The 72,089-nt window shown below is 39.5% G+C and overlaps 3 protein-coding genes across 3 annotated transcripts; 1 reads left to right on the top strand and 2 right to left on the bottom strand.

Moving 5' to 3' along the window:
• Window positions 1–12,740: 12,740 nt before the first annotated feature.
• On the bottom strand, window positions 12,741–17,525 carry mrm1 (mitochondrial rRNA methyltransferase 1 homolog (S. cerevisiae)). Its single transcript, XM_065284522.2, has 5 exons — window positions 16,308–17,525; window positions 15,702–15,795; window positions 15,053–15,173; window positions 14,845–14,964; window positions 12,741–14,164 (listed from the first exon to the last, which is right to left on the bottom strand). Exons 1-5 carry the CDS (start codon window positions 17,102–17,104, stop codon window positions 14,121–14,123), a joined length of 1,176 nt encoding a protein of 391 aa, XP_065140594.1. The 5' UTR covers window positions 17,105–17,525; the 3' UTR covers window positions 12,741–14,120.
• A 158-nt stretch (window positions 17,526–17,683) lies between these two features.
• Window positions 17,684–28,985, top strand: mks1 (MKS transition zone complex subunit 1). The gene is made up of 19 exons (XM_065284519.2): window positions 17,684–17,755; window positions 17,836–17,925; window positions 18,638–18,762; window positions 18,850–18,902; window positions 18,987–19,142; window positions 19,685–19,782; window positions 20,275–20,403; window positions 20,831–20,935; window positions 21,021–21,129; window positions 21,245–21,301; window positions 21,388–21,430; window positions 22,700–22,762; window positions 23,048–23,118; window positions 23,191–23,260; window positions 23,375–23,482; window positions 26,644–26,774; window positions 26,868–26,950; window positions 27,045–27,142; window positions 28,635–28,985. The coding sequence occupies exons 2-19, from the start codon at window positions 17,849–17,851 to the stop codon at window positions 28,736–28,738; spliced, it is 1,680 nt and encodes a 559-aa protein (XP_065140591.1). The 5' UTR covers window positions 17,684–17,755; window positions 17,836–17,848; the 3' UTR covers window positions 28,739–28,985.
• A 39,100-nt stretch (window positions 28,986–68,085) lies between these two features.
• fzd9a (frizzled class receptor 9a) lies at window positions 68,086–70,696 on the bottom strand. The gene is made up of 2 exons (XM_065284523.2): window positions 70,261–70,696; window positions 68,086–70,101 (listed from the first exon to the last, which is right to left on the bottom strand). The coding sequence occupies exons 1-2, from the start codon at window positions 70,319–70,321 to the stop codon at window positions 68,420–68,422; spliced, it is 1,743 nt and encodes a 580-aa protein (XP_065140595.1). The 5' UTR covers window positions 70,322–70,696; the 3' UTR covers window positions 68,086–68,419.
• Window positions 70,697–72,089: the final 1,393 nt, after the last annotated feature.

The following is a 72,089-nucleotide window of genomic DNA, read 5'->3' on the forward strand; positions in this document are numbered from 1 at the left end:
CATGACTAGCACATTGACTGAAAGGATGTGATTTTAAATACATTAAGCATGGGTATTTGTAATCTAAAGCAGATTTTTTTATTCAAACTACACAGTCCTATTCTAATTACCCTGTGACATAGCATGTTCTTATTTATTTGGAAATATATTTTAGCAATTAATAAAAAAACATTGTCCATTTCTCAACCATCAATGTAGCAGAAAATATTAAATATTTCAGAATCCTTGCTTTTGATCAATACAAATATAATGAATGTATATTTTTATCTTTTTTGAACAATTCTTAATCATTCTATTTGCAAAGTGTGTTTCTTTGTTAAGATTTCTTAGCTGATTGGCTGTATTAAATAAAGGATACCAATTTACTGACTGTTTTGTGCAATGTGCTTATAATTTTTTTAAATATCTTCGTTTTGATCAACAAAATACAGGAAATCATACAGGTTTAGAAAAAACTTAAGAATAAATGAATATATACACACATACATACAGTCATGCAGTGGCGTGTTTACCATTTTGGGGGCCCTAAGCAAAGTCCAAGGACCTGGGGCCCCCCATGCCCCAACATTAAGAAAAAAATTCTTGGTTTAAAAATACAAATAGTGCCCATTGTCTTATTCAAAAGAATAAAAAATCATTATCTGTCAAAAACATAAAGGTCTTGGTTTTACCGCAGTGGTTTCCAAACTTTTTCCAAAAGGTCTCCCTTTTGTACAGAAATATATTTTTAAGCCTATCTCAGATATATCCTTTGCTGGCAAATTCCTTATAGGATGTATTTAAAATGATGTAATTAATACAGTACTGCAACTTCAGTGTGTGATCTTAAAAAAATATAAGAAAAAAGCGGAATGCTTACCACGCAGACTTTTTATAACTCTGCAATCATTAAATAAAAAATCATTAAATAAGTTAACCGCTTGTGGACAGTAGGGGGCCCCCCAAGCCCGTGGGGCCCCAAGCAATTGCGTGGTTTGCGTGGTGGGTAAACACGCCACTGCAGTCATGTGCAAAAGTGTTGGCACCCTTGGTAAATATTAACAAAGAAAGCTATAAAAAAAAGAATCTATAATGTTTCAATAAAAAATACAAAAATATGATGTTTCATTGAAGTAAAACAATTAAAAGTGTGTGGAGGGGATTACATTATGAAATAATGGACACTAGACAGAATTATTGCCCCCCCCCCCTTTATTTAATCCTCTTTTCCACCTCAATTTGCAAAGATAACAGCTCAGAGTCTTCTCTTATAATGTCTAATGGGGTTAAATAATTGATCTTAGATTATTCCTACATACAACATTTCTTCAGACCCCTTAAATGTTGCTGCTGTCTACTCTTCAGTTCACTCCAGTCATTTTCTGTTTGGTTAAGGTCAGGGAACTGAGATGGATGTGGCAGAATCTTGATTTTGTGCTCAGTGAGTTTTGACTTTTGGTATTTGATCTAATCCGTTATGCAATGCATCCTAATAAGATGTCCAGGACATCTGTTACAAAATTAGGTTCAAAACAATTAAGGTCTGGTGACATATTTAAATGTAGACATAGAGCCCTTTTTAATTCCTGTGTGCACCAAAGCCATCTTGTGTTCCTGCTGCCAAAAAACAGATTAAGGAGCAGTACTTTTATAATAAGATCCCCTTCTGACATCACAAGGGGAGCCAAATTTCAATTACCTACTTTTTCACGTACTTGCAGTTACTAGGTTGTTCTTTTTCACATATTCTAAGTTGATAGAAGCACTGGGGACCCAGTAGCACTTAAACATGGAAAAAGTCAAATTTTCATGCTATGTCCCCTTTAAAGCCACTTTCTATTTTGTGTAGCTCAACAATCTTTTGCTGCACATCAGAATTTTAGTCTTTTTTCATCCACTGTGATGACTGGTGAAAGGGACTTGGGGTTTGTGTTACTTAATATTTATTCTCTCGTGTAACATGAAGCCATGACTGGACAACATCATGTTTCTATTTACCATGGTTTGCCTCATAAAAATTTCTGGGGGGGGGCAATAATTGTGTCCAGTGTGTATTAGAGAAAAACATTTATTTCATAACTAATGATAATAAACTAATTGTGTTACTTAGTAACTTTTCATGAAACGTAATACTAACATTAATTTTAAGTTACTTTTGCATAACTTTTTTACTTGGCTGAGGCTTGATCTCTTTCATGCCTGCAGGTGTTTTTTATGAGTGAGAAGTTCTGGATTTAGAAATTGCATATTTTCATCTCAAAAGTGTCAGGCTCTGGCCATCTCCGTTTCTGACTCAAACTGGTATAGAGTGCGTAATACTTTGTGACTACGTTTAGTTTAATTCAGTGCATAATTTTTTGTTGAATTAATTAATTAAACTGAAGAGTAATGTGCATCACTTAAAAAAATAACTCAAATATTAATGTGTACATTTAAGAAGTAATTTGTTACTTTCCTTGTTACTTCAGAAAAACAACATTATTATGTAATGCACGTTACTTTTAATGCGCTACCCCAACACTGAATATTTTTACCAATAAGCCATAACATTATGACCACCTGCCTAATGTGTAGGTCCCCCTTTTGCCACAAAAACATGTTTTTAGAAATTTGTCCTCAAAGTTGATGTATTAGAAGCAGGAAAAATGTTTTGACAAGGGCCAATGTCACGGGTCTGTGGTAATGAAGATGAGGAGTCGAGGATACACAAAACATTAAAGCTTATACTGACTGAATGAAGGAGAGTGAGGACAATGGGCGGATGCTTAGGTGAAGGGCGTGGAGTAGTCGGTGACATGGTCCATGGTGGAGCTGAAGGTGGGAGAGCCAGGGTGGATGGAGCAGATTATGTGATCGGGGAATCCAAGGATCTGAACACCTGACGCGGAGACATGGGGAAATGGGCAACCGGTAACGAGAGGATAAAGGGCCGGGACAATAACATGGTGCAGGAAACATGGAGGCCAGCCGCTGACTCCCAGGGCTGAGGTGCTGGTGGGGACTCAGCTGAACAGGGCGACGATGTGATGAGAGAGGGCGACGGGGAAGCCAGAGGAAGGGAGGAGTCTGACATAGACGTAGGGGTGCAGGTGAGAGGTATAGCCGAAAAACCGGAAGTCCATGTTGGAGGAAGGATGTTGACCACCGACGGCTGATCTGGAGTCCCGAACGAACCCAGCGCAGTCTCCAGGCAGACAGGCCCCGGCGGTGATGAGGGAATGGTGAGGCAAGGTGCAGGTGACAGTTGTCCAAGCTGTGGTGGCGGAGTGGGACCGGAGATCCGAGGTGTGTACGGGAGCTCTCTTTCTGGCCACGCTGGTGTAGGAGAGGTCCGAGGCGAAGGAGATGGGCCGCATGGAGCTAGCGGCGGAGGCAGAGCCAAGGAGCATGACGACACCAGAGGTCTATAAGGTCGAGGTGATGAGGGAGTTAAACAGGGACAGGTGAGAGCAAACTAATTCAGACAAATTAAGACAGGTGCAGTCAATATGGGACAAAGTGTGACAGCCAAATTGTGATGGCTAGACAAGTGGGTCACAGCATCTCCAAAACTGCAGTTCTTGTGGGGTCTTTCCAGTCGGCAGTGGTCAGTACCTATCAAAAGTGGTCCAAGGAAGGAAAATCACTGCACCGGTGCCAAGGCTCATTGATGCACGTGGGGAGCAAATGCTGGCCCGTGTGGTCTGATCCAACAGACAAGCTACTTTAGTTTTATATATATATACCTGCATATATAGAACATGCTAATTCCACACAGGAACAACTCCTGACCCAGAGGCTCGATTTGCATCAAAGAAAAGCATATTGGCAAAATTGATGTAGAGACAAAACATAATTTAATATTTAGATGTAAAGCTCCACAGCTTACATCAAAGCATCTTACACTTTTGGGAGGAATGCTTCAAAACATTAACGGACAATTATGGATATACATTACCAAGTGTATATGCCATTTTATGCATTCAAAGGGCAAACATTTTTGACAAGAATCAAAATAGGCAACCATTAGCCTGGCCATCATAACCCTAAAAGACAGATTTGATGGCTAATGTAAAAGCAACAGTCGGCTATAAATCAAACTGAGGGAGAAATTGGATGATGAGGGTTAATCAATACAGGGGTCAGGCTTTACCACAGCGTTGGATGACACTCCATTTGTTACAGTGAGCCGTGAGAGGAAACATCATTCATGGTAAAGCACATCTGCCATTCTACAAGAGCAGCAGTGCCCACAGTATAAGTCTATGTAATTACATAACAGAACCCCAAATGTGCCTTTTTTAGGTTCCCATGAATTCCAAAGTGTTATCGCTACATCACCACCTTTTCTAAAATAGTTCCTATTTATATAGATATGTGTGTATATTGATGCATAGACATATAAGTTATTCAGTGCTGATGTTATAAGGTTATTCACACACACATGCACATGGTAGCAGCACGTTTAAGCATCACTTCTTTATTTCATTATTGCCTCCATATGACAAATAACTTTATTGTTTACTGATTTAAAAGTCAAAAACGTCTGCTAAATTAAATGTAAAGGCCTAAATACATCACAAAAAGACAGTTGAAGCAGCAGTGTTGCAATTGTATCATCGTTGAGTCTTTGTGACGTAGGAAACTGAGGCAATTTCAAACAAATTTAGGGGCTCATCAAATTCTTTTCATTCATCTAGGTTCTTTGACCGTTACACCTTGCAGGACAGACAGAAACCTGGGAGTGGAAATTGATCATTAGCTTAGCTTCACTGAGCATGTTGCCAGCATCACCCGCTCTTGTATATTCATCCTCTACAACATTAGCATGCATTCAACCTTTCCTATGCATTACTTGCCGGAGTCCCAGCCTGTACAACCAAACCCCTGCAGATGATCCAGAATGCAGCGGCAAGAGTGGTCTTCAATGAGCCAAAGAGGACACACGTCACTCCTCTCTTTGTCAGGTTACACTGTCTTTCTAGCAGCTCTCATCAAATTCAAAGCGCTGCTCCTAGCCTTCAAAATCACCACTTGGGAAGCATCCCCTTATATTCACTTACTTTTACAGACCTTATGTACCCTCTCTCTGCTCTTTGCCACTGAGCGATGGCTTGTGGTGCCATCCCAAAAAGGGAAAAAAATCACTATCACCTACCAACCTTCTCTGGATCGGTTCCACATCTGTGGAATGATCGGCCGGTTGTGAGAAGATCTGCTGATTCTGTAGCTGTCTTTAAGGATCGTCTTTAAACCCATCTCTTCGGCAACACCTCACTTACTAATACAGAGCTTAATATATTTTCTATCTGTGTCTTTTCTGTCTTAAAAAAAAATTAACCCTTGGCTATGTATACTTTTTGTTAGACTTTATGAGACTATTTCTGGTGCACTTATGTATTGCTGTTCTTGTGTTGCTCTACTTGCTTCTATTGTTTACCTCATTTGTAAGTCACTTTGGACAAAAGCGTCAAAATGACAAAATGTAATATAAATGATTGATGAATTTGCAAATAGTTTGTCTTGAAGCATATTAAAAACACCACATGGACATATAACAAAAAAACTTGATTTTCACCACAGGGGACCAACTTTTTCGCTCACCAGCCACATTGGTGGTTTCACTTGCCATTTAGCATATCCATTGGCCACAATTGTGTTGTTGGCAATTATAACATAATTATACGTTTGTAATTATATATTTGTAATATGTTGTTTCATTGTGACATGAGCAAGTGGTTATAAGATATCACATTTCCCCTATTCAGGCAGATCCTGTCTTGTAAAATAGTTGCCTGGATATATTGCAAAAATTGTCGCAGACTGTAGAGACTTTCCTTAAAGGAACCATAATTAGTTACTTTGTTTAAAAATATAGCTTTGTTTAAAGCAAAAAAATTGTACTTAGTAACAGCTTTCTTATAAATTAACGGTTAATATCTTTCAAGCATTGCAGATCATTAATGTGCCAGACATTAACAAACACTGAGTATTTACAGTAATATAACAAGTGTCCAAATGAGCTGAGACACCAAAGAAGATTACTGCCTATTGGAAACTCTCCAGCCCACAGCTTGACCTCTCACACTGCTACTCATCTCACACAGTCTTGTTTTGCGCTGTGACTGTGGTGACACTGGGACCAATGTAGCTTGTAATTGGGTGAAAGGAGAGACCAGCAGCCTCTCTATTAGTCCTCGGCACCTCTGCACTGTACCACAGGATGTTGATGGCAGGGGGCAGAGTAATTGGACCTTCGATAGCCTTCTGTCTTTCCAAAGTTTAGGTTTAAAGAGATAGAAGTATCAGTACACTAAGAGATGAATGGTTAGTTACAAATTTTAACAATAACTATATTTTATAAAGAAAACGTTGTGTCTGACCTTGAAAACTCACCAACATAAAGTGCTCTCAGTGGTCCTCTCTGGCATGATCCTATGCAGTTCTAAGCAGTTGCTGAGATGTGTTAAGGTTTTTACTTTGTATATACTTGCTGGGCCAAGTTGAATGAGCCCAGTCCTTAATTAGTTTCTGTAGTAGCTGATCCCTGTGGCCATCCTCCATTCTTCAGTGTAAGCTTTCTACTGCTTAGATTACTTTGAGCATGCACACATCCTTAAAAAGCTGGATGATTTGAGATATATTGCACATTTTTGGCAAAGTTTAATACTTGGGTTAAACATTTTAAAGGTCCCCAACCCTAAATATATACAGTAGTAATACTTATGCTTGTCTTACCATCAATATGCTATAAAAACAGCATACAAACTTTGCCTTTAGTTGGGAACCCCAAACAAACAAATACATTGGCAATACATTTTCTAGGCACTCATTTATTGAATTCATTTCCAATAAAATTTAATTGTTAAAGACCCAATTGAGTTGAAATGTGCATTTTTGTCCCATTCATTGAAATTATGCACTGAAGTTTTCATGGGTATTTGTAAAATTTTATTTTATTTTGACAACTCAAAGTCAAATGTGTTTATATGTTTTCCATTGTTTGTATTCTCATGTACCAACATTTATGATGCCTTATAAACATACTTTATTACACATGTTATAAATCTGAGATCATTTTTTCTGTATTGATTTGCCGTTCATGCTGGTGGAGGACTTGAGTGAAATCAATAATCGGCGACACCTGTCTCCAGCACAGCCAAGAAAGGATCTATCATAGTGGAAGCATGATTTATGCTGTTAGAAGACAGATCAGTAGGAACCGCAAGAAAGAAAGATGAGGCTGGAAAGAAGATAGATAGAATGGACAGAGATAACGATAGATGCTTCCTTGTGGAAAGTGTCAGAGAACATTGTGGCCTCCTTGTTTTTCTTGCTTCTTTCCTGAGATTAAAACAGGCAATGAAAGGTCTAACAGTGCTTTTTTATTACAAGCAATGCATAATGTTTATGTGATATAACTGAACCCTAACAGTAGAACAACATAGCAAGTGATATTTTAGTGAAAGTTTAGAGGGAAATCCGTTAAGGCTCTTCCAATTCTCAGAGAAACATACTCTTTGTTACTGCAAGAACCATGTCAAGGGTTACTTCAAAATCCTCATCATAAAGGAAAAGCGTTGGTTAGTTCCTTTATTCATTAATTCTTCATCCAATGATGTCTAAACACTTTTATGGGTGGTTGTATGACATTAAGCATTAGTTACTGTTTAGTATCTTAACAGGATTTTCTCCACGGCGAGTGAAGGAGAAATACTGTATGTGAGTTTCTGAGTCTCTGTTATGACTATTGATGATGTTTGCCATTGATTTTCCAGCTATACCCAGTCCTGTTTAGACAGAAAACAGAATCATTCCTGATTTGATGTATGGTACAAGTTACTTTTTTTAACAAGTTACTTTTTTGAATGATTATCAACCTAATTTTTGAATGTGGAAGTAAGTGAAGTGACATATTTCCCTTCTTTGTGCAAGACGTCCGTTTCAAAAGGCAGCTGCCAGAAAACACTATAGTGGGAGCACGCATAAAACATGATTTAAACAGTTATGGTAAATATTTGCTACAACTGCCATGTATGAACCATCGTGAGGATAAAATTAAGAAGTGACATGATGTTTCATATAAGATATATTCAGTCATTTTATGTTGTTGGTCGGGTGATGAGTCTTCAATGAGCAAATATAAAAGCACAGAGACACACCAGTATCTTTACAATGTGAAAGTTAGTCGAGTGTTTGTACATGGAATAGACCAAGACTTTGTGTTTTTAACCTTATAAGGGGATGGTTTAAAATGTCACAACTGTCCCTTTGGTGTGAGTTTTTTTAACTGGCAATTTTTAATTGACTTGTTTGAGTTTTTATGGTGACACATCAAGCTTTACGCGATCCGACAGTCAGCACCATCTTTATCATTCAACACATTATTTGAACAAACCATAATAAACATGTGAAACTTTTATATGTATTCAGTATTGTTTTCGTTTTAATAAAAACATTATTACAGAGACTGGGTTGCATTACATCGCTTCTTACGCTCTATATGGAGACATGAGCTATGAAATTATTTGCCTTTTTTCAAATTATTTGCTTGTTCATTTAAAACATAACAAAAACATGCACAAACATATTAAGAACTATTATAAACATTAACTAACCAGATTACGTCATATTCTGTACTGTAATTGCATTTTTGTAATAATATATAGTAGCAGAATAAATAAACCATCTAAATCAGCATATTTTTATCACATTAGTGCTGATTCTGGGACAACACACTAAATGCATTGTCCCAGAATCCACCCATCTCTGTGTTATTATTGAAACTTGTGTTTTATTTTGACACTAGATCAACACAAAATGACACATAATGTGTTAAAATTCCACATTATGTGTTAAAAGCTTAATGTACAAATATGTGTAAAAACTTAACACATCCTTTTTAAGAGTGTAATATTGGTTGTTTTTAAACAATTATTGTATTTATTGTTTAGGGATTCTATGCAAGATTGGATGGATGTGTGGATACAGATAATGGGTGTATCTGCGCCACATACTTATTTACCTCTTGTGCGTGATATGGTTAAAAACAAAAGTTCAAATGCAGCACATTATAAAACAAAAAAGAGAACAAAACCACACATGTTAAGGCAACAGATCAACAAAGACTAAATACAAAAATAGGGATAATCCACATGTAACAACTAACAAAAGACAACTGAAACACAAAGGCAATATATACACATGGGTTAACAATGAAACAAGAAACACATGAAGAGAACAATCAAACAAGAACCAATGAAAAACAGAGCGGGGAAACGCAATACAGGATCATGAGAGCTGCACTAGTTAATGCACCAGATGGTTTGGGAGGTTTGTCCTGTACTTGAAACATCATACAAAAACTGGATGTGAGCAAGTGCATGATCTAAATGCTAATAATTTATGCCATAGTCTGTCCCCTTGGCTCTATGCCTTAGCAACCACACTCTCATTTCAAATGTGTCATGCTGCATTACGATCAAACATGCAGGCACACACAATCACAGGTTTACAGTCAGTGTTCCCCATTGTCTGACACTTTGACCATAAGTCAAACTGAATGACAGAGCATAACTGATGTCTTTTGTGGGTTTCATCACACTAATAAAATCCTCTAAGTTTTAGTTAAGCACATAATATCCATAATAAATGCTATTAAATAAAAATAAGCATGCAGACACACACACACACATTAACACATTTACATGTTTTATAGGGACTGTCCATAAACGTTTTGTTTTTATACTGTACAAACTGTATATTTTATCCCCTTTTGCCTACAGTGGTTCTCAAAATGCCCCCCTCATAATTAATCATAAAATATGTGCAATTAAACGTCAGAAAAATTATTTTCAGTTTTTCTAAACTTACTATTTATAGGTCTGTTTAAGTAAAATAATTGTTTTTGTTTCATTCTGTCAGCTACCGACAATATTTTTGCTAAAAATAGTTTTTATTTGCAATAATTTACTGAATATTGAAATAGGGAAAAGTGGTAAAAAAAAAGATCTTTTCAGATTCTTTCAGATCTTGAAAACTGCAAAGAAAACAAGTTAAAATTATTTTTAACAACACAATTCTAATGTTTTTACATGTATTTTAGGAATGTTTGAATATTTGATGGAATATTATCCTTTTAATAACATATTTCATCATGTCTTTGCATGCTCTCAGTATTTTAAATCGCTGTTTGGTGACTTTGTCACTCTCGAGGTTTGCCTTTTTTGAAATTCAGCAGACACTAGCCTAAAAATGGTCACAAGAGAAATGTTGATTAAGGCAAAACTGCAGTAAATATCCATACCGTGATATTTAAATGAATATTTACAGATAAAGAAAACTATTAGAAACAATTTAAAAATGTATTTTAAGTACTAACAATGTTTTGTTTTAAAAGCAAAGCTTAAATGTAATTGTACGCTCTATAGTAGGGCTCCACATTAAGCCCAATCAGATCACACCAGCTCAGTCAATTTTCCACACACTTTTAATGAAGAAATTAGCTAATAACTCTCCATCTGTAATGAGCTAAAACACTGTCTTACCAAATTTATGAGGAATTTTCATTTGTGCAATGGAGTTGCCTCATTTAATACACAGTGGAAAAAAGGAGGGTGGACAATAGGAGCAATAACACACAATATTACTATCAATTTGGTTTGGGTGGATGAATAAATATATAAAAAACCTAACAAAGGTTGGAGGCAGAAAAAGTGGAAAAGCCTCTGAGAAGAGAAACAACACCGTAAACCCTCATGTGTCTACTCTTCTCAGAAAATTAATGGACTTTGAATGGTTACGCATGTAAGTTCTTGTTCATGTATTTAGACCTTACTGGTTCTTACTGGTGACTTTCCTTGTGTATATGTTGTTTTTATAGATAAATATGGTTACAATGTTCTTACTTTAGAGAATGGACAAGTTAATTAAAAGAGACCATTCGTGTTCCTCAGAGAATCAAATGGAATTATTTTTGTTGGTAAAAAAACCCGGAAATATGCTGTCTAAATATGCTTTAAGACTTTTAATACTTACTTCTTCACATTTTTAGTTATATTTTTTCTTACTGGATTTATCACATAATGTAACGTTATGTGGGCACTCTCTGTAGATGTTTATTTTTTTCCGCATTATACTTGACAATAATGTCAAATTGCACATCGTTGAAACGCAACAATTCCAATATTATTGCAGAGAATATAAATCGCCAATGTGAAGAAGTTGTTCATGTATTAAGACCAAAACATGTTTTAAATAGGCCAGTTCTGTGAATAAAGAATTGTGTTTTTGACATACAGGTTATGTTATGTTCCAGCACAGATTTAACACTATCTTAAATGTAACACAAACTGTGTTTAAAAGTTTTATAGATGCCATTGTTTTATATTGAATATTCAGGATTGAGTGGAAGATTTGCTGAAACAACAGCATATGTTTGATTGTTTGAAAGTACAGAAACTGCTGTCAGTTTTAATAAATGTTGTTATTGAAGCAGCTTTGACTTTCGTTGCATTATTCTGTAAATTACATTTCATTTAGTTTTCATTGTCATGTATTTAAAGAAATATATTGGTAAATATATTACAGTATAATGTAGTAAAAATTCTTTACAGCATTTTAATGTAAAACTATTACAGTATCATCTTGGGATTTGCGGATTTTACAGGATTTTATTGGCAACTCTAGTTGCCAACTAAGTACTGTAATTTATTGGAATTACAAAAAAGTACTGTAATTCACAATACAAGTTTAAATCTATATTACTGTAAAAAAAACAACAAAGTATTGTATTTTACAAACAACAATTAACTGTAAATTGCTTTACAGCATAATGCAGCAGTCCATTTTACAGCAATTAATAACATTTTTACAGAACTTTACTGGCAACTTTTTTGCCAGCTAAATCCTGTAAATTCTACAGTCAATTTTTTACAGTGTATCTCACGGTCTATATGACCTCAAATATGTGCATTCCATGCAATAAGAAATCATATTATCTCACAATTTAGTTCACAAGAACGAGTCTCTCAAGCATTTAAATTTACAATATGCAAACATCATAAATTCAGACATTTATATCTTGTTCTTAGGTGTTTTTCCAAGGAAAGGATTCTTGTGGTCCTACATACCTCGAGCTATCAGAGGTAACAGGCAGCTTTATGCTTGGCTGTTCCATTACTTTGCTCTTGGCTCTCTGACTGCACTGTTTCTGTGGCATATTAAACAGATTAATAGAACTGCACTCTGGGGAGGGGGAAACGCCAGTCAATCTAACCTGCCAACACAAAGGCGAAAAAAGCAGACACGCCCGCGACATCCTTGAAAGCTGATAAAACAAAGACAAATGTCACGTGTAAAAGAAAAGTCGAACTCTAATGTTGACTTTCAGCTTTGATTTAGTAAATAGAGGGAGAATTAGAATAACGTGCCCAAGTACCGGTAAGAAGTGAAGGTTATTAGTGGTACCTATTATTATAGGACTTAAAGGACTAGTTCATCCAAATATGAAATTTCTCTCATAATTTACTCAACCTAGTAGCATTCCGTTGTACAGGACTTCCTTATTTCAGTTAAACAAGAATTAATCATTTTATATTTAAAAGCTGTCATGTTATTTTACATGGGGTTCATTATGGTGAAGCTTCAAAAGCACATATCCAAATGACTGATTAAAATTTTCTGAATGGAAATTATATTTTGAGTAATAAAATTTGAGTTATTTGATAAACAAAAAGTGCCAAAAGAGTATTTTTGTGACAAAGCCATAGAACAATTTTTTTTTGTTTGCAAAACAACCTTTTTAATAATTAAAAGAAACAATGTTATGACACATGAGCATGAATAAGAATGAATATCTTCCTGCCACAAAGACTCGCAGATCATTCATCCCATTAAAAACAGTGCTTCATTAAATTGAAATTGTCTATAATATTAGAAACCTAATCATCCTGCACTGTTCCCTGCAGGTATGCCAATCGAGGCCATTGTAATTTAATTGTAAACCAGGGAGGGGAAACAGAAGTGTAAAATACTGAACTTTACATCAATTTAACTCAATGGAACTGGTATATCACCAGCAATACTGTATTTGGCAGAGCCCTTAGCTTAATTCTTAAACAGGAAAACTCAATAATCTATACTAACTAATATATATGTAGTGCCACCTGCTGAACTAACTTAAGTACTGCTGAAAGGAAGTGACTGGCTGTTCACAACAGCATACTACCACACTCCTTCGTAGTACTATTTCCACAGCATACAATATGTATACTTTGTACAGGTTTTCTGAATAATTTCTACTGCAAAATTATTTATTTTCAGCACTGGTGATTTAAACATCAATATTTGTGGTGTTTCTGATCCATCAACTGGTCATTTTTATGAGTACTAAATAAAGTTAGGTATGTTACTGGCCTCACTAAATCAGGTAATATCATACACTAAATCAGGTAATATCATATGGTTTGATCATCTGTGACCAAAAGATAGATGTTGAGTTTTAAGTGGTCTCCAACCTGGTGCCCGGCTGAATGTTTACATATTAAACAATGTTAAAACATATCAACAAGTAAATAAAACTAACTAAAAAAAGTTTTGAGTAGACTACCTGAAAAAAGTAGCCTACCATATTGTTGGAGATCCCTGATCTAGTGATTTCTGTCTGGCTGCTAAGCCAAACATAGCAGTTTTTTTATCAGTATGTGTGCTCTTTAGTTCTAGTTTGTATCTGCAGTACTAGAGAATATACATTTATGTCAAGTATGTACATATCTTTAAATCACTATGTAAACACAGTGCCATATAAATGCAGCTTTACTTACATAGATTATCTGAGTTTTCTGTTTTACGGAGTACTTAAAAGAAATGCTTAAAAGAAAATAACAAATGAATGGGTGCTTTGTTTGTTTATTCTTCCTAAATATAAAAACCCTCATAAAGTGTTCATAAAGATCTAGAAAAGAACAGGTCTTGTCTCAAACAAGCCGGTCAGACAGTGCAGTCAAGGCTCAGGATGCACCTACAGTCTCTCTTTATCTGATCAATGGGCCTCTCCAGACTATCAGACTGTTAATTGATGAAGTAATCCAGTCATTAATCACTGTAGGGGACTAATGAGAGACGTCTGAGTAAATAATGCTGCAGCCCTGCCGCCATCATCATCAACTTCCTGTGCGTGAGGACAGAAGAGAGTGCAACAGGATGCCTGCAAGAGAATACATTAAAAAGAACTATGTTACCAGGTTTTATAGAAAATATAGTCTATAAAAGTTTAAAGCATGGTTCATCTGGGCACATAAAAATAGAAATTCAGTCACATTTTTAAAAACATTTATTTTATAAAGAGCATTTAATTTCTTTTCAACATTTGGTGCCACTTAGTGGTGCAGAAACTAAATGACACACGTGAGCTATAAAGTGAATATTTGTGACCCTGTCTGTGAATTCCTGGCTAAAGTCTGAAAATGAGATTTGTAAGCATCAAAGTTGGATTTCTGTCACTGATTTCAATATTTGCCATAGCCCAAGTCAATAATAAGGATATCAAGGTTATATGTTCACAGAATGTTCTTTACATTAGAATCATTATATATAGAAACAAATCAATCATAAAAAATGTTTTTCCTGGGTTTTCTCAGACTGGGCCACATATTGGATTTCTGACCCAGAAGACAGGCAAGTGTAAATAGTACCACAATCCCAGCAATTACACTCTTCAAAGGTTTCATAAAGGGCTCTTTGCAGTGATGCCATAGAGAAACCATCTTTGGTTCCCCAAAGAACCTTTTCTACTTTTTTATAGTATGTAGAAGGTTTTTTATGGAACAGAACCTTTTATTAACAGGTTTATTTTCAGAAGTGTATTAGAAGTGTAGTCTGCTGTACCTGTGGCTACAGATACATTAAGGGATTCTACTCCAGGCTGCAGGTCTCTGCGTGGAGGAATGGTGAGGAGGACATCACATAGTTGCCTCAAATCAGAAGACAAACCTTTTCCCTCCCCACCTATCAACACAGACAGACAGGTGTTTAAAAAACACAAAGTACACAACATTTACAGTAGTGTATAAATCCAAATGTTTAAAACACATACCCATTATCAGCAGTGTAGGTCTGGACATCTTAAAATCAGAACACGGCATAATTGGACCTTCACAATTTCCAATCTCGAATCCAACTGTGCCAGCTACTTGCCAGCCTTGTACTGCTTTTGCCTATATTGACAAAATTCCAATCTGATAATTGAATTTACCAATATGCCCTTTAACAGCCTTATGTAGCCAATTGTGCCACACTGGATATCTTTTTATCTATAAAAACAATCATGCATTTAAACCATTTAACAGAGTTTTGTTATTAAGCATGACAAAAATTAAATGCAAACTTAGCATAATTATTATTTTAGCAAGAGTTACAGCAAGTTGTCACTGAGACGAGTCACTCTGAGTTGAACACAAACATAACACAAATAAATGCTTTAACTGCCCTCTAGAGGTTGCAAATGGAAACACTTGAACTTATTTTAAAGGAAGTGTTCACCCAAATATGAAAATTCCAAAAATCACACATATTTACCATTAAGGCAATCCAAATGACTCAAGTGGGTTAATTTATGTCTTTTGAGGCAGGTTTGTATTAATATTTGAAGCTTATTTAGCAATCAATCATTTAGTAATAATCAATGAGAGAGTTTTCATAATTGGATCAACTAGTCCTTTAAGTAAAGCGATACACTTCCAGACCTTTATCATATCTTCCAGACTGCTGTAGCCAAACACTTCCATGACCTCCATCACACCAGCACTGGCTTTGCTTACTGTGGGTGTCAATGGACAGCTAAAAAACATAGCACATAATCAGTGTCCATGGAGCAAAATATGTAAATGTAAAGGTGCACTAAAGTAAATCATGACAAATATGTTCAAATTATGTACACTCACAAAGATGAAACCCCAGCCAATATTTACTTTATTTATGTTACCAATTTTATAGGGGGGTTACTAGGATAATCTACACCAGTGTTTCCCAAACAGGGGGTCGGGGCTCACAGGGGGGCCTCAAGATGACTTAAAATTATAAAAAATTGGACAACAAGCATTAAAACAAGCAAAAAAATTTCCTTTTTGGTAGCGAATATACATCTGTCCAGTCATTCCAAGTTCTATTTCATTTTATATTGAAAAAATTGAGTGAGTGGGGGGCCTCAAATATTGTTGGAGGCAACTAGGGGGCCTTGAGGTAAAAGGTTGGGAACCACTGATCTACACCAATACATTATACAGTTAATAATTAATAAAGTAAGTAATATGTAATAAAGCATTATTTACAAAAGAATATTTGGATTGCACCTGTTATGAATGCTGCTGGCAACCCGATCCACTCCCAGGAAGTATGCAGACCGTAAAATGGCACCAAGATTCATTGGATCTTGTATTCCATCCAAAACAAGCCATAATGCCCCTTGGTTCTCATTGTGGTGTAATGTTACTGTTTTTTCTTCTCTGATAAAACCTAGTGAACTTGCTAAAAGACACAACCCCTGGTGCACTTTACCACCAGACATCTCGTCAAGTGTTTTCTTATTGACTCTTTGGATCTGCACACCATGCCTGATGCCCTCCTGACAGACCCTAAGGACTGCATCTCGCTGGGGCCCTTTATCTTCTTTTACAAAGAGACGACTGGGTTTTCTCCTACCTTGCATGAGGGCAAGCAAGCATGGGGCCACCCCATACACAATCTCCAACTGCTTGTCTTCAACAATGTCTTTATGGATACCAAAGATCTTTCCAGATTCAGACTCATCGAAATCCTCAAACCTCAGTTTCTGAAGCTCAGAAGACACTTTTCTCTCTGGCATTGATCTTTTGTCTATAGCCGCTTGAGCCTGTCTGCTTGGCATTTTTGTTAATTTGTGGATAGTAGCATCTTGTAAATGTTCATACTGCCTAGATACATTTGTCTTTGTGACTTTTCTAGAACGTAAAGGATTCTTTCTCAACCATTCAATATCTCTTGGCAAAAGAAGTGGACTTGTGCAGTGATAGGCAGACGTAGGAGTAAAACGTAATTGATATAGGCCTACCAAATAATGGCTATTCCTAGCTAGGCTGGATACTTGGGATATTCTTTTGCACATCTGCATATTTGCAATAAATTTGACATAAAACGGCTCACATAGAAAATTATCTACTAAACTAGCCGGCTTACTGGTCTTAGCTACCCATCAGAAGGTTTCCATTGGTCAGGTTTGATTGAGGAGTTTAGCCGAACACACCGTGATGTTTTTTAAATGCATACCATGTTTTCCAATTAAATTAATTCAGTGCTTGCTAGTTTTTTCCCCACGTTACTCGTTATTGCTGCTAACTCGAAAGCTAACTTTGCCCTTCAACAAATCAGCAAATTATCAAAGCAAACGGTTTGTTTTAGCCTCGTAAATACAATATAACACACCAACAATCAAACCGACCTCAAAATCAAGCAATCAGTTCAACTAGATTCCTACAACAACCATGTTAATCCAGCTTGCTTTCAGTGCTTTGACAGATTTCAACGTGGATGTGACCCGTGGAGCGTGTTTACTATCACTGCTGCTCCCAGATCAGCTCTCGCCATTAGCACAGACTCTGCATACCGGGTAGGAACGTAACTCTAGCTGATCTGAAAACAGCGCGTACCGTTAAGTTATCCGCATATACTGAGCATGCGCACAACTCACTTCCTGTTGCTTCCGTTACCATGTTACTATGCAACGAGACGCTCGGAAGTGTAGCGCTATCTCATAAATTAATCAGTAAACAGCTTATTTCTCCTGTATATATAATAGTTATCTATGCAAATCATACACTAAACTAAATTCTTTCTATTTTGAAGCGGGGTGGTAAATATGGCGGACGTCTGGTGTACTGACACAGGGGAAGCGGTTTATCGCTCGAGGGACGCAGTTAAAAACTTAAGGATACGGTAAGTCATGGCACCGTACAATAGCCGTACTTGTTGTGTTACCCATCGCCTTAACTAATGTTGAATCTTGACACTTCCACGAAGAATTTGTACCACCAAGTACCACTATCTCACATTTCTGTTACTGTACATAGGGCTGGGTATCGATTCAGATGTTCCAGATCGATTCAATATCGATTCACAAGCTATCAACTCGATTTGATTCTCGATTCGATTTTCGATTCCGATTATCGGGTCGGTTTTTATACTCGATTCTTAATTCAACTCAATGAATATAGATTTAATACAAATATTATATTAATTTAAAAAAAAAATAAAACAGTGAACAGCAGTTTACAAGTGGGTAATTCTAATTAAAATAAATTAAAAGCCACAACACTATCGTTGTCTTCTTGCTTGCGAAATCTAAAATGCTTCCATACCTCTTACTTTTTATGTGAAGGTGGCATCAACGTTGCTCAGGGAAAGCACTTCATTAGCAAGAACATCTTAAAGAACATGGAATTGATCGAAAAACCAACACACTGATAAAAACGTATAGCTTGCATTAAAGTGTAGCCAAAATAATTAATGCAACGTACATGCATTTTGATGTACTTATGTTTTTACATGCTACTTCAGAAATACTGTGAAGGTAACATGCTACATATCCAAAACATCACTTTAACATGGTGAAGAAATATGTCATTACCCTATTTTATTTTTGTCTTAGTGTCCGCATACGGCGTGTGACCTCTACTGCTGCCCTGTCTCAGCACCTCCATCAGCAAGTGTCTCAACAGGAAAGAGGAGCTATAGAGCTGGACACCTTCACCTCGCAGACACGATCAGGCTCCAGTACGTGAGAAACACAGATACAAAACAGTTTGAGGAGGATGACAAAAATAGTAATGGACTGTCTCTCTGTTTCTTTTTGTAACACAGCCATTGATGAGGAGGAAATGGTAATTGGTTGGCAAGAGAAGTTCTTTAGTCAGGTAAGAGACTACTGCGAGGCTGTGTGCCCCAAAATAGACAAGAAAATGAAAAGATCTAATGAGTTCCTCATTATCTATATCTAGTATGAAGTGGACCTTTACCAGACTGAGTCAAACTGTCAAACACCACTGGAGCATCAATATCACACAGAAATATTGGCAATGGAAAGGGCTAAAAGAAGGAAAAATCAGCGCATTTTCACCTACACAGACTTTGATCGCTTTGCCAAGTGGGAAGAGGTTGGTTAACTTTAACTTTTTTTGTTTCCAAGGCTGTTGATACATTATGAATACAAGTATTAGACTATCAGGATGTGTGTATAAGTATGACAGAGGGATTTTCACAAATTATAAATATATTACAAGTTATATTTTACAATTTAAATCAAAATATTTTAGATTTCAAGACATTAAGAGTTTTTTTATTACATTATAACATTATTTTATGACAATTAGGCACCCCCTCTCCTTTTATTGTAATACATCAATAATAATAATAAGGGTTTATTTAACTCATAATAAATTAAAGGCATTAGAATAAATGCTACCATTATGTATTAATAATATGCTATCATTAAAACAATACATCATGATTCTATTATTTAATATTTTTAAGGGGAATGTTGTAAATTGTCATTAAAATAAAACGTCAAAATAAAATATCTTACATTTTTCTGTTGGTTTGGGGGCGACATGTGTCCTGATCTTGACAGGTTTTGTGAGATTCAGGCATAAAATATAAACATTTCTACAATTTTCTGAAGTTGTGGTTGTGTTGGCAGCAAGCTCAGAGTCTACTGACCCCAGCACAGCCAATACCTACCTTCTTAGCAGAACGCATGGCCAGTGTAAGACACAGGAGGCAAGAGAGACGTCCTGTGTAAGTGCAGACTGTTGGCATTATAATTCTGTTATACAGGGTTCCCACGGGTCCCATTTTTTTTCCAAAAACATTTGAGGGCCTTGAATTTTTCAAGCTGAAAAATTTCAAGGCCCTCACATGTTTTTGCAAAAAAAAAAAAAACAGATACAGGTTATTGAAAGTGTTTAAATCTATTTTGTGCAAGAAGTTTTTAGGAAAATCCATATTATTCTATGACGTCATAAAAAGTCTAGACTTCTTGTTTTGAATGCTTCTGTATATGAATATTAATCCATACCAAAATGCTTTTTTGCGTAGTTGTGTTTGACACATGAAATCTGTAACAATGTATCTTACAAGTAAGTCCTTGAATTTAAGGTTACTGGACCTAGAAAGTCCTTGAAATGTCATTGAATTTGAAGTTAACCAAGGTGTGGGAACCCTGATTATATTTTTATCTTCATGTTGGAAGTTTTAAAGGTTTATGCAATTTCGATGTATGTTTAATAGAGACTCCAATATTCCCAAGTCCTGTCCAATCATGTGGGAACCTTCAGAGGAGTTCATAAAGAACAGCCACACCATTAACACACCTGTGCAAAACATGTACATTATGGGAGATCTTGGGCCTTCAGGGAAGTACGTAAGACCATGCTGTTTAATACACATTCTGGGTGAACTATCCCTTAAATTTTTCATTTATAAACCAGAACCTTACTATGGTTATACTGGTACCTTCACAGTTCAATATAAAAGTCCTGCAACATGATATGCTAAACTCTTCCATCTCAAAAAAGTAACAACACTTACAAGTGGTCGGTAATACAGTTGCTTGCCCTCATTTACCCTTTTACCAATGACTGCAATACATTTTAAAATGTTTATGAAATCTGTTAAGGTAAGACTGAAGTGAAAATGGTTTTTAACCACTGATAAGCATTGTTTACATGCAAGTGTAGGCTGAATGTTTTTCTAGAAAATTAAGTGAATACATTGTTGTATGGCACACAGAAATCGGTGGCATCATCTGATGTTTATGTTTACATTGTTTGTTTGTTTTTTACAGGTTGGGCCTGAAAGAAAATGAATATGTGTTATGTACCATAAGAGCAGACAGTAATGGAGTTATCACAATCAAACCAGACTTTAACAACAACAGAGGAGCTTACAGGCAAGATGCACCTCTCCCATATATTTCACAGTAGATTGATGAGTGTGGTTACAGAAGTTATATGATAGTGTGTCTTTCACACTAGGATAGAGACGATGGGAGAGAAGAGGGAGGTGTGGCAGCTCTATCTGGAAAACACCTCAGCAGATATTAATGCAGAAGAAAAAGACAGAGAGCAACGCATGTACAGAGATGTAGGTCCTTGCAGATATGTTTCCCCTTATCCATGTCTATGTGGTATTTTTACTATTTGCTCGACAGAACGTAGCTCACAGTGGTCATAATCTAATACATTTTCCTCTCTTTTAGCTGTACATACGTCACAAAGATTACCTTAACAGCCTGGTAGGCCAGGACTTTGAGATGGTTTGTATTATACATTTTATTTCATAGTGTCATTGTATGAAAAATATGTATAAAATGTAATTTGATTGTCAAATTACTTCCTTCAGCCACCTCCAGGGGTACTTCGCCTGATTGTGAATGGAGAGATTGGTGGGTATAATGATTCATAGTGATCAGCTTTGAAGAATGCATGTCATTGTTTAATTAATCTCAGGTTGTTTCAAACTTGTACTGCTTGCTTTCTTCTGTGGTGGTCGTTTACAAAATGTTTTCATCAAAAACCAGGAAACGGTTTTCATACATTTGGCTGTTTGTTTACACCAGGGGTAGGCAACATCAGCCCTGGAGTGCCTATGTCCTGCAGATTTTAGCTCCAACCCTGATAAAACCTTGCCTACCTGAAGTTTTCAGATGACTCTTTAGACCTTGATTAGCTTTTTCAGGCGTGCTTGATTAGAGCTGGAGCTAAACTCTGCAGGACATCGGCAATCCAGGACCGACATTGCCTACCCCTGGTACACAATGCATTTTTGGGGTCCTAAAACCGCAAACTTTTGATGACAAGTTTCAAAGTTTTTGAGAAGGACACTTTGTTGTCCCGGTGTAACTTATGTAACTACGAATTCAAATGTGTTTTCGGAGTGTCATGTATGTTGCTCGTCATGTCAAAATACGTGTTTGTTGCATGATGTGAACCATGTGCATCATGCGTCATGTCAAAATACGTGCCTGCTGCACACGTGTTGAGAGGGTTTATAATGAAAGAGATGCTCACGTTCACAAAATACACTTAAGACTGAACACTAATCTTTGAATACACATAAGATTATGTGAGTATTTGCCAAACATGAACGTTTCTTTTATCATAAACCCATTTAAAGCATCTGCAACAGATACGTGTTTTGACATGACGCACAAAAGTTTACATGAGCTTTCATAAATTTCTACATGACAAGCCACACACATGATGGGTTAAATACATGTGACGAGCTTCGCATCGTGCACCCTCAAAAAAGAAGCCACCAGCCGCAACTGGTAATAAACCGACCTCATCGTCCATCTAAACAAAACTGCTTGATGCTTTTGCCATCTTGATTGTTTGTATTTATTGCTCTGTATGTGCGCAGGCGTGTTGCTTTAAAACGAACATTGCCATCTACTGGCCTGGCACGCGTAATTTTACTACGTCATTGTCGTGTAAACATCAATTTCAAAAGATTAAAAATCTGATATTCCACTTAAGGGTGTCATGAGTCACAATCACATACACAAACAATATACACCTAAAAGGGGGCTTTAAAACAGTTTATAAGCATTCTTAAATAGTGTAAAATGGTGTTTTTAATAGATTTTCACTGTTACTCTAAACTGTCTAAAAAAATCACTGATGTCATCATAATATCGCAATTTTCATGTCAGTTTCAGCTCAGGGCTATGAATATGACAATCTCTATGTCCACTTCTTTCTGGATCTACCAAACAGTGAGTCAACCTTACCTTCTTTACACATTGTGTCCAGAAAATGTATTTGGAATTTTAAGCCACATGTAAAAACATGATTGCCATTGTATTAAATACTGAAATATCAAGCAAAATGGTAAAGTGACAGATAAGGTTTGTGATGACCAGTTGGTTAAAAGTTATTTTAAGCTAGCCTTGTATTTGTTTAAGTCTAGCATCGAAATCTGAATACCTTGTAAAGCCAGTCCATTATTCTTTTATGTAGATTTTTTCTCAATCACTCATGTTATGGTTTGTGTTCTTCAGGTTGGTCCAATGTTCCCTTTCACTGCCTCTCTGGTGTCACTCAGACCTGTCGCACACGTGTTCTGGGGAAAGTAAGACATTATATAAGTTGCCTGCATGCCTGTATTTATGCAAGTATGGAAAATATGTTTTCTGTTTCATAGGAGGATGTAGCCTTCTTCTCCTATCCATTTAGCTTTGAGTCCTTCTTCAGAAAAGAGGATGAGTCTGATGGTGAGATCTTGGTTTGCTAATATCTGTATCTATAAGCATTCCTCTTGATGATATGCTTTAAAACAACCCTTAAGTTATGAACTTCCATTGTTAATCCAAGTATGTTTTGTGTAGAATCATTACCCCAGTGGCCAGTGTTATATTTTAAAGTTCTCTCCTTGGATTTCTGGCAACGGTACAGAACTGAAGGCTATGGTTTCCTTGTCATTCCCTCAACACCAGGTAGGACAAACCAACCTTCGCTCTGAATGAGAAGTCCTGTATACTGTGATATATTTACTGTATAGTGAACTGAACTGGTTCATTCGGTTATACCTAAAAAGTGTGATAGTTTTAAGTAGAATGATAGGAGTAATTGAGTCTAGAACACAAAAACTGCTCAAAAGCGGTAAAGTTCACTTAGGGTGTACTAACATTATATGAACCGTACCATACACAAGTCAAAAATTCAATAAAATGCTCTACCAAAAAGGTATGCTTTAAAGCTTTCCTTGCCAGCGTTTTACATAAAAAGTTGCCAGTCAGCGCCAGCTTTTTTGTGATTTTCACAAAAGTTTAATGCCTTCCAGAAATGATCTTTCCTTAAATATATAAAGATACATATATCAAATGAAAGAACAGACAATCTGCTTTCAAACAAAAAATATGTTTTATCCTATCTTCATTTCTTCTATTTTATCACCTCTCAAAAAAGGGTATGTTTAGGGTAGAAACCTGATTCAGAACGTTAATTAAAACATACATGAAGTTTTTACTGTTTTTGGATCAGTGGATGCTTCAGTGTTTTATAAGTTGTTTAAGAGCGCCACCTAGTGGATAATAGTGGAAATATGGATTGCCGTAAAAACTCATCATTGGCAGGGAAGCGTTTTCTCTATAACTCGTCAATGGCTGGGAAAGAGTTAAGGTAGGGTGGAGTATTTCTATGAATGCACTGATAAGTCAGGAGGGAGACCATATATTCAATCCTGGACAAAACAGGAAGCCAGTGAAGTGATTTAAGAATTGGAGTGATGTGATCATATTTGTGGATCCTAGCAGCGGTGTTCTGAATGTACTGCAGCTTCTGGATATTTTTGCTATGAATCCCGATAAGGAGTGCATTACAAGTAGAATAAACAAAGCCATGGACTCACTTTTCTACATCTGTGAGTGTAGAACGAAGTCTGGCAATGTTCTTAAGATGTAGAAAAGAGGTCTTGCACAGATCGTCAGAATGGGGAAGAAAGTTGTTTTAAGTGATTTTGAAAGTGGCATGGTTGTTGGTGCCAAACAGGCTGGTCAGAGTATTTCAGAAACTGCTGATCTACTGGGATTTTCATGCACAAATATCTGTAGGGTTTACAGAGAATCGTCAGAAAAAGAGAAAATATCCAGTGAGCGGCAGTTCTGTGGGCGCAAATGCCTTGTTGATGCCAGAGGTCAGAGGAGAATGGCCAGACTGGTTCAAGCTGATAGAAAGGCAACAGAAACTCAAATTACCACTCGTTACAACCGAGGTATGCAGAAGAGCATCTCTGAATGCACAACACGTCGAACCTTGAGGCAGATGGGCTACAGCAGTAGAGGACCACACAGGGTGCCACTCCTGACAGCTAAGAACTGGAAACTGAGGCTACAATTTGCACAGGCTCACCGAAATTGGACAATAGAAGTTGGAAAAACGTTGCCTGGTTGATGAGTCTTGATTTCTGCTGCGACATTCAAATGGAGGGTCAGAATTTGGTGTCAACAACATGAAAATTTGGATCCATCAACGACTCAGGCTGCTGCTGGTGGTGTAATGGTGTGGTGGTTATTTTCTTGGCACACTTAAGGCCCATTAGTACCAATTGAGCATCATGTCAACGCCACAGCCTACCTGAGTATTGTTGCTGACCATGTCTATCCCTTTATGATCACAGTGTACCCATCTTCTGATGGGTACTTCAAGCAGGATAACGTGCCATGTCATAAACCGCGAATCATCTCCGACTTTCTTGGACATGACAATGAGTTCACTGTACTCAAATGGCCTCCACAGTCACCAGATCTCAATGCAATAGAGCACCTTTGGGATGTGGTGGAACGGGAGATTTGCATCATGGATGTGCAGCCGACAAATCTGCAGCAGCTGCGTGATGCTATCATGTCGATATGGACCAAAATCTCTGATGCATGTTTCCAGTGCCACGAAGGATTAAGGCAGTTCTGAAGGCAAAAGGGGGTCCAACCCGGTACTAGTAAGGTGTACCTAATAAAGTGGCCGGTGAGTGTATATTATGTAAACAAAAACTTTTATTCTGCAAACGATTAGTCACGACTAATCATTAGGCAGCCCTACAGCATAGCAATGGAATAAAATACCATATCGGCTGATGACACGACCACAGGGCATATAGAGAATAAATAGGATAGGGCCGAGCACCGAACCTTGCATTCCAGTGATTTAGCCTGTCCTAATGGGACATACTCAGTTCTCCCAGTAAGGTAAGACAAAAATCAATTGTAGACAGAATCTGACAAATTTATGGTGTCGCGTAGACGATTAAGGAGGATAGCGAGATCCACAGTGTTGAATGCTGCAGTCAAATCTAAAAGGATGAGAAGCATTTGCCAAAATCAGCAACTCATTGTCATTTGTTTCTGTGCTTTGGCCAGAGTGAAAACCAGAATGGAATTTCTCAAACAGATTATTTTGTTGTAAATGAACCTGAAGCTGTGCAGCAACTACTTTTTCCAGCACTTTGGGTCTAGGCTGGAAGTCGACAGTAGGGACAGACAAAGCAGAGGAGCTAGATAGACGGAAATGAATGGTGAATTTGTTCCCCCTCTCCTCTGTAAATTCCAAATGAGAGTGAGTTTATGGTTTGAGAATGTGATAACTTTGATAAATGTAATGACTTAGTGACTGAAGAAAAATCTGCAGTTTAAAGATGCTGAAGATCTTTGGCCAAGATATCCAGGTTAAACTTTTTCAAGTTCCTGAAACATATTTGACATTTTCCTTTGATGGAGGATAATGGAAGTGGCAGCTCCATTAAAATGACTCATAAAATAAACTCATAATACGATGAACTCCATTGTGCATTATCTTCCAGTTTTCTTCAAAATGATCGCTTACTCATTTCTTACTCATATTTTTCCATATGTTGGAGTAAAGCTCATATAACACAAATGTAGCTAGCTATGGGAATTATTTTGTCACCAATGGAAATTCAAAAATTCCCAATTAGACTATGTTACTTGCCATTAATCATAGGCATGGTAGCTTTTGTTATACATGACTCAATTCAAGATTCTAGTTCTAATGCAAAATATAATTTACATAATAAACTGTAGCACAGAGTTGCTGTTTTTATCATGTGTGTGTAAACTTTAGCAATCTGTTTTTATGGTCTCAGGGTGTCACAAAATGACCTGCCGCACATGGAGACCCCTGCAGTCAAGCACGGCTGAACTGAGGCGCTTCTTTATTGGTGGAGGTCCTGAACTTGAGGATGTCAGTTATGTCAGAATACCTGGCACTTTTAAGGTGACTCATACATTTCTTATTGTGATTATTTGTATTATAACCAAATAGATTAATTTAGCATTGAATATTTATAAAAGTGCCCTCTCTTTCTAGGGAGAGCGATTGAGTCGATGTGGTTTTCGGACACAGACGACTGGAAGTGTGACCTTTACTCTTAATTGCATACAGCATGCTAGGTTGGCCAACAGAATTAGCAAATCACATTTTTGAGATTGAAACAAAACCGTTCTGGCCCGTTGAGTACTCATGAGCTTGTTGTACTTTATTTAGGGCTTTTATTGATGCCAGCTCCCTGAAGAGGAGGAGACAGACTGTTCTGGATCAGCTGGGCGGCCACAGTCAGCAGGGCTCTGTCTATAATGTACTGGGTAAGAGGAAGTCTGAATCACTTTTTATTGCTATTTATTTCTGCTATTATCCACTAGGTGGTGCTCTTACCCAACTTACAAAACACTGAATCATCCACTGATCCAAAAACAGTAAAAACATGTGTATTTTTTATCATCAATCTAAATCTCATCTCTATCAAAAGTCCTTTACAAAGATGCAATTATCTTAGCTTTTTGCTCAAAATGTGGTATTTTTTAAGAAACCTATCCATATTTGAGAGGTCATAAAAAGTGAAAACAGAGGGTCTGTTCTTTCATTTGATATATGTTTATATATTAAAAGAATAATTTTTATAAATTCTTTTTCATAAATCAGTTTTATAACTGATATCATAACTTAGAAAGGCAGGCTGTGTAACCGTCAGGGAACATGAAGAGCTCAGATGCAAAAGCCGCTAAACATCACCTCCGTCAACAATGAGATATGATATTTACCGAATGCTCTCGGCACATATTATACATCCATCAAATAATTTCACTTTAAATACACTTAGACCCGGTCTCAGGCCATTCAGAAATACCAGTTTATTGGCAGAATCACACAAAAAATTTTCAGCAAATTCCTCTAAGTGCACGGAAGAAGAATTGGATTAATAACAGCGTGTGTAGGAGTTTTTTTACCTGGTTAAAGGAGGTTTACAGAAGATATAAGGATATTAACTGAATTACTGAGCCCTTTACCATTTAGTGAATAGTGACTGGAAACCTTTGAAAGTGGAGATTTTTTTTTCATGAAAAAAAGTTTATTTACAAGAAAACCTGTCAGATTTTCCTTAGATATTTTCCTTAGATATTTAAATATTAGACATTTATTCATAGTTAATATTTGTGATCAGAAATCCGGTTGTGTGGGGGGAATCCTGAGTACGCACACAGTAGATCTCACACATGGAACAAAACGATACCCAGTCCGATAGTGTGATGATGAAAGACGAAACCATAACAACCGCAGTCATGATGCAGCAGGCACAGTCCAAAGTGAGATGTAAAAAGCAGTCCATAGTATTAATGGCATTTCTTAATAACTATTCTCCGACATGTTTGTTTACTTTAAAGTCAAATTTGACATAAAATAGACATGATTTCAGTCAAGATTCGCTTTGTTTGTAAAGGCAATATGTGTGTGGTGTTCTGTCCTGTCATGACCAGCGGCACTCCACAAACTATAGGAACAAAAATGTTAAATCATCCATATTTTTGTCATCATGTATGTGGTCTCTTACATTTTGAAAATCTGACAAGATTTTACAAATCTAGCTTAACCCACACGCACTGCAAGTCGTGAACACGCACACAGAGCAGTCGGCAGCTATAGCTTCTGGGGTTAAGGTGCTTTTCTCAAGGGCACCACATTTGGCTATGAGACACGAACTGATGACCTTGAGGTTACAAAAGCCTGACTTTTTAACCACTAGACTAGGACTTGTATTTGACTTATATTTGCTGATTTAGAGTGTCTATGTGATTTCAGAAGCATTTCAAAAGGCCCGTAAACGCATGCACGACGCCAGAGAGAGTTTACCCAGAGATCTCATCAGTACCACTGTACAACTTAACTCAGAGTCTTCTGCATAGTAAAACATGAAACCCTTATAAAATAAATGGAAAAATACTGTTTCTGTTCATTTGAAAACCTTGTTTGCTGTATTATATTTATGTATATATGCACAAAGTTTCTGTGATTCAAAGAAAGTAAGTTTTCTTCTGAAATCTTAATTTAGATTTGGATTTTTTAAACAGTTGTTGTATATAAGCTCGTTTTTAATGTTTGTATTAAATAAGTAAATCCCTACATACTTTATATATTTCTATGATAAGTATGATAACTCAATAAAGATATGATAGTAAACATGAAACAGCATGGTTTGATTTATTATTAGTATTTTCGTGGTTGGTATTAGATTGCTTACCAGCTTTGGTATTTTGTTATCACCAATAATAATGTGGCTTAAGTGCCCACAATCTTTTGGGTGCTAAATAAGCAGCAGAGGGCAGCATCCAAGTTATAAATATAACCCTCACAGAACATAAAATATATAGCCAATCTGGATATTACATTGCACTGACCTGACATAGTTGACATAAAATTCACGCTGTGGATGTTTTGATATTTTATTTCCAGCCTGTTCACTTTCAGCTTGAAAAATTTAATATCAAAAGTTCTCATTCTCAGATTTGAATGGATACAGTGAGAGCATAAAGTCAGCTATCAGCACCCCTGTCTTCAAAGACAGGCACTTGGATTAGAATAGAGCTTGCTGTCCCTCCACCACCTGTCCATGTGTAAAGTGAAGCAATATGTGGAGACTATGGGTAGCGTGTGTCTGTAAAAAAGTCCTCTCCATTTTTTCCTGTTGCATGCGTAAGGCAGGGTGTAAAGAGGCAGCAATGTTAGAAGCTGAACCCTGGCGCCTACAGCACCTGCTTCTGTCACAATGCATCCTGTTCATGACCTCACGTCACTGTCTGCAGACACAAGGTCAGAGGTTGTACCACTGAAAAAACATTTAATTATAGGAATATTAAACTGGATTAAGGGATAGTTCAAACAAATGAAAGTTCTGTCATCATTTATTGACCATATGACTGAACAGAAAACATGATTCTGGATTAAAGAGATGTCAAGCAGACTATTGTTGCTGTTTTCATACAGTAAAAGTGAATGGTGACTAGGAGCTATGCACAGTGGAAGTTTAAGACAAGCAGTCAACTCATCCACTTCCAAGTCATCTGATGCATTCAGCTTTGTTAATTAAATTTATTTACCAGCATGCCATAGATTCTCATCAAATATGAATATGGCCATATTTATATAGCATATGTGATCACTGTCACTATGACCTGTGAGCCCAAAAAACTTTAACTCATTAGAAATCTTGTTCAGTTAGAATTAATAAGTGTAATGACATTAAAAGTAAAACATTTAGCTTGTTAAAGCTAGATATTTTGTTTAAAACTAACTAAGTGATACTAAGAACAGACCGTTTTGATAACTAAACAGAGTTAGCATGCTATAGATTGTTCAAAGGGTGCTAATAAAAGAAGCACAACTCCAAGTAAATGGCTGGCGAGTTGATAGGTTTTTTATATGCAGTGGGTGTCACAAAGAGTCTGTCATCTAAAGTTCCTCATAACAAGCCCCCAACAACAACACACATCCCTATTTTCCCCACAATCATTTGACCATCACAGAAAAAGACACCACTTCAAAGTGAAGTTCATTTCATTTTCATGTTAAAATTCAGACCAACGTGTAAACCTCTGGCATCACAAATTCTCAACCTGAGCAACGAATCACTCAGAACCATAGCAATGTCCTAGAAACCACACTTATTACCCCATATCCCACATAACAACACTTTAGCAACACAACCCAGAATCATGGCAACAAGAGTTGAACAGACACACTCAGATTGTACCTTTCAAAAAGGTCCTAATATGTACCATTTAGGTACAAACGTGTACTTTTTAAAAAGGTACCACCTCAGTGACTATGTTTTTTTCTGTGAGTGCAGAAAGCAGCACTTACCACTCAGATAAAGAAATTGGCCCATATCTTACTCTCAAGCCATCTTAGGTTTAAGCCTATATGACTTTCTTCATTTTAGCAAAACACAGTCGTAGTCATATAAAATAATATGCTGACTCTTTTCAATTTTTAATGGTATTAAATATCTTTCAGGGCAAGGAATTGGGTTTTTGTAAGGAAACTTTTATATTTCAAACTTTACAAGCTACAGCCATAAGTTTGTTCACGAGAGAGTTAAGGTCAGGCGAAAGGCTGATCTCTAACCCGACATTACAAAATCTCATCGACTCACCTCAGAAGACATGTAATAATTGTATTCATGAATATCAGTCATGTGACCTTTTACGTCATTCCAGTGACCTGCCACCATCTTGAGTACCTACCGAGTACCAGTAGGCTACTGACAAGCATTGGCTAGCTTGCTAAGATTTAAGGATTTTTTATCTTTTACTCTCTATGATTTTTACGAAAAAGGGAAATGGCTATGAAAGACAACATTTCGCACCTCGACTGTCATGAAAAGAAACGCTACTTAAAAAAAAATCTTGGTTAGGGTGTGATGCCTACTCGATCCCTGATGCGTTCTTCCAGCCGCTGTCCGCTGCTACCAAACTACCACTATTTTTACAACACTAAGAAGGCGTTACATCATAGGTGTCATTTAAACTGGGGACGCTGGGGACATGTCCCCACCACTTTTTGAAATGGCTGATTTTGTCCCCACCACTTTTTGAAAACATTTGGTTAAAATGATCTGAAAAATCAAACAATACTTACACTGCAATACTTACACGGTGCGACTTACACTGCAAAAATGACTTTCTTACTTAGTATTTTTGTCTTGTTTTCAGTAGAAATATCTAAAAATTCTTAAATCAAGATGCTTTTTTCTTGATGAGCAAAATAACCTAAGAAAATAAGTCTAGTTTAAAGACAAATAATATACAATTTAAGTGAATTTGTGATTAAAAAAACAAAAAATATTTTGTTTTATTTTCAGTAAAAATATCTAAAACTTCTTAAATTAATATGCTTTTTCTTGATGAGCAAAAATCTAGTTTTTAGACCAAAAATATCAAATTTAAGTGAATTTGTGCATAAAACAAGCTAAAAAATCTGCCAGTGGGGTAAGCATTTTTTCTTGAATTTTTCTTGAATTTAGTGTTTAAGAAAAATGTTCAAGATTTTTTTCTTACCCCATTGGCAGATTTTTTTTAGCTTGTTTTATGCACAAAATCACTTACATTTGATATTTTTGGTCTAAAAACTAGACTTATTTTCTTAGGTAATTTTGCTCATCAAGAAGACAAAAATACAAAGAACATTTTTTCTTGAAGATCATTTTTTGCAGTGCACGACTGGTTTTGTGGTCCAGGGTCACATATGTTGCGTTGTGTGCTCATAGTGTGTTTTCTTTTACATATGTAATGAATTTCATTGTAATCATTGACTTAAGGTGCTGCTGTTTTCTACAGTATGGTGCTTTGGCACTGTTCGGTTGAGCTGGTGTTGCAGTTACATATGTAGTCAAGATTGTTGAGGGTTTTATGCTGAGTATTTTTGTGTTGTTGACCAGCCTACACTATGCCCATTTTTGATGCGCCGTTGTTCAATATTTTTCCTGTCGTGCTGTAATGTCTTTTCATCTGATCTTTTGTCCCCACCACTTTTCAACACAAACTGATGCCCCTGCGTTACATAACATGAAACTTTGCTCAAAGTATCACCTGGGTCTCTACACATGAACGTGAGCATTGAGAACATTGTTTGTGTACACAGAGTTTACTAAAAAGAAAGGTTTTCAACAACAGACTTTGGCTGTTACGGTGTCCGCTCGCTATCAGACATAAACAATCGATTTCCGAATGCGAATGAATTAATCTCATATCAGGCTCCTTTTTGAACTAGAAGGTCAATATTGTTTTTTACTTGCGACAAAACAACAAATTATGCATGCATTTATATGGAACTATGCTTTAGGAGTTATCCATTACTCTCCTCCCTCCTTACGTCGCATTTGGCGATCGATACATCTTGACTGGCAAGATGGCAGCGAGCGGACACCATAACAACCAAAGTTGTTCAAAACCTTCTTTTTAGTAAACTCTGTGTACATAAACAATGTCCTCAATGCTCGAGTTCAGGTGTAGAGACACAGGTGATACTTTGAGCAAAGTATCATGTTGTGTCAAATCTTCTAAGTGTTGTAAAAATAGCGATTTTGATGCTCACAACATATTAAAGGCATAGCTACTTGTTCTTTTGCAACCACTTCAGGTACTCAAAATAGAAGACAAGTTTGAGATGTGAGTGCCGTCAGCTGATATTCATGAATAGTTTTGATTGTGATGATGTATGCACTTTAATGAGCTTTAAAAACACGGCACATTATAGATGATATTTTTTTAAATAATTCCCACTGTGTATGGTTGAAAAAAGAAAGTCACCTAGGATGGCTTGCAAGTAAGTAACTAAATGGGCTAATTTTCATTTTGGGGTGAACTACCCTACTGAAAAATCCAGCTAAGACCAGCATAAGCTGGTAGCTGGTTCTAGCTGGTTTAAGGTGGTTTACGCTTGTCATCCCAGCCTGACAAAGCTGGTCATGCTGCTGGGCCAGCTGGTCTTCCAGCCTGACCATCTAAGTCCAGCTAGACCAGCTTAAAAAGTGACCAAAACACAGCTAGACCAGCTTGCTACACCAGCAAAACCAGCTTCCTACACCAGCTAATACCAAGCTGGAGACCAGCTAAAACCAGCTCACCAGCTTATGCTGGTCTTAGCTGGATTTTTCAGTAGGTTAGTGCTTTAACTTAAAAGAAAATACGAATTTTTGCAGTTCTGAATTGAAATTCTATAACTGAAACTTACCTGCAAAGGAATCTTTTAATGAACACACAATGTCAAAGTGTAAATCAATCACTATATGAAGGAAAATAGCAAACAATGAAGTCTGTTCACAGCTCTTACCAGGTGAAGTTCCAGTGGCTGGCCAGACAGCTCAGCGTGCCTGTCACTGACCTCATTCTTTCATTGCAGAGACATTTATTAGCAAATGACTGTCTCTCATTCACTCCTGCTTTAACTATGGCTTGTCAGTCATGTCAGGCATCTTCATTAGAGAGGCGCACTGCCCTCTGACTCGTGATTACCCGCTGACCTCAGGTCTGTTAGCCAGACCCATTCATTTCTGTCTCTTCTCTCCAATCATCAGCTTTCTCAATGCTAGATTTGGCCCTGCTCCCTCCACAGAGACCATCTGCCATCTCACACCCATAGGATTGCGGAAAGGATGTGATGCAGCCGTAAACTCTTTTACATAAAAAATGTAGAAACAAGCCTATACATTTAAAGCAAAATAGCCTACCCTCATGTTCTGATATACAGATGCATAGTTTAGAGTCTGTTCTTCACTGTATATGTTTGTGATTTGTTGTCTGTTTTACAATAAAAGTATATTCAATGCTTAATAGTATAGCACAAGAACATAAAAAGAAAAGGACTCTGAAACTAATGTAAACCCTGCTGAAAAAACCAGCAAGACCAGCATATGTTGTGTTTTGGTGCTGGTTTGCTAGTGAACACCAGCTGAACCAGCATCAAACCAGCACCAGCTAAACCAGCATCAAACCAGCATTAGCACCAGCTAAACCAGCATCAAACCAGCATTAGCAACAGCTAAATAAGCATTAGCACCAGCATCCCATGCTGGTCATACCAGCATATGTTGTGTTTTGGTGCTGGTATGCTGTGACCACCAGCTAAACCAGCATAGACCAGCATAATTCCCATGCTGGTTTGATGCTGTTTTTTTCAGCAGGGAATACAAGCAATAGGAAAAACAATCCTTGCCCTTGCAAATAGTTTACATTCTCTTACTTTAATGTCTACTGTCCTCTGAATCAAAAGCAAAAGGTTAGTAGGTTAACTCATTTAAAAGGTTTAAATAATAACATAAACATCTGTGAGAATATTTTAGCTGCACTCCAGACTCTTGTCTAGCCCATCACTGTGTACAAGAAACATGTTTGGGAGATAATACGCAGTCTTGGCAAGTCACAGGTTATTGCTGGAAACATATTCCATAATGAAAAGCGGAAAAGACATCCAAAAAGTATGATCGTTCACACTTTATACAAACATAGCAAACTTTTAAAATATCACAGTCTGCTGGTGGCCATTTTGTGCGTGTCACGCAGGGTGGTTTCAGAGAAGAGAAAGAGAGACGGACCGCAGCTGTGCTGGGAGTAAGTAGAGCTCACAGCTGTGAACAACTGTTCTGATCTTTATTTTTTACATAGACTCTGGACCCCAGCCAGACCATTACAGCTGGGACACGTCTCCAAGGACCAGTGGACAAAACAGAGGCATACCAAATCAAGCTTTCATTTGTTTTCCTTTGGTAATTTAACATTTCTGGAATATAAACAACAGTAAACCTAGATAGATCATTTGGCAAATGCAATATAAAAAATGTGTGGTATTAATGCTTGAAACAGGAAGTTTGGGCAGGATGTATATACTGTAAAGGCTTGTCCTTTTTTTCTAAAAAGCATATAGCTTTTATTCTAGGACACACTTTCACAGCCCAGCAAAATGACACTTGATCATTTGGATAAAACATGGATAAGGAAAATAGAACACTTCAGCTATTTTCTTTGCAGGGAATGATAAGCATTAATGGGTCATCATTATTTTTAGTTTATGATGTTTTAAATAAAATGTATAACATGAAACCATTAGACTATTATGATGAAGAAACCTCATGTATTGCATAGCCCAGTGTGATCTGATCTGAGAAAAAAAGTAGAAGATTCGGTGCAAACTTTCCTGAATTTTTTATACATGCATTTATATTTAGAGGTCAAGGTTTCTCTGCCGTTTTACAGATACATAGCAAGCTACATTCCCAACAGCTTTATCATCAAATCGTGTCATAAAGTTCACACACTATTAGTATTATGTAGGCACTAATCCGAAATTCCCACAGAGATAGGAGACCTTTATTTGCCCTAATGCCGTGCAACAATGTTCATTTCTTGGTTAAATTCATGCTATCTTGTTTCAGCTATTAAACAGAAGATAATCAAAAAGCAAATATTGATGTCTGGAAGGAAAGAATTCCTGTTTCCACAAATCAGCTTTACAAATAAACCTCTCTAGGTCAGGATTCGTTGAGGAAAATAAATACATGGATGAATGTGTTTCGGTGGTGGAATAGTTCAGATTGAAACAGTGTTCAATTACATCTGGTTCAGGCTGAGTTCAGAATTACAAACAAAATCAAAAAGATAAACACCTTCACCGAGTGTTTCAAAGGGCATCTAGAGTTCCATTCGGGTCTAGGATTCTAGAACTGGACGTTCTGCTTAGCAACATGGAAACCCACGGCAAAGTTTTCCAGAGAGTTTTCCAGCTGGCATTCAAGACTCATGGTCAGAGCCAAACCTTGCCAACTATTAGTCAACAACTCCAGAATGATTGAATTCATACCACAGAAAGTTAAATTCCAAGATATTTAAGATAAACATGTGTAACTATAGTGTTACATTTGTAATTATTATTACATTTCATATTAAATGCATAGAACTAAGATTGTTTGTGTGTCTTTAAGTTTTTTTTTGCATGTGTAATGTTTTGTATTTTTTATTGCACTCGTATATTTAAATTGTCCTACATCAACTCATATATTTAGAGACTTTATCATGTGTCAAGCTCCTTTTTTTATTTATCTGAACTGGTACGAAGCCCTTTTATCACTCAATAAGAACTCAGATTTTACATGTAAAAGTCATATGGCCTACTTTTTTGGTGGTTTTTTAAAGCTTGACTATACCTTTTTTAGTAGGTATAGGTTATATGACTAACATTTGCTGCATGGGAAATAATTGCCTCTAAATAACTCATTTAAAAAAAAAATAATAATAATTTCATGAACGAAGAAAAGTATGACGACAAATGACAGAATTATCATCTTTAGATGTACTGACCATTTATTGCTGATATTGTAATGAAGTCAGATCTCTTGGGGAACACTTTACATGACATTGTAGCAGACCCATTACTGCACAAGCCTCACAGTTTATCTTTAATCCCTGCCTAGTAAGCAAGCAGTTCTTCACTCTGAATACCATATGACCCAAGGGTGACTTAATCCTATTTTTGACAACACTCAAACAGAGTTAGTATCTTGTCACACAGCACCCGATTGCCATGTCTTACTCTCAGTGGCCTTGCACTGATGGAAAGTGTGTTTGTATGTCTGGTTATGTGTTGTCACAGGAAGGATTAAAACACTGTGCCGGCCAAGCAAGGATCCTGTTTCCATTATGCCTTCATATATGCCAATAGAGCACTCTGGTCAGACTCCTGTTGAAATGCTGTACCGTGTAGCTGTCTGCTGTGTTGTCACGCTATTAACATTTGTGTGAGAACACTGAACATTGTTGCTGAATAAGCCAGTTTTGTTTTAAAGCACTTAAGGGGACAATGTAAGATTTTGACCACAGAGATCGCTATTTCAAAATAACAAATGCGAAGCTAAATGATGGGGAGTGGAACGATGAGAGATGTTGTTTTCATCATCTAGAGATGTATAGCGTTTACTAATCGTGTTCTAGGATGAGGTATGTTTTACCTGTACCTATTTGATCAAATTATTTTATGCCATCAGGTTGCCATCATAATGAATAAGCTGCAAGGCACAACAGCTGCCTGTTGGATGCCATATTTTCTACATCCGGGAACTGAGGATAGCATGGATATTAAAGGAACACTCCACTTTTTAAAATAATATGATCATTTTCCAGCTCCTCTAGAGTTAAACATTTGATTTTTACTGTTTTGGAATCCATTTAGCCATTCTCCAGGTCTGGCGGTACCACTTTTAGCAGATCTTAGAACAATCCATTGAATCTGTTTAGATCATTTAGCATCCCACTCAAAAATAACCAAAGAGTTTCGAAACATGCAATGTAGTTTAGACACAGAAAGAAACAATGTATATTGTCCAAAAAAATAATTTAAACAAAATAAACTATTACTGATTCTAAAGTGACCCAAAAACATGCATGCGCCGATCAGTAACTTTAACACATTCTTTATTCATTTTCTTATTGTCCAAGTTATAAATGATCTCTCTGTGAACATGACAAACAGCCACACTGTTGAGTCGGGTTTGTGACATTGAAGAGCGCAGGCAGAACTTCAGGCGTCTCAAAGCTTCTCTCTGCTTCAGCAGATGAGGCAGGAACAACGGGCAACCAACGCAAAAGTGCCTCAACTTGACTGAAGAGACCACGGACTTCGGGAATTGTTGGCAACTGCTAAAAATATACCTGTGCGACTTACGACTGGTTTTGTGGTCCAGGGTCACATATGTTGCGTTGTATGCTTATGCCCTTCTGAAAAATCCAGCTAAGACCCGCATAAGCTGGTGAGCTGGGTTTAGCTGGTCTCCCAGCTTGGTTTCAGCTGGTATTGCTGGTGTAGCAAGCTGGTCTAGCTGTGTTTTGATCACCTTTTAGGCTGGTCTAGCTGGACATAGCTGGTCATGCTGGAAGACCAGCTGACCCACCAGCTTTGTCAGGCTTATGCCAACTTAAACCAGCTACCAGCTTATGCTGGTCTTTGCTAACTGTTTCAGTAGGGTGGTGTGTTTTCTTTTACATATATAATAAATTTCTTTGTAATCATTGACTTAATGCGGTTTTCTACAGTATGGTGCTTTGGCACTATTCGGTTGAGCTGGTGTTGCAGGGACTGTTAGATGTGCAGTCGACATTGTTGAGTATTTTCGTGTTGTTGACTGGCCTACGCTATACCCATTTTTGATGTGCCGTTATTCAATATTTTTCCCGTCCAGCTGTAATGTTTTTTCATCTGATCTTTTGTCCCCACCACTTTTCAACACAAACCTGGTGGCCCCTGTTGGCGGCGCTCATGCCCGCACCGTATGTCCAGTAATGAAATCTGTAAATAAATAAATTAGTACACCACCCTGACATTACAAACTATCTCTTGTCTGGTCTTGAACATGGTTTTAAACCTTGTGTAGAATGTCAGCCCACTCAGAATATCATCTGCAATAATCTTCAATCTGCTCTAGCAGAGCCTGAAGTAGTAGACAAACTAATATAAAAGGAAATTTAATCAGGGTTCATAATCAATCCATTTGAAATGCCTCCCTTCAAATTTTTTCGTATCAGCCCCATCGGTGTAGCTACCAGAAAGTTTTCAGGAAAAAGCGCATGATAATCGATCTCTCTGCGCCTCACAACTCTCCATTTCCAAGCATCAATAGTCTTATTCCACTCGAAGAATATTCTTTCCATTACCACGATATCCAGCAAGCAATAACAATGATTAAAATTGTGGCCCCAGCGCACAACTAGCAAAGGTAGATATCACATCAGCTTTCAAAGTAATACCAACACACCCGGATTCATGGCATCTATTCGGTATTCACTGGCGCAATAAGTTTTATTTCGCGTACGTCTAACCTTTGGTTGCAAAAGCAGCCCAAAAATCTTCGACATGCTATCTGAAGAAATATGCTGGATTCTATCCAACAATTACACAATTTCCCATCCTCTTCATTTGCTAGATGATTTCTTAATTATCTCACCTCATGACGCTATCCCCGGAGTGCATCTCCTTATGGTGCAAAAGGTTTTCGCAAAGCTAGGGATTCTGATAGCTCAGGAGAAAACAATGGGCCCATCAACATCAATCGAATTTTTGGGCATCAATTTAGACTCCAGGTTTCACTGCCTAAGTAAAACATAGATAGAACCATTTTAAATAAATTACAAACTGTTGCAAACGCGAACTTCTCTCATTACTTGGTCATCTAAACTTTGCTATGCGAATAATTCCACAAGGTTGCCCCTTTATCGCGCATATCCTCGCCCTCGCGTCCTCAGTTCTCGCACTAGAAGACAAAATTATTTTATTCTACGAATGCAAAAATGGGCTAAGCCTCTGGATAACTTTCCTTAATCAGTGGAAGGCTTAACTTTTTTCTATGACAATTGCATTTCTTCCCCCCTTGACATTAAACTGTTTACCAACTCAGCCCCCTCAATTGGTTTTGGGGGATTTTACCAAGGACGCTGGTTCGCGTCCTCCTGGCCGCCCCAGCTTCTAGTCTTACCTCAATCCTCAGCCCTTTTCGAGCTCTATCCGATCATCGTCGCAGCTTCCCTATGGGGGAAAGAGTGGTCATCAAAAAGCATTATAGTCCATTGTGACAATGAAGCCACTGTAGACTGCATTAACAAAGGCCGTTCTCACTCCCCTGTGTTTATCCCATTCATATGACACCTAATTTTGATTTCCGCATGTGATCAGTTCATTATAACTGCTAAACACATTACAGGCTCAAAAAACCAAATCGCTGACTCTGTTTCCCGTTTCAGAAATTCAGGACGCTGGCACCAAACGCGGACCCAGTTCCAACCCCAGTCCCTCATTATTCTCAGCTGATCTTCCTATAAATCCCTTCTGAGCACTTCTATCAATACCATTCTCCAAGCAGTCTCACCTAGAACCCTCCAAACATATTTCACAGCATGGAAATCTTTCAAATCTTTTCACCTGTCTTACAACCTGCCATTTCCCGATTTTTTTCTTGTATCCATTACGTCATTCATATATCACCTTAACAGCATTAAAGGCCTACAAGCCAGGTCCATTAAAGGCTATCTAAGCGGCATCCAGTCCTTCCATAAATGAACTTACGGCAAACCCACCCCAGCCATAACCAACTCACAAACTTCCCTCTTAATCAAAGGAATTTAAAGAACCCATCCCACCCGCCCAGATACCAGACAGCCTATTACTATGGACATACTCACCAAATGCATCTCCACACTCCGTCTCAGCTACCATTCCATCAACACCTCCGGCACGCTAGAAGCAATGTTCATCCTGGCTTTCTTCGGCTTTCTTCGCTGCTCCGAATTAACAGTCATGTCTAACTTCAACACCAATATCCACCCTACAATTTCAAATCTACAGGTTGTAGAAAACGAAACCGAAACCATATCTTTTTTCATTCAACAAAGCAAAACTAATTGAGCAAAAATTTGTAAATTAATTTACATTTTCAATCTGCCAACTCCCATTCAGCCGTACCACTCTCTATTAAATTACCTGTATTACAGACCTTCCATTATTAAATCCCCATCAGATCCACTCTTCGCCGACAATTTCAATAATCCAGCTACAAGATTTTGCTTTCAAAAACATCTCAAAGCAGTTCTCGCCCAGTCCGATATCGCAGCAAATCAATTTTCAAGTCATTCTTTCCACATCGGAGCAGTAACAACAACCACCCAAAATGGCCTTTCACAGGAAAAAAATTCAAACCCTAGGTCGCTGGTCATCAGACGCTTTCAAAACCAACATCAGATCCAGCCGCTTTCACATCAGAAACGCACAACAAGCCTTAACTAATTAATAACCATTAATTCGTACCACCTGTGTTAACATCGTCGGACGCTCACATTTGTGTCGCCGCGAGGGTTCCCTGCTAGCAGGGGGCAGGGTCTATCCCCAACCCCTTCGAAGCGCTGGTCGAACCCTTCTGCCCGAAAGCATTGGGCTCCCTCTGTTCGACTGCAGGCGGGGCCTACAAAGTTCGGAAGGCGCACGTTCAGGGAATCAACCAATCAATGAAAGAAAAGGCCGGTATATAAAGCCATCTCTCACCTCTATCCTGCGACAAGTTCAACAGCATCCCTCCACCACCCCCTCACCTCACTCTAGCCTGGGTTCTTCTCCCAGTGGGGGGGGGGTCTCTGGGTTCGGGCCATATTCCGAGATCGGAGTCCTCCTCAGACAGCACGCCAAATACGCATAAATTTATATATACGAATTACCCAATTACAATTTAATGTACGTGTAAACTCTTGAAACCTTATATATTGTGGCTGCTGTAGCATAGCTATTTAAATATAACTGGATTTTTACATATTAAACAAGGAAACTCCCAGGTCCAAAAAGTTTAATCATGTGATCATCCTACTGTGATTTCTATTTGATGAAATACTAGGAGGCTTGGCTCCCAGATGTTTGATGTTGATATTGCACCACACTCTACTTCTGTACAATGAACATGCATTTAACAATTCATAATTCAACATTCTAGTCAATTGAACTAAAAAGAAGTCACATTTTTCTTCTTGGTTATATGTTGTACACCTTCCTGTGAAGTGATGTAATGCTAGGAAAACTCTGTTGAGAACATTAAGCTGGTTTAGTGTCAAGCTCTGGCAATGACGTCGAGCTCCTGTGGCCTCTCCTGTGATAAATGCATTGCATCCCCCTCCTTGAATCCTTTTTATGCACAGCAGCTGCTCAGTAACATGTGGTAAAATGAGAATGAATCAAACAGGGATCTCAATTTTTAGGGACAACTGCGCATGCTGAGCACTTCAGCTAGTGGAAGACAGTGTGCCACCGTGCCAGCAAGGCAAAATAATCTTGCCGCATCACTGTTATGAGATACAAAGGAACAAAGATCTCAATCCCACTGTGAAATGTTTTGAATGTTTCAGCTGGTAAACAATCTCTAAAATTTGGATCCTTTCCAGAAACTCTCATCTTGTCCTGTGTTAGACGAGGTCTCTAGGCAGCAGGTGACACAAGTTTTGATTCCAAGAGCCACAACCCAATGCTGCTAGTCTGTGAACGCTATATCCTTCCTTATATCCTACTCATAATGCCTCATAAACTCTCCCTGTATAAAATAAATGCACAATTAAAATAAATGTTTTACATATGATTATTTTGTTGAGGCTAAAATGGAGAAAGACGGATGTTGTTATTTCATGCAAATGTTGCAAAGACACACATATAAATAAATAAAAGGCTCACAGAGAATATGCACATCTGAATTATGGGATCATTTTGAAATGGAAAATGTAATAAAGGGAAGGCTGTGGATGTGTTGGACTACAGTATTTCATTGACTAATGGTTCTGTTAAAATCTGTGGAACTTTTCATAGACCTCTGCAGTCACAACTTGTTTTAAGGATAATAGACCTGACTGGTCTAATAAACTGATTAATAATATTAATAATTAATTCTTGCATAAAGACTACATAACATATTCATGCAGTTCACAGATTAAACCTTGTTTGACCTGACAAAACTGAAAAACTAAAGATCTACTGCAGGTCCAGTAAAGGTTAGATATTATCAGTGCTAAAACTAACAATAGTTTTGCTTGTATAAATATTTAATTTCTTTAGATATCACATAATTCCCGAGGGAGTCTGTTACACGTCCAGACACAGTTATATGAAACATCTGATTTTATGTAAAAATATTGCAGACCATGTTTGAGACACATTAATCCAGTCACTTTCTCTTGAGCTCTATTAGCCAGCTGGCTGGACTGACTCCTGAGAATTCCCAATGAGTCTGCTGGAATGTGCCGCTGATGTTGAGGTCTGTCCACGGCTTACTCAGCACACTGCCATTCTCTTCATGTATCTATAATAATCTATTATATCCCTGTGAGTTCCTGCCGTCATAATAAAACAATCAATCATTTATATAGTGAGTTTCTATTTTTAAAATGTCTCTGTAAAATATTGTGCATTTACATGGTACAGTCGACTGACTACTGTATATCCCAAAACAATAGTCCACTGATTGTTATAAGCAAGTCAGTTGAAATGTGGTCAATCAAATAGCCAACTCTTTCCATTTTATTTAGTCTTACAATCAAGTTTATTTTCACTTCCATTCAGTGCATTCAGTTGTTTATTCAGTGAACATCTACTATAGTTGTTTTTTAGAAGCACTTCTTGTAATAATTTTTCATAAAAAAATTACATATTTAAATTACATATTTAATTAGGTTATTTAAAAAAAAATGCACCAATCATGCATCACTTTGATGAGGTCTGTGTACAATTCCTATGTAGGTATATACTGTAGATAAAATGTCTATAAGTTTTAAATGAAAAACATGAACATGTCTGAGATAATTTTTTACTGATGTCACTACTTCATCTTATTCAACCCTACTCCTTTTACCCTCATTAATAGCTCAATTTTAATGGAGAGCAAATGGAAACTTGAAACAAGTCTCCTGCATCTCAGATATTCTCTTAAAATAAAGACCCAAAACTCTCATTAATGTCCTGATAAAGACCGGAATAGACTGCAGGACTTTAGCACTCCTATAACTTACGACAAGCATGTAGACTGTACGATGATGACACAGAAGATTCGACCGCTCCGTCACACGTTAGTGCAATGTCACCACCATGCGCTAGTGGTAAACAAAAACCAGTTCGCAGGTCGTAGCAGCAAACGCACTGTAGGTGATCATGCTGAATCTTTGGATGCAAGACCGGGAAAACATCTGTCTTTAAACCTCTCTCATTGTACGACATAGCACCACCAATGAAGAGGCACGATCACAGAAATCGTGACGTTGTTTCATGATGGCAATCTTTCATATGGGACAGCCGAAAATCATGCAGTGTGTCAGAGTTTCAGAGGATAACTCAACAATGCCACAAACTTTAATTAAGATTATTGAATAAAAATTGGGATGGGTTAATAAATCAGCCGATGATACTTGCTATGCTTCTCAATGTATTATGCCACTACATCCAAAATCCAGAGGGTGCTCTTGTGCAGAAACTCAATATGGGCCGCAGAAGAAGAATGTCTCGTTAACGTATGAAACCCTGGTTCCCTGATGGAAAGGAACAGAGACTTCACGTTGTGACAGACTGTAACGTGGGCTGCTTACACAAAGTGAGAGAGAGACGAATTCATTTGCAAGAAGGTTTATTATAAAATCCACATAGGCAGGCAAACAAATCCAATCAGGGTAATCCAAAAGCATAAATCGACAGAAACAGGCAGGGGTCAAAACCATGAACAAGAATACTAAACAGACAATGAACAGGAACAGAAAACAAACAAGAACTATGAAACACTCGGTAAGGTAGCTGTTACACATACAATACTTCGCTGTGAGATGTTGTGTTAGAAGTGGCTTTATACGGATAAACAGGAAGTGGAAAGTGAAGCATGACATGACCAGATTTCAAAATAAAAGACTGGAAACTGAACATGATATCAAAATAAAAGGCCTAATAACAAAACAAACAGAACACAAAACAAAACCCAACAGAACCCCCCCCCCCTCTAAAGGGCGACTCCTGGAGCCCACAAAACACCAGACATAAACATTATATACAGAGTCCATTTCAGGACCTTGTGGCAGAGGCAGGGCTAGTCCAGAGGACAGAGACAGTCCTGGGTCATGTGGCCAGGACGGACCAGGGTCATGGGGCAGACATGGACCTTGGTCGTGAGGCAGAGACGTGGACCTAGGTCATGAGGCAGACGTGGACCTGGGTCGTAAGCAGGCGTGGACCTGGGTCGTGAGGCAGGCGTGGACCTGGGTCGTGAGACAGGCATGGACCTGGGTTGTGAGGCAGGCATGGACCTGGGTCGTAAGCAGGCGTGGACCTGGGTCGTGAGGCAGGCGTGGACCTGGGTCGTAAGCAGGCGTGGAAGATTTGCCATCATGATTGGCCATCTTAGGCAGGGCAAAGAGTTCAGAGTCATACACAGCCATTTTGGCAAGGGCAGTGAGTCTACAGAGCTTAGGAGTGACAATCTTAGCTGACCTACAGGACACAGGGAAATCAGGAGTAACCATCTCGGCCTCTACATGACACACAGGTAACTTGTGAACAGGAAACTCAGAAACAGGCCTTATTGTTGTGACAGAAAACTCAGGAAACTTAGGTTCAGCAGACGCTCAGGGGAAGCTCAGGGGACTCAGATTCGGAACTTCCAACCGAAACATGAAGTGCAGGTGACTCATATGAAGCAGACGACTCAGGGGAACCAGGTGAAGCAGGCGACTCAGGTGAACCAGGTGACTCAGGTGAACCAGGTGAAACAGGTGACTCAGGTGAACCAGGTGACTCAAGTGAAACAGGCGACTCAGGTGAAACAGGCGACTCAGCTGAACCAGGTGAAACAGGCGACTCAGGTGAAACAGGCGACTCATGTGAAACAGGTGACTCAGGTGAACCAGGTGAAACAGGCGACTCAGGTGAAACAGGCGACTCAGGTGAAACAGGAGACTCAGGTGAACCAGGCGACTCAGGTTTAACAGGCGACTCAGGTGAACCAGGCAATTCAGGTGGTTCAGGTAAGCCAGGCGAATCAGGCGGTTCAGGTAAGCCAGGCGATTCAGGCGGTTCAGGTAAGCCAGGCGATTCAGGCGGTTCAGTTTTCAAACCTTCTAGCCATGACCGGAGGTGTATGAGATTATTCAGATTAATGGCCTTGAGAATTCTCACAAGAAACAGAAGAGCAGAAAACAGACTACACACACCACAGGGCCATGGCAAATACAGGAAGCACAGAGTTCAAAGGACATACCTCTGTTGCCGTAGGAACCACAGAACAGGATAAAACTTGATGTGGGGTCTAAGACGTCCGTACTGACAACATTGGGACATCCAGCAGACTTGCCATCAAAAGTCGGGTCTTGGCATGAACTGGAGATTTAGGTGAGGCAGCCATTTTGTGAAGTGGCTTGGGTGTGACAGCCATCTTGTGAAGTGGCTCGGGTGCAGGTATGAAGGCCCTCTTGATAGTAGGTGCAGGGGTAACAACAGCCCTCTTCAAGACAGGTGTGGTTGTGGCGATGGCTCTTTGGGTAACAGGACCAGGTAAGGCGGTAGCCATCTTAAAAAAAGGTGCAGGTTACGTGACAGCCATCTTGGGTGCAGAGACTGGCTTGGTGGCGGCCATTTTAGAGACAATGAACTTGGCATGCAGGTATTTGCATAATGCTGGCGCTGCCCCGCCAGGTGCATATATAAGCAGCAGGTCCATAATACCAAACCAGCTATATTATTGCTGAAAAAGCCGAGCACCAGTGCCCGACCTGGTTACAGCAATGGAACAGCAAACTGTGGCGACAGGACGTTCCCTTTCAGTCGGCCACTACGACGAATTGGGAATCGCTACCAAAGCGCCACTGAAGCTTGTCCCTTCGAGTGCCTGCAAAAGCCCTCCACCCTCCACGTGGGGGGGGGGACCTAAGGCTTAGTGCAGAAGGCCGGTCACTATCTGTTCTTTAACCCATGACAGTGAACCAGCAAACTGGTGAAGTGATCTAGACTGGACGGAACTAGGCACACTGCAGAAGCCATCCCCTAAGAAGGTTAACTGGATGACATTAGAATATGAAACAACCAACAGGTTGCTCATACAGAGGTCTCTGAACAGTACATGGTTTGACAGAGAGATGCAGAGCAGGCTCTGCTAAGGGAAAACGTGGAGGATTTTTACCCCACTGACTAACACACATAGGAACCCCACGTAGGGAACAGTTTTTTTTTGACATTTTTGTACTTATGGCCTTCCATAATGGTGCAAATCTGCAGCACCAAAATAGAGGCTCCAAGTCGACATACGAGCCGACCTATGGTGTTCTCACTGTTTTTAAAAGAGAATCCGAGAGGATACCGGCTCGATATGAACACTATAGAATCTATTGAACGTATAAGGTGTCGCCCAGCCTGCAGCTCTACAAATGTCTGTTAGTGAGAAACCACGAGCCAATGCCCAAGATGATGCCACACTGCTTGTAGGGTGAGCATGTTAATTAAACGGGCAAGGCACGTCTTACTTTTGGTATGCAAGGGCTATAGCATCCACAATCCAATGGACATCATCTGCTTGGTGACAGCTTTCCCTTTCTGCTGACCACCATAATAGACAAAGAGCTGGTCTGAGGTCCTTAAGCTTTGTGTTCTGTCTATATACCAGGGTTGTGACCAGTGGCGAAGCCAGAAATGTTTAAGTGGGTGGGCCTTTATAAAACAGGGTGGGCAAAGCATAGAATGTACATAAACTGGGGGCGTGCACAACAAAGTTTTTACGCCCGTGGTGGGCGTATGTTTTTTTTCCCAATGGAAGCATGGCGTTTTTCAAACAGCCACCAGCTGTCCATTTATTGAAAAAGCTCAGCTCGTCAATGTAAGTTCTCACACGGCCGTTTAATCATAGTGGACGAAGGGCGGGACAAATATCACAACAACCAACCGGCTCACAGCTCAAGTATCACAGCAACCAAAGTGCTAGGCTGAAAAAACAGCTGGTATTTGGCGTCCTCCAGGCGTTTTCAGCCACGTTTAAAAACGTTGGTGTGCACGCTACCTAAGCCAAAATTATAAAACAACTTATAAATAACCAACAGTAGCTTGTCTACAGTATATGGGCAGGTGGGACTGTGCCTGTTTTATACAGTCTATGGGCAGTGCCACACCAAATTATTAATCCACTTGAAAACACAGAACTCAATATAAACTGGATTAGTAAAGGAATTAGTTTTTACGTTATTTACGTTACGTGAACATAGTTCCGTTCAATGATTTGTCATTCCTCGTCAGCAAAATGCATGACGTGAAAGCGTCATAGGATACGACAGATTCAACAGGTAACGTTAGTGATTTGATTTTACTAAAGAACTCGTTTGAGAGATTGTTATTTAATGAGAAAATGGCCATCAAACAACATGGCGCAATACAAAATCGCATGTGTTGTCATTTAAGTGTACATTTTATTCCAACAACAGTAAATCATACAGCCTATGACACAACACAGAGTCTGCCCCCTTGAATAGTTGACTGGAGTAATACTCCTGACTATAAACTGTAAATAGTAATGACACCACTATAAACATTACGAAAATGTCTGAACTCACCTTTAGATGTCCTATTGTATTAGTCTGAGACGGGGCTTCTGGTTAAAGATGGAGAAAGTCTCGATCATAATAACAAAGTCCAATATCTTTGATCATAATATGTCCCTTCGCGCAAAGAAAAGCATAAATACATTTCTCAGACGAGCATTTATCATCGATGAGCGTAACGTTATATGTTTTTGTACAATATGTGGTGAAGAACAGTCTTTGACACAGCATGACGTCTTATCAAAGTAGAGAGACAGCAAGCGCAAAATGCGGCAGCGGCAGCGGCATCTCGTAGCGGCTCTTCCGGCGTCAACTAAGTGCTCGTTTCATTTTGACGACGTTTGAAAAGATGTCCTCAGTAATCCAACATTTCCATGAGTGATGTATAGTCTCTGTCTCCAAAAGTAAACAGGCATAAGCAGATGTCATCATGGAAAGGCTGTTAAACGCCGATGATTTGCGACTTGCTATTTTCAAATTCAGTTCAATCGCGCGTAGGCGGAACTAACAATGACTGACGAATCATATTCAACGTTTCATGTTGACAAGCGTGTGCACCAATAGGGTAAAAGAAAACTGCGAAACTGCTTGAACATGCAAACTTGCACTTATATTTTATATTTTAATTATATTTATAATTGTATTACATATATGAAATTATAGTGTGATAAGACGTCTATTCGTAGTACTATTATTTATTTTTGTTAAATTATTTACACATTTGTCTGGAAAATGGCCTTCTGATTGGATGGGCCACAACTCAAAGTGGGCGGGCCCAGGCCCGGCCAGGCCCACCCGTAGCTTCGCAACTGGTTGTGACAATTAATCGGGCAAATGCGCGTTTTCTCAATGAATGAATTTGAATTAATTACGATGAAATGCCGCCACATTCAAAAGCCAGGGGGCGCTTTCGTGCAGAAAATCCATTTGTGCCACAGAAGAAGTATCACTACAAACACTATTCCAGGAAATGTCTACAGGAATATTTATATCGCTGTTCTTCAGATTTTTTCAGGTATTTTCATAATAATAAAGAATATTTTGAATGATTGTGTTTGACGAGTGTTGCTTTTTTAAATATTTGTTATAAACAAGTCAAACTCATAGTGATTTTAGATTGATAAGGACTTCCTTCTGATCACGGAGCGGTAGTACATGCACAAGCTGTGCATGAAACACTAAATCGGAGCCTTACAATTCAGAATCGATTTTTAGACAGGTCTTTTCAATGGGAACGCGATGCATCGATGCACATCCCTACTATATACACATGTAGTGCACGAACAGGGCACAACAAAGCCATGTCTGGATCTGCCTCCTCCAAAGTGACCACGGAGTGAAAGTGCAATGACACGCAGGTGTAATGATAACACGATGAACCACTCAAAGCCGCGTTTGTAATGACACGAACTGAGCGGAAGCAATTGCAGGTGAAAACACAATGTTTATTTATAAACACAGAGAGAGAAAAGACACAAGCAGGAAATGTCCGGTGTTGTTGGCAATGGTGACGAGGACTACGGTGGTAGATGATTATTGAGTGCGGCGTTGGTGGAGTGGTGAGCAGTGGTAAATCCAGACTGTGCACGGAACATCCACACGGAGACGACGACGACAATAAACAATCCACAATGCGACTCGTAATCCAAGACAGAGACGAAGAACCACACAACACGAGGACCAAACAGAAAGTGATCATCTGGCAGGGAACAGAGAGTCATGTGAGTATTTATGGAGGAGATGTAATGATGAGCAGCTGGAGCGAGGCAATCAACACACAGGTGAGCGGCATCAGCCTAACGAGCACATGGCAGAGCTGTGAGTAACAAACACACACACACAAACATGACACGGAGGAAACAGTGGATTTCCTACCGTGACAGTACCCCCTCCCCTAGGAACGCCCCTTGACGTTCCCAGCCTGCTTTACCTGTTGATTGTAAACATCGATAAGGCGGTGATCCAGTATGTCCCGAGCAGGAACCCACCTTCTCTCCTCCGGACCGTAACCTTCCCAATCCACCAAGTACTGAAATCCGCGTCCCCTCCGTCTGGAGTCCAGAATACGATTAACCGAATAAGTCGGTTCCCCATTAACGAGACGAGGCGGGGGGGGAACCGGGGCAGGCGGATTAAGACGGGAAAAAATCACCGGTTTAATTTTGGAGACGTGGAACACTGGGTGAACCCTCCTGTACGCCGGAGGAAGGCTCAGACGCACTGTTACCGGATTAATGATTTTGGTAACAGAAAACGGGCCAATAAATTTGGGAGCAAGTTTATTCGAGACGGAACGCATCGGAATGTTCTGGGTAGAAAGCCACACTCTTTGACCGACAACGTAACGGGGAGGCTTCGACCGGTGGCGATCGGCCTTAGCCTTGGTGCGCGACCTCACCTGGAGCAGAGCTCTACGAGCTCTGGTCCAGGTGCGGTGACACCTCTGGACTAATGCGTGTGCGGAGGGGACCGAAACCTCGGATTCCAGACTAGAAAAATTTGGTGGTTGGTAACCTAGACTACACTTAAAAGGAGACATGCCCGTGGATGACACTGGCAGAGAGTTGTGTGCGTACTCCACAACTGAGAGTTGTTGACTCCAGGACGAAGGATTCTTGGAAACCAAACATCGTAACACCCTCTCGACATCCTGATTGGCTCGCTCGGTTTGGCCATTGCTCTGGGGATGGAACCCTGAAGAAAGACTAACAGTCGCTCCTAGCAATTTGCAAAACTCACGCCAAAATTTGGATACGAATTGGGGACCTCTGTCAGAGACCACGTCTGTCGGGAGGCCATGTATACGGAAGACGTGGTCCATGACAGTTACCGCTGTTTCCTTGGCTGAAGGTAATTTGGGCAAGGGAATGAAGTGAGTCGCCTTCGAGAACCGGTCCACTACGGTTAAAATCACCGTATTACCCTGGGAGGGCGGGAGGGCGGTAATAAAGTCTAGCGAGATGTGTGACCAGGGTCTCGAAGGGACTGACAGCGGTAAAAGTAACCCATCTGGAGGACGATTGGAAGTCTTACCAGTGGCACAAACCGAGCAAGCCAAGACGAAATCGTGAGTGTCACGAGCCATACCTGGCCACCAGAATCGTTGCTTAACTAGGAATCTAGTCCTACTAACCCCTGGATGACAGGCAACACTGGAACCATGACCCCACTGAAGGACGTCTGACCGTAACTCTTCCGGCACAAATAAGCGGTTCGGTGGGCAACGGGCCGGGGGCGTTACCCCTTCTAAGGCTGTCAACACCTTCGATTCGACCTCCCATCTGAGCGCGGAGATAATGATGGTCTCCGGTAAAATCCGCTCGGGAGTGGCAGTACGATCGGAACGCTCAAAAAGGCGGGATAAAGCATCGGGTTTGATGTTCTTGGAACCCGGTCGGTAAGAAAGAGTAAAATCGAAACGGCCGAAAAACAAAGCCCACCGAGCCTGCCTGGAGTTAAGTCTTTTGGCGGTTCTAATGTATTCGAGATTCTTATGGTCCGTCCATACAATAAAGGGTACCCCTGACCCTTCAAGCCAGTGACGCCATTCTTCCAGTGCTAACTTGACTGCCAACAACTCTCGATTGCCAATGTCATAATTAACTTCCGCAGGAGATAAGCGATGAGAAAAATACGCGCAAGGATGAACCTTTCCGTCTGAGGATGCGCGCTGGGAAAGCACTGCTCCTACCCCCACCTCTGACGCATCGACCTCCACTATGAATTGACGTGTGCGATCAGGTGAGACGAGAATGGGAGCTGAAACAAAGCAGCTTTTCAGTTTGGCAAACGCAGCCTCGGCTGCGTCTGACCACCTGAACGTCAAACTAGGGGAGGTCAAGGCGGTCAGAGGTGCGGCTAGTTGGCTGAAATTGCGAATGAAACGCCGGTAAAAATTGGCGAACCCCAGAAATCTCTGCAGGGCCTTGCGAGACTCTGGGGATGGCCAATCAACCACAGCCTTAACCTTCTCAGGATCCATGCGAACACCCTCAGTCGAAATGATGTGTCCTAGAAAAGAAACAGACTGTGCATGAAAAACGCATTTTTCCGCCTTGACAAAAAGCCCATTCTCTAGCAACCGCAGAAGCACTCGTCGTACGTGTTGCAAATGTTCCTGGAGAGACGAAGAAAAAATCAGTATGTCATCCAGGTAAACATAAATAAACTGATCTACCATGTCTCGCAACACGTCATTAACGAGTGCTTGGAAGACTGCTGGCGAGTTCGTGAGACCGAAAGGCATCACGCAGTACTCAAAATGGCCACGAGGGGTGTTAAAAGCAGTCTTCCATTCATCCCCCTTCCTGATGCGAACCAAATGATATGCGTTACGTAAGTCCAATTTAGTGAAGAGAGACGCTCCCTGCAACCTCTCGAAGGCTGAAGACATCAACGGCAAAGGATAAGTATTCTTTACCGTTATGTTATTCAGCCCTCGGTAATCAATACAAGGTCGCAAGGATCCGTCCTTCTTCCCCACAAAAAAGAACCCCGCCCCCGCTGGAGAAGAGGAAGGACGAATGAACCCCGTTGCCAGAGAATCAGAAATGTATTTCTCCATGGCCTCCATCTCAGGAACGGATAGAGAGTATAACTTGCCTTTAGGCGGACACGTACCTGGCAATAAATCTATGGCACAGTCATAGGGACGATGAGGAGGGAGAGAATCAGCCCGAGACTTACTGAACACCTCCTTCAGGTCGTGGTACTCCGCGGGCACGTTAGCCAAATCCACTGCTTCCCCCTGAAACACAGACTCAGAAACAGTAAGACACGCAGAGACAAGACAAGACTTATGACACTCCTCGCTCCAGCTGGTGACTGAGCCCAGTCTCCAGTCGACCTTAGGGTTATGGGTATGGAGCCAGGGATGACCAAGGACGATGGGAGAGAGTGAGATGTCTGTAACAAAAAAGGAGATCTTCTCGGTATGGTTGCCTGAGGTGATAAGAGTGATGGGGGCAGTGGTGTGACTGATGGTGGGTAATTCATGTCCATTGAGAGCGAAGGGTGCGATCTGGTGAGTGAGTGGGATGACGGGGATTTGTAGTTTACGTGCAAGTGAAGAGTCAATGAAATTCCCCTCTGCCCCGGAGTCCAGTAGTGCGTGGTCGGTGTGTGACTTGGTGGACCACCGTAGTTTCACCGGAAGGAGAGTAGATGTCGTCGAGGTCTTGCGTGCAGAGATCCCGCCCGATAGTAGCCTCCGTCTTACTATCGGGCTTGGTCTTTTACCGGACATCTCTGGCAGTTATGACCCGTCACGCCACAGTACATGCAAAGACCAAGGGATCTCCGCCGGTTCCTCTCCTCCCGGGAAAGCCGAGCTCTACCCACCTGCATGGGCTCAGGATCGGGGAGAACGTTGCTGGGTGTCTCGCTGGGGGGGCTGGACGGCTCAGGTCGGCGCTGTATGCTGGTAGATCTCTTACCACGGTCCGCTACGGTCAGTCTAGCATCGACCCGGATAGCCAGATCCACCAGCCCGTTGAGAGATGTGGGTAGTTCAGAAGTGACGATCTCCCGCTGGATGCGATCCGCAAGCCCATGCAGGAAATGATCCCACTGCGCCTCCTCGTTCCACTTACACTCCGCCGCCAGGGTCCGGAACTCGATAGCGTAGTCGGATACCATTCGGTTCTCCTGTCTGAGCTCGGTAAGGAGGCGAGCAGCTTCTCTCCCGGCGACGGAGCGATCGAACACCCTCTTCATTTCCTCAGATAAGAGGGTGAACGAAGAACAGCAGGCGTCGTTGTTCTCCCACACCGCCGTCCCCCAGAGGGCAGCCTTGCCCTTCAGTAGGGAGAGAGTAAACGCCACCTTGGTTTCCTCAAGGAAAAACGATCGGGGCTGTTGAGCGAAGTGCAGAGAACAGTGAGACAGAAATGTACGGCAAAAATTTGGCTCACCGGAGTATTTCTCAGGGATCGGTAATCGGGGCTCCGGATGAAAACCACCCCCTGGAGGAGAAGATGGTGCGGGCGGTGTGGGTGGCGCAGTGGGAGGCGAAGGATGAGATGAACGCTGAGAGAGCTCGGACACCTTCGTCACCATTGCATGGACGGCCTTTCGCATTTCGTTGATCGACTGGTCCTGAAGATCCATACGAGCCAGAGTTCGCTGGAGAAATTCCTCCAGCGTGGCCGTGGGTTGGTCTCCTGCTGCTTCCATGTATGGCCAGATGATTCTGTAATGACACGAACTGAGCGGAAGCAATTGCAGGTGAAAACACAATGTTTATTTATAAACACAGAGAGAGAAAAGACACAAGCAGGAAATGTCCGGTGTTGTTGGCAATGGTGACGAGGACTACGGTGGTAGATGATTATTGAGTGCGGCGTTGGTGGAGTGGTGAGCAGTGGTAAATCCAGACTGTGCACGGAACATCCACACGGAGACGACGACGACAATAAACAATCCACAATGCGACTCGTAATCCAAGACAGAGACGAAGAACCACACAACACGAGGACCAAACAGAAAGTGATCATCTGGCAGGGAACAGAGAGTCATGTGAGTATTTATGGAGGAGATGTAATGATGAGCAGCTGGAGCGAGGCAATCAACACACAGGTGAGCGGCATCAGCCTAACGAGCACATGGCAGAGCTGTGAGTAACAAACACACACACACAAACATGACACGGAGGAAACAGTGGATTTCCTACCGTGACAGCGTTCTCCTCGGGACTTGGTCGTGAAGCCCGAGCTGTGTCATGGCCGCTGCTGCTGCCATATGCCCCAGGAGCTTCTGAAATTGTTTGAGCGGGACTGCGCTCTTGTTCTTGACCGTATTAAGGCAAGTTAGTATTGACTGTACACTATTGAGCTATTATGAGCCAATTGTCTAGATACCCGAGAATGCACACACCTTTGTCTATCAGGGGTTTTAAAGTCCCTTACACTACTTTGGTGAATACACGGGGCAAGAGAGAAGCCCAAAAGGGAGGACTTTGTACTGGTATGCTCGCTCCTCGAACGCATGCGAAAAACAGCCTGTGTCAGAGGAGAATCGATATATGAACTCGAGAACTCCAGTGAAGAGCTGGAGGACGAGGAAGGGTTGTGAGCCCACTCGAAATTCCCGAAATCTTTTGAAGACCTGGGGATGAAGGAGTAATTAATTTGGGTGCCGGCTGAAAAGCTGGTAGAACGGAAATAAAACTAAACCAAGGATTCCCCACCCGGCCCACCTCCGGGGGGAGTGGTACCTTCACCATCTCCTGAAGAGCAATCCCCTCCATCTCCAGGTTACATTTTCCACCCTTGGAAGCGGGGTGAGCGGGCAGGGCAGGCTGCTGACGACCGGTTTCTCTGTTCTTAGAAGTAGGCCGCCGCAGGACGCCCTCGGTGAGGGGCAGGCTGGGACGCAGTAGCTTCTGACGCGGCAGGATGTGGGCGATGACCTCAGTCTATTTTTCAGCCGCGGAGAACTGTTGTGCAAACTCCGAACAGGCCGGCCTGGAAAACAAGAGCATTCAGGAGCCAGGTTTTATCAGCGTCCTTCATGTCCGCCAGGCACAGCCAGAGATGGCGCTCCTGGACCACGAAGCGCCAGGTCGGTAGCCACACGGAGTTGGGTGAATGCCGCCGAATTGTGACCCCCCCCTGGTGCAGGTCCCTCAGAGCCTTGGCCTGATGGACCTGGAGCAATGCCATGTCGTGCAAGGCTGAGGCTGCCTCCCCACAAGCCGAGTAAGCAGCACCGGTCAGACCAGAAGACTGCTTAGAGGCCCGTGAGGAGAGAGTAGGCTGGTCCCGTAAGAAGCATCGTGACTGGCCGCTCCACTGACGGGATACCAGTAAACCCTCTGGCAGCTCCACCATCGAGAGAGGTGAGAGATGAAGGCTGATACAGCTGGTTCCAGGCGGAAAACAGGGTTTTCCATGACTGTGTCAGTTCTTCATGCACCTCGGGGAAGAAGGGCACAGGGGGTGAGGACTGAGAAGCTTGAGCACCCCCGAAGTACCAATCATTGAGGCGGGAAGGTTCAGGTGGGGGAGGTTGAGTCCACTCCAAGCTAACCGCCGCTGCGGCACGAGCGAGCATGGCTGCCATCTCAGGGTCTAATGCAGGCTCCGCAACCCTACCTGAAGGAGGGAGCGTGTCCGGATCATTGTCTGAGGTTGACAGCCCCCCCTCCAATGTTACGGTGGATATTGTCTCCAGTGGAGGCCCGGCAGAGGGCCAGGACACTGTAGAACATGGGCCACTCATCTCCATCGGAACCTCCTCTGGAAATGGACCAGGGCACTGAGGGTCGCTGGACAAACCAGCGGACCGGTTCACCACCATTATACGGAGATCATCCTTGGCAAGCTTCCCCACTGCGCCCTTAGCAGTGCTTAGCTTGGAAGGAGGGTGACATTCCCGGAGAAACATTACCCGTCCCCGCAGATACACCATAGTCATGCCCTTGCAGACAGGGCATGAGCTAACACGGAACGCCGCATCTGTGTGCTGGAGCCCCAGACACAAAAGACAGCGATTGTGGCCATCCCGGGGAGCAAGACAGAGCATCCATGAACGGAGCATGGATGGAATGCCATCTTTAAAAAGACGCACCCACCCATGACAGGAGTGAGTGGCTGTCTTTAAAAAGACACAAAGCTCAAACATGCTGCTCTTCTAGGGAAATCACTCTTTTGTGCAGCTGATGAAGCACACAGGGAGAGACGACACACTCACTCGAATTCAAGTTCAATCTGAGAAAGAGAGAAAGGGGTGGAAACAGCTGTAGCCTCTGCTGTGGTGCCGTGAGTCCAACCAACTTCAGCAAACAGTGATGAGTTTCCCAAGATAGGATCACGTAGATCAGAATGCTTCTCAAGAGCAGAAACTGCCGGCTTTCGAAGCTTATTTGAAAAAGCTGATTTGGTATTATGCACCTGCTGCTTATATACGCACCTGGCGGGGCGGGGCCAGCCTTATGCAAATATCTGCATGCTGTTTTGTTAGTTTCTTGAAGTAGATCCCAATTCGTCTGTCACGACGTGACGTCGTAGTGACTGACTGAAAGGGAACCATTTACACATGCATCTCTAGGATATATATATACAGTAGGCATTTATCGTCCCATCCCTAATTAAAATTGAACTACAATGTTTCTTATCAAATTTACCAGAATCAAGATTATTTTATGTGTACAATCTTCATGAATTCTACATTAATCTACAGCTCCATTCTCTTAATTCTTTTTACCAACTGAATTCTCAAAACCAATGGGTGTTAAACAACATTTTAAAACTGACTTCGCTATTAAGCTAAAAAAATACATGCAGTTTGCAGGGGAACTGCAAAGGGAAAGTATATTCCCCACAAAAAGTGAACTCTCACATGAAGGCTGCTATAAGTGGACCAAAACATCTCCAACTGTGAATGCACTAAAGCATTCACAAACATTGGAGTCACTCCAGTAAAGAAATATTTTGTTTCCTGACAAAAGAATCAAATCAAGAGGGACAAACACTGTTGAGAGCCTGGAATCCTTTGTCATTGCTGGGCATTAGCGGTAAGAACAGTAACAGCTGATAGAGTGGGGGTTTGACAGAAAAACAAACAAGACTCAGCCCACTGTCCTCTTAATCTTGCCTCAGTTTCCTGCTGACAGATGCGTTAACGGGAAACTGCTACCCTAGACTCTGGCGCCAACTGTTTTATGGCCCGCTGCGTGAGCTCAAAGTTTTCTTTAGGGTGGATGAAACAAGGAATACGGCCACCAGACCGAACCACTTGACCACTGAATTTTGAGAAGACTCTTGTGGGACACTGACACATGTTCCCATTCCCATAAACACTCAGGCAGATGAAGGCCTGTGATACATTGCCATGTGAATCTAATGCTCTTGGTATTGTTACAGCAATTATGTTAACTCATCCTGCATTCATGTGTATGCAAGTATTCTGTGTAGAAGCTCTTTGTGCCATTGTTTACGTTAGCATCAAAGGAGCAGATGAGATTCTAGAGCTCATATGAAGATGAGACTGTGTCCTTGCTTGTTGGTATCTGACCTTAAACTTACATGCCTGGTACTATTTCAACCACATGGTCCATTACTATTTCAGCTCTGGTTTCAACATCCTTTAATGCAGCATGACAACACTCTTCCAAACACATACATACAAAAGCAATTTAAAAATCACTAACTGTACAATAATCTCTTTGGGGACTTATTCTTTGTCATTGACCACGTTTACATGCACACCAAAAATGCGATTATTTCCAATAATGCGAGTAAGGTCTTAATCGCAGTAAGATGTTTACATGACTGGAGCTAACCTCTTCACTCCGGTTTACATGCAGTTTTTATTTTCGGATTATTCACACAAAGTTCAATGCAGAGCACAAATGATGAACTCACATATATGGTCCACTGTTTTAATTTACTTACGTTAAATGACAAACACGTTGTTATAGATGTATTTCATTATCCGGTGCCGTGATGAAGATATAAATATGACAGTGCCTGTAAAGGGCGTTCACATGATATAAAAATATAGTTTTAAAAATCGTTTTATATTAAAGATAATAGCAGAGCTCACACAACAACTATAACGATAGCGATTTTGGCACATGATGAACGATAAACCATTGACAGCCAATCAAATCTATTTGAACTTGAAGTGCACGCGCACTTAAAATGCAGCAGAAAGCTCATTCATTGCTGAGGTTTATAACATAAAATTACCTCAGGTATCCAGCGCTGATGCTGTGAAATTTTTCTACCACACTGACTACGCCAAAAGGTATGATATTATTACACAAACTACTACATTCATTCAGTTGAGGACATCTGCTGGTTTCCCGCTGTGTAAATGCAACAAGAACAGCATATGTACATATTTAGTGACATGTAAACAATTGCAAAAAAAGTTTTTATTACAAGAAATATCCAATATTAGGTAATGCCGCGCTCGTTTTATCGAATTAGCATGAAGTTATCATTATGATGTGGTCACTAATATATTTATCGTTATAATTATCGTTATAATGTCATTTAAAGGTTTTATACACTGCTGTCGTGTTATTTGAGCTGTTTCTGAATGAAGGCAGACTGCTGACAGCAAATCGTGTTGGCAGAGTTCATGTAAAACTTCCTAATGTCAAGATTAAAACGAATTTGTGCTTAAGGTGCGTGACTAAAACACACGTGCACTTAATTAGTGCGGTATAAATGTGATTAAAGCGTTTACATGGATGCATACTGCGATTATAAACGGCGTACGCCACCTCTTTTAATGCGACTTTACTTATTGCGATTATGAGCTTAATCGCATTATTTTTTATCGAATTATTGCGTTTACATGAGGTAAAGTATAATCGCAGTATTGACAAAATCCCATTATAATCGCATTATTAGGGTGCATGTAAACGCGGTCATTGTCAGTGCACAAGTCTTGCCTGTTCTCTGATGAAAAGAAATGTTTTATATACTGTAAAGGGTCACATGTTTTTTATTTTTGTTAGATAGTCAATAACGGAGAGTTTGTTGATAGCAGATAAGTTTTCAGACAACATTTGTGATTGCTATGCTTTGCATCAAGGTGTAGGTCATGGATGGGCAACTTCGTTCCTGGAGGGTCGGTGTTCTGCAGAGTTTAGCTCCAACCATAATTAAACACACCTGAAGCCGCCAATTAAGGTCTTACTAGGCATATTAAAACCTTTTAGGCAGGTGTGCTGAGGCAAGTTAGAGCTAAACTCTGCAGGACACCGGCCCTCCAGGAATGAAGTTGCCCATCCCTGGTGTAGATCGATCTGCATTGAATTAAGTTGATGTGCGTATTTCTACGAAAAGTGTGGTCACAAGTTTTTACATATTCCTATTTGTAAATGTTACAATCAAGGGCATTGGCTTTTCTTACTCATATTAATGACATGTTTTCAGTCATAATTTCTGACTTATTTATTTAAGACAGTTTACTCATTTACCTAAAGAAATGTTCATGTCTTTCAGAGAAATACACAATATTAAACATGACTAACCTTTAAAACTTTAAAATGAATAACATTTCTGTAACCATTTAACCATTTTGTAATATTTAGTTTGTTTGCCATGACACACACACAAAAAATTTCTCCTATGCTATTTTTCTCCAGGTTTTATAGATTTAGATGCATCAGACCACTCTATCAAACAGAGCAATGATTTAAATCAGAGCCACAATACACTTCAAATCAAACCATTTATGGTTTGTACGATTTGTTTATGTATGCTTTTCCCCCAAAACACCAGTAAATTACAGTTATTTAACAGGGTAATATAACTTCTTTTGACCCCATCTTTTGATGAATTTAGCTTGACCTGTTTTCCACTACAATTCATTTTAAAGTGTTGTTTAAGCAGCAGAGCTCATATATGAGAACTGGGAAAACAAACGGACCAAGACCACAATTCATTTTTTAATGATCATATCAATACAGATGTAAATTGTTCCTATGCAAATAGCTGATGCAGAAAGGTTATATTGTGGCCACATGTACTTATTTAGCTTAGCCAAACACAAATACTAGTGGCTTTGTCAATCAGGGCTTTGCCTTTCCTGGTTACTCAGCACTGAGGCAGGGTGTGGTGGTACGGAGAAAAACCCACATCCTTCTGGACTTCATTGTACTGGAGCAGGCACCTGTTAGAATATTATTGGCATCTTTACCTTCCTCCCACTCGCTGTACTCCCTTTGACCTGAAAAGTGGTTGTATTTGAACTGTTTTTAGTTTTCCAGTACTTTCATTTTCCAGGACGCTACACATAGCTGTAACATATACAGTAGTTTTATGTTACTGCCTTGGTCTTCAGCTTATCCAGGCTTGTCCGTCCTCACGTCTCATTCTAGTTATACACTGAAGAAAATTATAAATGCACTTTTGTTTTTGGCACCATTTTTTTAGCTAAACTCTTTTCATAAGCTAAACTTTTGACCTTTTTATGTATATAAAAGGCCTATATCTCTGAAATATTGTTCTCAAATCTGTGTTAGTGAGGACTTCTCCTGTGCCAAGATAACCCATCCAACTCACAGGTGTGGCATATCAAGATACTGATTATACAGCATGACTTTTTGCACAGGCGTGCCTTAGGCTGACCCCATAAAATGAAATTATTTTATGTATGCCACATTTTTATATTTTCTTCTAACAATGCAAAATTTATTTTGGCGGGCAAATACAGTTTGTGAAGACACATCATTTATATAGAAAAGAATGACAAGTATTACTTTTTTAGAAATGTACGTATCAAGTAGTAATTCAGTTTTGGTGGGCTGTGTACCAAGTCAAATTCTATTGACTAAATAAAGAGCCTCAAAAGCTTCTGGTTTCAATAGGACATGTCAACACTGAAAAAAATTGATTGTTAAATAATTTTCCTGGATATTTAAATGGCTCTAAAGGACTTTGTTTCATCTGTAAACAAGAGTACATTAAAAGACAGCTGAATCACAGTAAGACCTTGAAGCCAGTAAGATACCCGGTCATGCTTGGATGTTTGACTGATGTTATGTTCATCCTCAAGTCTCAGTGATGTATGAGTCATCAGCTGTTGTGAGAGTGAGGTCATGGTAATATTTCTTTATAATCAGCAGTGGTACGAGCTCTAACATACTCCACTGATCCGCGGGGGCAGAGAGACACACGTGGGAGATCACTATGCAAACAATGGACACATTGAAGTGTTCCAGATGGCAGCAAAGAAGGTGAAAAATTTATGTGTGCACTTTAATTTCACTTTGTAAAAAATTATGTGCTAAGACAGTAAATGTTTAGAATCATAACAACTGTAACTATCGTATGAGGAATCCAAAAACTGTCAACAGATTGCATCCCAACTCGGTCTTACCTCCTTAATAGATTATTTGACCCAAAAATGTACACACCCCAGTGATGGGTGGGATCCCTGTCAAGGGTGTTTCTTTGCTTTCGGACAGAGATGTTGGGATAGGCTTCGACACTCCTTGTGACCCAAGGTAGGATAAACAGTATAGAAAATTGATGGATTTACACACCCTCATAATGTTCCAAATCTGTATAATCTCCAAAGAAAATAAAAAAAGAAAATTTGAAGTACTGAGCTGGTTGTATTTTCTCATGTTATTATAATGCATAAAGTTTTCCAGCTTCAAAAAGGACTGAAAAGCATCACAGGAGTGTCACAAAACTTCCCAGTGAACAAAGATAGTGATACAATTTATAGCTTGAATGCAGTGTAAGTCCTGTGTTCCTGTACTGTTTTCTCAGACAAATAGGACTCAGTGGAAAACATTTAACATCTTAACATGAACAAATAACTAGAAGTGTTTTTTGTTTTGTTAAGGCTGACAATCTAATGTAAGGCTGGCAAAATACAAAACACTGGAAGATGCTTTAAATAAAAGCATCTGCCAAATCCACAAATGTAAACTTCATGCACTTTACATTAAATTAAACAAAAAGTGAATTAATAAAAGTTTGGATAATAAATATTTGTTACATCAGGTTTGGATACATCATGGTGAAGGGCACGACAATCTACCTAAAAAAGATGAATACCTCTGAACATCATGAATAGATTTATACAATAATTATTATTCCCGTAAGCTGTTTTGTTTCATGTCTAATGAACCAGTGCTAGAAACGTTAATATGGCATTAACAGCATTTAAAGCATTGGTATTTCTTAATGGCACCAGTCAGATGAAATACTTTGTCTATTCATCACTGTTTTACACATAACCATGGAAAATGTAATTATAGAAAATTGCTAATAAAGCCAAGAAAACAAAATTTCACAGTCCTAATGGGTGCAACAAATAATGACCAATGTGCTCATTTTAACATACTTAAATAACCAATTGCATCTTCTCAAACTTGCCAAGAGGATGGTGGGGGGGGGGGGCAAGCAACTGAGTCACTTTTGCATGTTCAGTCTTTACTTGTGTGTCTTGTGCCAGGCTCTGTGACGCCAGCTGGCCCTTAGAGCTCCAGGGGAACCAGTGTGAGGTGCCAATGTACCTAGTTTCCTACTCTTAAGAGGGGCTAACCATTAGCATGTGTACCAGCTGGGGGTTTCTGCTTTATTGGACTTGTGTGTCTCATCTCGCTAATCACAAGAACACTGACAGAACTGCCATGGGACGCCTGTTTATATAAAAAAGTATGGCTAATGTTAGTAATTAGGCACTTTTCCTTTCCCATGAGTTTTATTTACAAGGATACATGCTATACCTTGTCAGCCTTAACCTAAAAAAAAAAAACACTTCAATAGTTATTTGTTTATGCTAAGATTTTAAAGGTTTTTCCACTGACGCCCACTTGTCTGGGAATCCTAACTTATCCTTGTTACACACTTACCAAATTTTTGTATTAATCCACAAAATCCATAAACCATATCTGTCATAACATTTGTAAGTCAAACATACCAAATGAAATCAATAAACAAATAACATTAAAGTCTTAAAGCATGAGCTGTTTGCAAGACACTGGATTATATTTACACAACTTAATATACATAAAATAAAGCCCTAAAATAAAAGCTTTTTTGTGGAATGATACCGTGCTAATACCATGATCTCTTGGCATGTACTATGAGAATGGCATGTTTTCTTGACATGTATCATTTTAGTACCGTGTTTTTTTTTTTTTTTTACATATTTTGGTGTACCATGTATGGTACTATACATTAATATTGTTGTTATTTAGTAGCATTTATTTATCAACTTGCCAGTATTACCATCTGATCTGACCATGTGCTTTATTGTAAGGCAGTCATCTGTGAAATGTTACATTTAAATGAGAGAACTACTATAACAGAAAACCACCATAATGTTTTTAGACATGTTTGTTGTGGTGTAAAAATTTATGATCTCACTATAAGGCTACGGTAATTAACTACTTGTTCACGTAGGCTAGGCGATGCACCAACTGAACAATTTTCTCAAATCCAACTTGCTTGATTTGTATGACCACTGGAAATGGGAGCGCAACAATAGATTATATAAACCTATTAAAATGTCATCTTCACTATGAACATAACTACAATTATTTCTCCAGGCTAACACAGTCTCACCCCATGGCGTCAATATTTGACGACACTTGACCATGCGTCAATATGTTGACGCGGAGGGTATACCTTTCGCGTCATTTTTTGACGAACTGGGGACTTCAATACTATTATGTCCGTTGCATTCTCTTTCCTATTTTCTTACCATTTTCGCGTCGGTTTAGGGTCAGATTACGCAAAATTAAACAGTGTACGCGAAATTAAACAGTTGTCACCTGGCGTTGGGGTTAGAGTTAGGTACGCGAAATTAAACAGTTGTCACCTGGCGTTGGGGTTAGAGTTAGGTTTGGGTAGGGATGTCATTATGTAAATCTAACCCTAAACCGACGCGAAAATGGTAAGAAAATAGGAAAGAGAATGCAACGGACATAATAGTATTGAAGTCCCCAGTTCGTCAAAAAATGACGCGAAAGGTATACCCTCCGCGTAACATATTGACGCATGGTCAAGTGTCGTCAAATATTGACGCCATGGGGTGAGACTGGGTTGTCCAGGCAGCAGTATGTTTTAGGAGAGACCAGGGCCTACTTTTACTCCAGTGAATTTTTCTCATGGAGACATGTTATGTATACACACATAGTAAGTGTTCACACTGTTAAATATTACTACCTTTTTCCCTGGACGAAGAGTTTGTTTGAACACACATTGACCTTTTGTGATAACAAGCCAATTGCCAAAATAACATAAATTGCCAGAACATGCCATTAAGTAGACAATTACAACCCAGTAAACCAAATAAAAACATAAATTATGCAACAGCAAAATCTAAAACCATTGTTTTTGGCTAACAGAAATGGTGATAAATACAATTTAGGAACCCCATGGCTATTTGGTCCCAATAAAATGTGACAGCATTCCATGATCTGACATTTCTCAAAAATCCTCTTGTCCTAGGAGTACAGTTTAGCCTTTACTGTGTAGTTGACCCTTGCCTGATTATTTACCTATGTATTTTTATCGTTTATTTGCTTACACAAGAGCTAAAATGAAAATATTATGATCTTAGAATGTTAGTTTGAAGAACTGCTAAAAGAAAACAAGATTTTGTGGACTTTTCATTTAAATCCTTACAGAGTTACAATGCTGGTGAAAACACTCCAGGTCCATTATCCTACCGATTTCCCGTTTTCACCAGTTATCTCCCTCCGGATTACATTACCTATCATCCAATGCTCCCTCACCTGTCCCATGTTTGTCATCATTCTCGCCTGCCAACCATCATCCTCATCATCCACACACCATTTAAGCTCCCTGTTTCACTGCTGTTGGTGGTTCGTTTTCTGTTGCATTTAGTGTGTGCCATCCATGCTTGTCTGTTCATTCCTGAATTCCTAATTAAAGTTTATAATTTGATTATTAACTCCATGTCTCCAGTCATTTCCTTCCTCAAAAATGCCGTAACAGCTATGTGAAAAGATGTGAAAAGTGTAAGTGCAACTTTTACATTTCTTGTTGTGAAATAATTAAAGGAAGGTTAATTATAAGACATGTGTAGCCTACTGTTCTTTTTGCAATAGATGAAAAAATCTGATAAGATGCGTCACCCTTTAGCAGTGACAAATACACACAGATTGTACAGTTTCAAGTCCAATGTCAAATGTTTATCAAAAACAAACAGAGAGCGTGTTTGTGTGAGCTGTTGGACAGGTGGGCCGTCACTGTATTGGAAGCACTCACAGCTTAAAATAAGACTCTAGCGTTTTGGTATAAAGTCCTTCTGGTCACAACAGCTTCTCAATGGTCTCTTAACATAGTCTTATTTCCATATCAAAAGCTGAGGTAGGGGATAGTCCCATGGGGTAGAGAGTAATGAAGACTCTTTATTCCTTTTCTCCATTCCTCTGGCTTCTTTAAAGAAGAGGGAAAGTCCCTGATGCTTTAATGATCCTCCCTTCACCAGACAAATCGCTTCTCATCCAAACTAGCAGACAATTACAACGCTATTCTATTTTGTCAATTCTTAAGCTCACTTACATGGCCATTAACGTTCACTTGATAATGCACTCATTGGCAATGGGGTGTCTTTGAGTAAGCTTTGCGTAAAATAGAACTAAAAATCTTAAACATCAAAATGAACAATGAAGCCTTTATGCTCTAGGTTTTGATGGGCAAAATAATGAACCCCGTTGCTGTATAAATGGAAAGCGTTTCTCCACACAAATGTGGCGGACAATTGCTTCACCTAAAAACATTCACGTAGACAGAGTTGATCTTGGCAGAATCTACATAACAAATATGTATTTTAAAGAAGTAGTTACTTTCGGCTGTGACAGGGAATAGACAATGAACTGTTACTTTTGTACAGGTATGTTGGTATAAAACATTATTGCCTGAAAACATTATTATAATGATACTCTGAGGTCCAATTGATTAAAAAGTTTTGACTTTATCTGCATTAATGCATTAAGTGGTAAATGCCTGGAATTTAAAAATGTAAGAATTGTTTTAGTTTCTATTGATCTATCCATCTATCATAAGCAAACATTAATTATTAATATCATCTAACATTTCTATACACTGTGTGTGTATATAATACGTGTTTAACCATATTTCATATTTTTAAAGCTGTAATGATGATCAAATTAAAGAAAACTGAAATTGTATTCAGTTCTGAAAACCAAAAAAAAAAAAACTAATTTTATAGTTTTGTATAAACAACAGCACAGCTTTACCCAAATACATTGCCAAATGAGTAATGGCTTAGTAGTACTTAATAACATTTAAACATTCATCTTCCACTACATTAACATTCATTAAGTCTTTCCTAGTCTGCTGGCTGATGCAGCCTGGTCTGTTTTTGTCTTACGACTCCAGTGTCTACGCATGCTGCTGCACAGTAAACTTAAATGCTGAAAACAGCAATGTATTAATGGAGCTTTATAGTGGGTGCTTCATGTGGTTAATGCACTAAGTTTAAGCAATGATCTCCAAGACAAACATGGGCCTTTTTACAGCCAAATGTTACAGCAGCTTGAGATCCAACACCTGAGCTCTGCCAAACCGTTGGACAATATCCGCAGTCAGGCACCGAGAGTGAGTGGAAGATAAATAAGACATACAACAAAACATTTATAGAATAATATATACCCCTGTAAGAAATAATAGTTGAATTTTAAAAATATGTGGTTTAAATTGTTTGTTTTTAGAGGTACATTTTGAAAGAAAGTATATTGTGATTTAGGAAGTGTTAGTACATTCCTTAACCACTTATCAGAGAGCACACACACACACAAATGTGCAAAGCTATAACCTTATCATCTACAGTAAGGTTGCCCACAGCTCTATTATCATACCTTGTAAACAACCCAAAATATAAGGCCTTGGAATGAACTAATGCATTTAAGAACCCCCAAAATATGTTTAATAAATTAGCTGCAAAATAAATTATTATTTTAGCATGAATTAAAGGAAGCTTTAAGTCTGGCTAAGTAACACCATTAATTCCCACTTACCTATTTTGATTCTGCAGTTGGCTGCATTTGTATACTTTTATTGTTGCATGATTCAGAATCAGGAAGAAAACATGTGCAGAGAGCATTGAACAATATTTCATTTAATATTTACCTCAAAACCTATCCTAATAAAAATAAGCAGAGAAAATACATTGTAATAAATGTTTTATTGCTTCTCATTTGATTCAAATATACTGTCAAATTATTTAAAATTCTCTTGTCACATAATGCCTTATATACAGTATATTACATACAGCAGAAATATATCCAACCAGTATTACTTAAATACTTATAATAAATAAACTATTCAGCCTTGTAGCCAAACACACCAATACATGTTTTCTGGTTCAGCAACCTTCCCTTTATTTACCTCTGAAGTGCATTTAATGTGGGGAAGATTTTTAAATGCCCGAGCATCTTATTATGATATAGTGCTTTTAGGTCTGTGCATGGAAGTGGCTCCAAAGCAGAACCATTAAGTCTCAAACATGTGTGGGGTTGTCTGTGTACACATCTGTTTTGTTCATGTGAAGCGTCACAGCCGGCGCTTTGTAATGGCAGTGGGAGCCACTGCAGCTGACACTGGAGCAGGGCTTGCGGTTCGACCGCGTGGCTATCCTCCTATTACACAATCCTTGCCAAGTCTGAAGTGTTTTTGAGCTCCATACCCAAACTCCACTGGTTATACCCACCACTAATGACATGAAAATTTTCAGCATGAACACAGCTACCGTGGGCACAGAGGAGTCCAGTGAGCAGTCCTCACTCCTGCGACCGGGAAAGGAAGTGCATTTGCTTTCCAAGGCTTGGAACTTCCAGTATTCCATATTCAGTCTTTCATAGAAATAGCATATGATGACAATTGTAGCAGGCACTGTGTAGAGTATCGAGAAGACTCCGATCTTCACCATGAGCTTCTCTAGCTTTTCTGTATTGGTGCCGCCAGTTTTCATAATTTTGCGGATATGGAAAAGTGCCACAAAACCGGTAAGAATAAAAGAGGTCCCAACAATGAGATAACAGGAAAGGGGAATCAGTACGAAACCAGTGAGAGCATTAGTGTCCATGCTACCCACATAACAGAGTCCTGTCAACTCATCTCCAGCCACCTTCCTCATAGTGAGGATGACTATGGTCTTCACTGCAGGTATACCCCAGGCAGCCATGTTGAAGTAGCTGCTGTGTGCCTCTATAGCCTCATGACCCCATTTTCTTCCTGCAGCAAGAAACCAGGTAAGCGTGAGGATGACCCACCATATCGAGCTAGCCATGCCAAAGTAGTAGAGGATGAGAAAGACGATAGTACAGCCTGTGCTCTCCAAACCCTCCTGAATGATGTACAGCTCTCCATTTTCACGATCACAAGCAATATTCTCAGCCCCAGACACCGAGCGAATGATGAAAGCCACAGAGTAGACATTGTAACACATGGACAGGAATATAATAGGGCGCTCGGGATACTGGAAGCGTTGGGGATCGAGGAGAAAGGTCAGAACTGTGAAAGCAGTAGAAATGAAGCAAAGTGTTGACCACACCATCATCCAGATGAAAGCAAAGTCTTTATCCTGCCTTGACCAGTAGACATCTACTGTAGATGAGCATCGAGGTGCGCAGGACTCACTTTTTTCCACATACTGAAACTTTTCAGAGTTATCACAAGACCTTGAGCTGCTCAAGGAATGTCCACTCCCAGCTGCAGGTTGTTTGGAGCGCGGTGGCACTGGCAGCATACCCTCACCTTTCTTAGTTTCGGGCTGAGTGTCATTTTCCGGAGCTTCGATGCACAGTGCATTAGGGTCATTGTTAGTCGGCAGCTTTGAGCAATCCAAAGAGTCTGGCCAGCCAAAACTAAATTGTTTCATAATAGGTGAACACCTCTGCCTTGCCTGCTCACACATAGGACGGCATGCCGGGATAGTGGTGGACACCTGATCAGCGCACATCGGCACATACAGAGAGCATAGGAAAAATCGCAGGTGTATATCACATCCATATGCCACCAATGGAGCAAACTCATTCAATTTAATACCTGCCTCCTCTTGACTTTCATATTTTAAAAAATTGGGCATTCGTGTCATGTTGTAGCCGATTCCCTGGCACATAGGAATGGTGATGGGTTCACATTTTGCTGGACGGCCATGCTCAATGTCATATCCTCCAATCTCTAATGTATTTCCAGCAATCGCAAATAGGAGAAGTAAAATTACAATCTTTATGCAATTAACCATTGTGACAATGTTAGGAAAAATAAAAACATCCACTGCCATGCATGCGCTATTTTATGGTACAGCTGTAGCAGAAATTATTATTAATGTTTGTTTACCCAAGTTGTATTTACATGAAGAAAAAGTCACGGTCCCTCGATTATTTAAGTCCATCTTCATTTGTATAGAAAACCTTCTCTGTAATGTCCTGAAAAAAATATGATTTCAAATGAAAATAAAATAAATCCATTGTGATTTAGTCTTTAAATAGAAATCCAAAACGTCTACGTATTCGTCAACAATTGATTCATTTGAAAGTCGATTCGCAGGACTAGCAGCTGTCAGTACTGGATGTCAAAACCAAAACAACCCGGTAAACGATTTCAAACTTAAAAACAATCTTGTTTCAAACGGGTGTCGCTCAAATTCCCGTTCCCGTTCATATCCGCGATAATTAACTTTCATGAAGAAGCAGGACGAAGTGAAATGATCCATGTCCGAAAACTTCCGATATTATAAAGCTCATTGCTATACAGTCACTCTCTTTACAGTCACTGCTCGTCCTCGTTGTGTAGTTAAAAGGGGGCGTTGATCAGTGACTAGCTCCTCCTAATATTCAACCCTCATAGCAAAACTTAACATTAATAGAACCGCTTTACACAGGCAGCTCTTGAGAGAGAGAGAGAGAGAGAGAACGAACAGCGGTCTAAAATAAACAGATTTGCGAAATTATTGAAGCACTTAATAAAACGCTGAATTTTGCATTAAAGTGGAGAGTTGACATCATGCTGTGACTGCAGTGTAGCCTACTACAGTAAATAGTATAATTTTTATTTGTCATTTTTTTACAAGTATAAAACGTTTTGGTAACATTTTAAAATAATAATAATAGTAAATGCATTTCCTAACATAAGATAACAATGAGCAATATTTTATAGCAGTTGTTCATATTTTTAATTTATTTAATACCAACAAAATTGTTTGTTCAGTGTGCATTAATAATATTAAGTTATGCATGTTATATTGGTCCTGGTTAAAGGTATAGTTAAACCCAAAATGATAATTTGATTTTAAGTCACTAACCCCTGTGCCATTCTAAACCACCAAGTGCTCCGATTGTCTTCAGAACACATTTTATTTTTGATGAAAACTGGGAGGCTTCTGTCTGACCCATTGACTTTAGTTAGTTTCACAAATCTTTTCCCCAGAAAAGAATGAAATACATCACCAAAAAGGTCCATGTTCCATCAGTCATTCTATTATTAAGCGACGAGAACACTTTTGTGCACAAAGAATTTTATTCAACAATCTGACAAAGCAATTTACAAAGCTGTAAATGCTGTGAAACTTTAATGACATACAAAACAAGATTAAGCTTACATGCACCAAATATTTTTAAGGGAGCACAGTGTGCACAGCTACTCTACTGTAATCATAATTATTAGAGTCAATTAAACATCAAAACCATATACCCCATATTTAAAAATACAAAAAGAGAAGCATTTATGAATTATTTAATTGCTATTTTACACATTTATGAAAAACTCACTCAACAGTCACATCTGTAATTGATCAACACTGCAAAAACTGTGAATATAAAAAAACCTTTGATGTAAGGTAAACAGATCTAAATGCTGTTATTGACATTTTCGTTTTATCGTTTTTTTAATTGCTTTGAAAGCATATCATTTTGTCAAAACTAGCCTATAAACATATTGGTCACAATTGACTGTACTAGCAAACATTAGTAAATGCATTAACTAACATGAACAAACAGGGAACAAGCTTTCAATATGTATTAATTCTTGTTAATGTAAGTTAACAAATACAGCCTTATTGTAAAGTGTTACCAGCATATTTCAATTTATTATAGGAACGCATTTTTGACCTCAGAGTCAGCACCCCCTCTAGGGGTGAATCTAGATATTAACATAAGAAATGGACTTTG

The sequence above is a fragment of the Paramisgurnus dabryanus genome, chromosome 5 (genome assembly GCF_030506205.2).
Source record: "Paramisgurnus dabryanus chromosome 5, PD_genome_1.1, whole genome shotgun sequence".
Classification (NCBI taxonomy): Eukaryota; Metazoa; Chordata; class Actinopteri; order Cypriniformes; family Cobitidae; genus Paramisgurnus; species Paramisgurnus dabryanus.

Excerpts from the sequence above, each read along its gene's own strand:
- mks1 (XM_065284519.2), top strand. The coding sequence starts at position 17,849 with ATGGCGGACGTCTGGTGTACTGACACAGGGGAAGCGGTTTATCGCTCG. Across the intron at positions 18,763-18,849 it reads GCAGACACGATCAGGCTCCA|CCATTGATGAGGAGGAAATG; the intron begins GTACGTGAGAAA and ends TTTGTAACACAG. Across the intron at positions 19,143-19,684 it reads GCTTTGCCAAGTGGGAAGAG|CAAGCTCAGAGTCTACTGAC; the intron begins GTTGGTTAACTT and ends TTGTGTTGGCAG.
- mrm1 (XM_065284522.2), bottom strand. The coding sequence starts at position 17,104 with ATGCAGATGTGCAAAAGAATATCCCAAGTATCCAGCCTAGCTAGGAAT. Across the intron at positions 14,965-15,052 it reads ACCTACACTGCTGATAATGG|GTGGGGAGGGAAAAGGTTTG; the intron begins GTATGTGTTTTA and ends CTGTGTTGATAG. Across the intron at positions 14,165-14,844 it reads TAATGTATCTGTAGCCACAG|GCATCCTGTTGCACTCTCTT; the intron begins GTACAGCAGACT and ends ATTCTCTTGCAG.
- fzd9a (XM_065284523.2), bottom strand. The coding sequence starts at position 70,321 with ATGAAGATGGACTTAAATAATCGAGGGACCGTGACTTTTTCTTCATGT. Across the intron at positions 70,102-70,260 it reads TTCATGTAAATACAACTTGG|AGATTGGAGGATATGACATT; the intron begins GTAAACAAACAT and ends GAAATACATTAG.